We start from the raw sequence: 72,089 nt of genomic DNA on the forward strand, positions 1-72,089 counted from the left end.
ATTTAGAAAATAAATAAAAAGAAATTGAAAAGAGCAACAATCATATGAATTTGAGATAATGTAAGTATGTAACCAACTTTTATCTACTTTTTTTTTTTTTATTTTAATCGTAGAATCCATTAGTTGCTGAAAACAAAGAAGATCCTTGTATAGTTATCGTTAACTAATATGTATCTATTTTTTCATCCTCCAATAAGGGTCTGAATAGGTTGAGGTCCTTAATCTTCTAAGCATACAATTGTTTTATGGATGTTAAATATTACTCTCTCCGTTTCAAAATGAGTGTCGTTTTAGCCAAAAAAATTGTTTCAAAATGAATGTCACTTTCAGTTTCCAACGCAATAATAACTTTTTCTTTTCAATTGTACCCTTCAACTAATATTATGTTACACTACTTCCAAAGTATTATTTTTTCTTTAATGAAAAACAAACCAATAGTTGATTAGGATAATTTGGTAAAATTGCTATGATATTTGACTACTTTATTTCGTTCCTTAATCTGTGTGCAATTGGCTAAAACGACATTCATTTTGAAACGGATGAAGTATTAGAGAAATGATATTTGAAGTTGAACATCTATTTTATGACAACTTTTGAACAACTCTCTTTTATACTCATATCATGATTTTATTCTCTCTTTCTTTTATAAATATCCCTACTCATATTATTAACGGCATAGAAGATCAATAAATTGAGGAAAGGGCTTTGATTTGAAGTTAGTACCGTAGTAATATTTAAATCTCATGTTTAACTAGCAGGATGGCTTAAGTTCATGCCTTCATGGTGCCTTCTTAGGACACCAATACCCCACCAAATACACGTAATGTCTTATATAGAAAATAAAACGTTTATAAGCGAGAAAGAGTAGGACAAATGTAGCATTGAATACCAGAACAAAAAGGTAGAAGTAGTGATGGGTTTAAGTGGTCCAATTATATGCAAACAGTCGTACAATAAACAACATAAGGTAATAATTATAAATACAGTCACAAAGTGAATTTTTGAATGAATTGATTTTATTTGAGAAATGTTAAATTATAACACACGTTAAAAAACTAAATATAAAAGGGTCATGTTAACCAGTGCCCTCAGGGCACTAGTTAAGAAAACTAAAAAAAGAAATTTTAAAGTGGAAATAACACTTTTTATGCTTTTGAGAAGGTGAAGCACAAGTTCCAATACAATAGTTACTAAATTTGATTCCTTAACCGATACCCCGGGAGCACCGGTTAACATTTCCCAATGTAAAAATATACTCCCTCCGGTCACATTTATAAGCAAAAAAACACTTTTTAGGTTCATTGAATACATAATGTATTTGGTCTATATATTGACCAAATACATTATATATTCAATGAACCTAAAAAGTGTTTTTTTGCTTATAAATGTGACCAGAGGGAGTAACATTATAAATTGGATGATAATAATATTTTAAAAGTTTAACATTTACTACCTCGGGTCAGAGACATACGAAAAGATTTTGTTAAGGAGTGTTTTAATGATACTCTTTAAAAAAAATGATTTTTTTTTTAAAAAATCAAATATTTTAATTCTCAATGTTTTAAACTCAAATTTTTTCCAAAAAAGTTATTATTTAAAGTGTTGAAAGGGTGCTATTAACATTTCCTAATACGAATTTTTTTCTTAAGATTTATTGAATATGTGTATATAGATCAGTTATTTAATAAACTTAAATTTTTTATATTTTTTTATATTTAAGACCGGAGAGAGTAGTCAATAACATCTATCAGACATAAAACAACTTGTGTTTAGTTCATTTAACGTAGATCTTAACATGAAGAAAAAAAAAATGTTTGGTATCAAATAAAAACCGATACTCCCTCATACCACTATTACAAGTAAAAAAACAATTTTTTACGTTCATTAAATAATTGATGTATTTGATCTATAATATAGACCAAATACATTAGTAATTAAATGAACCTAGAAAGTGATGTAGTCCAACTTGACCATAAGATGTTTATCAATTTCGTTTTACAATTGTCATTGAAAGAGTAGTTTAGTGTTTTTTATTGAGCCAAAATGATATACTATTATATAGGATTTGAATAACATTTTCGATTTGCTATCCACAAACAAAATGTATCACTTTCAAACAAATTATTTTCATATTTTTGAGAATTCAAATTTTTTAATATACTTATTAATTAGGGTTCGAAATGCATATCCTAGAGCACCAAAATCTCATAAAACTGGTGGTATTTGGTTTGCCATTAATAAGAAAGTCTTCGATGCGATCAATATTCCTACGCAAGATACCATAAAAAAATGCTCTTCATAGTGTTGCTAATTTTGAGTATATGCTGGATATTGAGATCAAAGCTGAGAAAAATGTTGCTAATTTTGAGTATATGCTGGATATTGAGATCAAAGCTGAGAAAAACAACCAAAATCATAAACCTGAAGTTAAAAAGAACCCTAATCCAAAAACAAAAGTGGAACCCTCCTCCCCCAAACTGTTACAAGGTGAATAGTGACACTAACCTCTCAGAAGAAGGAATTTGGGGACTTGGTGAGGTGGTTGCCGCATCAACATGGAGAACCAATGAAATCGAGGATGCCATCATGGCTGAGTCCCATGCACATTGGTCAACCCATATTTTTGCAATAGGTATTGGATTGAAGAATATCTTGTTGATTAAGAAACTATAAAATTAAGAATAATACTAATGAATATCCTAAAAGCATTGATTAAGAAACCAAAAGAAGTAATTTTATATAAACAAGTGTTATAATTATTTACATTGATAAAAATAACTTATTTTTTTCCTGATATGGCTTACGTAACTTATTAAAATTTCTTGATTTTTCCATACTCTATATAATATAAGTGGTTTCACATACCCTTAAATCAACGCTGCTCATGCTGACCAGAAATAATGAACCAAATTCGTGAAAAAACAAAATGTATTCAATCCATTGATATTTCTATTGTATCGATATTTTAGTGTTTAGCCTATAAAGGTTAGGCTAGACCCATGTTTCTACCAAGCAAATATTTTTTCCATAACATTTGCATAAAAAATGGCCCAAGTCTAAACTGGCGGGACAAATTGATGCAGTTTTTTTATCCTATATAATATAATTAACTGACCAAATTAAATTTCATGAATTAAGAAAAGTTCACGAGTTTTTCATCCTAATAGATGTTAAAGAAGCATGCCCATGTAGATAAGAATTGGTTCAAAACTTATGGTGGTTAGAAATGTTGCACTTTGGATCTAAGTTCATATAGTGTTGTTTTTTAAATGGAAGATAGTGTTTGTACACATTTATAAATGTACGTTTGTCATGAGTTTTCTCGTACAACTTCAGCACAACATAGCCAAATCTAATTGTGTTTCTAGTGTTGGCATTTTTGTCCCTGCCTGTGTAGATGGTGGCCATTTAAGAATATGACCGATTCGTAGCAACACATTGGATGCCCATTGTTAGTAGCAAATATGAACTGTAACAAATTTAATAGAAAAAAACATTGTCATATATAATAATTTGGTTCACGCATTAGTTGTGGAAATGCTACTTGACAGTTTTTGGGGCCTTCATTTCTGATTCATTGGGGCCATTGAGAACAGTGTTGCATCAATTTACTTGAAACCTATTGGTATTTGGGACCATATCAATCTTGGATAGTTCCTTCAGAGTTTAATATGCATACATCAACAACTTAGTTTTGAATGTAGTTGGGTATAAATATGTTATATGTCTCTATGTTTGAAGCAGCATACATCAAGTTGAAAATATCATTATGTCAATTGGAAGAAACATTATTTCTTTTTCAAACTCTTTGTTACTCCCTCCGTCCCGGAATAACTGACCCATTTTCCAAAAAAAAGTGTCCCAAAATAACTGACTCATTTCAATTTTCAATACAACTTTCATCATTCTCAATACAATATAACACTAAATAATACTACTTTTATCATTCCCAATACAATATATTCCACTTTCCCTTTTATTTATACATTTTTCTTAATATGTGTAAAAAACAAAATTGTGTCAATTAAATTGGGACGGAGGTAGTATCAAATATATACTCCCTCCATTTCAAAATGAGTGTCGCTTTCAGTTTCCAATGCAATAACAACTTTTTCTTTTCAATTGTACCCTCCAATTAATACTCTGCACACTACTTCCAAAGTATTACTTTTAAAACTAACCAATAGTTAATAAGGATAATTTGGTAAAATAACCATTCTCTTTCTCTTAATCATTGCATTTCTTAATATGTGTGTAAACACCTAAAACGACACTCATTTTGAAACGGAGGGAGTAAAATAAAATGGCTTACTTGACCCCCTCTAAGTAATAACCAAAGGTTGGAAACGTACCATAAGAACACCACGGTGGTTTACAACATGTTCCTTTTTTTCCTTACACTATTGATGTTGAAGTTTGTAAATTATCTAATGTAATCCGTGATACTTGATTAATTAACTTCAAACAATGCAACGACTTGGTCCATTAGTGTCTTAATTGGATTCAGTTTTGGACCAAACAAAAATGATTTTACAATTAAAGAATGAGTGAGCCAGTATTTTGATCTTAAAATTGTAAGGGTTGATCAATTCAAAACCTCAAATTTACTAAAAGCAATTTAATTATTTAAATTAGAAAATATCAATTAATTTAGTCTATTTATCAAAATATTTCCTTAATAATCAACCATGAAAATCAATTAAAAGTTTACATATTGCCTTGAAATATTTCATGTTACATAAAGACAAAATTAAAACATTCAAAATTGTGGTGCTAAATTCATCATTCTTTAATTTAGGCGACTAATTCAATTCATACTATATTTGAAGACTAAATTGTCTGACCCTACACATATGTTAACTCAGTGATAATAGTTAAGTCTTGTAAAAATAATCATTATCGCCAATATGATTATTTTATATTCAATTAATTTTGAATAAAATTAAATAATTTAGGTTAATTTTTAATACTGCGAAATTAAAGACAAATGATTTGGAAGCTGACGCATGAAGGAAATGACTACTAATGACAAAAAGATGGGGGGAAAGAATTTCAAGTGTGAAGTAGGTGAAGCCGTGAAGACATGAATTTTTAAATTTTCTTCAAACTGTTGAAGAATTTAATTACTTAAAAATTTCGACCGCATTCTTTTAGTTGATTTTGGGGAAATACTTGTGTGACATTAATGTCACAGTGACATTAAATCTGGGCCACACATTGAGTGACATTAGATGTGTTGTGTGGTTCAGATACAATGGCAATGACAATGTGTGGTCCAGATGTAATGGCACGGTGACATTAATGTCACCAAAGTGCCACCCCTATGCCTTTCCTAATTGTCTGTCTTGGAACGGTATAATTCTTCCATGCTTCATATCTACCTTGTTGAAAAACACAAGTTTTGAAACTTAATTATATTAACACCTAGAAGTTGTTTGGTTTACATTTCTATCCTCACAAAATGATAGGGATGATAATTTTGATGGAAGGGTGATACTGCGTTTAAATATTGTCTCGTGAAGCAAAATTGTGTGGTTTGTCTCCACATAAACTAACCTAAAACCAAAGACATCAATTTTATGTTTGGTTAAGATTTTGGCCAACACAATACACAAATAGAAAAATTGAGTGTCCCAAGTAATTTTGTTTCTGTTTGATTCTACCACCACGAAAATTAATTCATTTTTCCAAAATTGAGTATGGTGAAAATTAAGTTAAATTGAAGTGATTTATATTAAAATACGGCTACATAAAAAGTAAGGTGAAAAACAAAATTGAAGTTTAACAAAATTGAAATTAAAATTGCATTTTGAGGCAAATGTATTTAATTTTAAATAAATAAATTTTTAAAATTTATTTTAGTTGAAAGTTATTTTAATGTAAAATAATTTATGTTTGAAAATACTTCCTTAAAAGTGAATTTAAAGTTTAAGGCTAAACCATTTCTTTAGACAAAAATGCCAAGTCCTTGCTTAAAATTAAAACCAATATTTGAGACATGATCAATTTTATCCAAAAACACATGTCTAAGTCATTTTTTTCTTCTTAATTCACGGGTTTGTCGGGATTCCAGACTAGTGTCGCTCAATAAAGTAATTATGGAGATTTTTCGTGTGTGTGGGTGGGTGATGGGCAGCACGGTGACATGTGAGGTGGATGTAAGTCGTTTGTAGGTGCTATGCAAAGGAGGCCGTATGTCTTTCGGAGATGCGAGTTGACGACGATGAAGTGAGAAAGATGATGGAACCAAAATAAAATCCAAGGAATCAAAAACTTAATCGAGTCTAAATACTTAGTTAAGAAATAATTTGGACTTTGGCATTAGAAATGCCTGAAGAAATATGATTTTTGTGTTTGGAATTAAAACAAAATTATTATATTTTACTAATCTATCGTAATTATGGTTTTTGATCTTTAGACGCTTCAATATATCTCAAACATCTTAATCCTTTAATCCGAATGTGATTATTCATCTAATCAACACAACTAGTAGTGTGTTTGTTTTGGAGTAAATAGTCAATTACCCCCCTGAAATTGTAAGTTTCGTCAATTACCCCCCTGAAATTAACAAAACTTCAATTACCCCCCTGAAATTGCACAATGTTAATCAATTTACCCCCTCCGTCAAATTTTTCTGTTAGTAAACATGACGTTTTGCAAATACCCCCCCTAAAGTTTTATACTTATGTGCAAAATGCCCCCTAAACTTGAAAATTTATATTTTTTTTTTCTTATCCTTAAAAGTGATTGCATTATCACTGAATTGTGAAGCATATTAGCTAAGTTTTTGACGATATACAACCATATATTGACAGTATGGTAGAACAAATTGGCAGTATTTGGTAAAACCTACAATAATTTTCAAAAGGATGGTGCAATATATGCTACCATTTTCCGGATTCTATATATTCCTAGCTACCATTTTCTAATCATATTTGCAGGTAGTTAGTATTGTCTTAAGGTTGTTAGAAGTTGGAGCCTCGATTATGAATTCCTTAACTAGTCAAATTTTCATAGATTCACTTTCCTATTGCTAGAATTCCTTAATGTCGCAAACAGGGAGAAACCTCAATGTCTGTTTAGATAGAGTAATTTTAGTGAGTGGTGTGTTTTTAGGATGTGCTTAAAAGGATTGGCTTAAACTGCATTGTTTGGATAATTAGTCCATATTAGCTAAGTTTTGTTCTACCATACTACCAATATATGGTTGTATACCGTCAAAATTTAGCTAATATGCTCCACAATTCAGTGATAATGCAATCACTTTTAAGGATAAGAAAAAAAATATATAAATTTTCAAGTTCAGGGTGCATTTTGAACATAAGTACAAAACTTCAGGGGGGGTATTTGCAAAACATCATCTTGACTAACAGAAAAATTTGACAGAGGAGGTAAATTGATTAACGTTGTGCAATTTCAGGGGGTAATTGAAGTTTTGTTAATTTCAAGAGGTAATTGACGAAACTTACAATTTCAGAGGGTAATTGACTATTTACTCGTTTGTTTTGACGTTGGCTATGACAAATGCTCCTTGAGTTGGAAACTACAATTGGTAGATCTATAAATCACGGGTAAAAGGCATACCTGCCCCTCTCCCAAACATATGCTAGATTTGATTTTTGTTTTGCTTGAGCAGTGTCCTTAGCAATAAGAGATGAAGAATGCTAACGACGCTTGATCTAACAATTTCAACATTTTTATCAGTTGATCCAAGACTTATGATACAAAAGTAAAAACTTATATTTTTTAGATAAAGTTTCTATTATTGAATTTCTTAAACAATGTTCTTAGAATACTCGTTAGTAAGACACGTAAGAGATCGTTCGAAGATAATTTGATGATTTTAGCATTTTGGGATGGTTTGCATCCACAATAGTCACCAGCTTCAGCTTTTCCGGTGGTAGATACGGCTGTAGCTATGAAGAGGCTTTTTTATTGTATGTTTTGTTGTGATGAGAAGAAACCATGGATTAAAGAGTAGTACATGTTTTATTGTGCAGCCTAAGCAGCTTGTTTCCATTTACTCTACATAAATCTTTGTCAATTGTAATGCATAAAATGAGAGAGATAGGGAAATAGAGAGACAGTGAAATGAGAGGCAGGGGTCCACAAACATGTATGGTCCTCTTTTTATTGTTCTTTTAGACTTTACAGCTGTAAGCAAGAAAAAGACCATAGGAAAATTACATCGGGGGTTTTAGTCTTAATTTATACTCCCTCCGTCCCGGAATATCTGACCCATTTTCTAAAAAAAATGTTACAAAATAACTGAGTCATTTCAATTTTCAATACAACTTTCATCATTTCCAATACAATATAACTCTAATTAATACTACTTTCATCATTCCCAATACAATATATTCCACTTTCCCCTTTATTTATACATTTTTCTTAATCTGTGTGAAAAACTAAACTGGTTCAAATAAAACGGGACGGAGGGAGTAGTATTAATGTAAATTCATTAAAACTAATTTAAAATAGTGGACGGGACTAGGTCAAAAAGAAAGTTTAAAATCTTCAAGCTAAGCCCCCAATGCATCATATTATTCTACAATTATTGGTGTGGGGGCATACATTACTAATCTACATATAAACTTTGGTCTTCCTTAATAAATTGTTTCCTTTTGCAAAATCAATTTTCTCTCTAGAGTTTTTTTCTCTGTCTAACTCATGAAGTCATAATCCATATAGTACTATCTATATATATATAGAGAAATGATATTTGAACATCCATTTTATGACAACTTTCTCTCTCATACTCACATTACTTTTTATTTTATCTCTCTATTGCTTTGATTTTAGTACAAATACCTATTTTTTCTTTGTAAATTATGGTTGTCATATAAGTTGTCAACCAAATGGATGTTCAAGTAACACTCCTCATCTATATAATGTGCCAAACTTAAAGTGGAGAAAAATATTAATAGAACCAAGGACAATCTTCCTACAAAATCAGATTTTGTCCCCCATAATAAAATCCCTTGCCTTTATGCATATATCATAATTTATGATTAGATGGGTAATTTGTCAAAGACACCACAAAACCAAAAGCATTTTGATTCTACTTACTCCTTTTGTTGTTTTCTTCATTTATTGTATTACAACCCGCACTTCACTTAATAAAATGAGTTTTAGATTATTCACTTCACTTCACTTCACTTCACTCCAAGAAAAACTATTTTAATCCTAAAATACCAAACTAAGATAACTCTTAATCCATCTTGCTCACATACACAATGAGTTTTAGATTACAATATCTTTTATAGAAATTGTATATACACGTGAAAAAAGTAGAATGAACTTTATTTTTATTTTTTCACACAAGAACAAAGACCAAAAAAAAAGCAAAGTAAACTAAACAACCAAAAGGTGAAGCATGCACTATAGTGAATCCACTAGAATGATCATCATGATGAATCTTTGCACCACAAAAGAAAAAGGGGTTGGAAGGAAAAACAAAAAGAAAAACAAATCTATACACAATTTGGAGAAAGGGAAAGTCTACGGAATGTTATCTCCACATGGGGTATGCTAACTTTCTTGTTTCTTTAAAAAGAGTGTGCAATTAATCATAGTTAGTCTAATCCAACTAACAAGTACTCCAAAGCAATATTGGTTGCATAAGCATTGAAAAGTTGGTGGCATTTCACATGGGAAAGGAGAATCCTTTCCCACCATGGGAAAGTTTTTTTGGACCACTAGATCAAGTAAGGAGCATGATATTATTATAGTCTCTCAATACTATATTATTTTTACACTATTCAACCACCCTTGTCTCCTCCATTTCCACACTCACCCACCAGCAACATCAACTTCACCACCAGCACTGCCTTCCCAAACCTCACTGCCTTCCATAAATCTATTATTCAACTGATGAAGAACCTCTATAAATCTTACAACAAAACGCTAAAAGTTGACCGTAATACTTTGTTCATTAAAAAGAAACTCAAAAAATTCCTCAAAAAAGAGATCTAAAGTTGACCCTAACATTTTGTTCAAAATTTTTTTAGATTTAAAGTTGTTCATTTGATCTGCAGGCTGCAACACAAGTAGAAAATTTAATGCCAAAATATACCTCTATAAATCTCGTCAGAAACAAAAATTACAAAACGATTCCTGCGGAATATTTAAATGAAGACATTGTATCATTTAATACCTTGTGTATTTAATACCTCTTTAAATTTTTGTTAATTAAATGATAGAATGATGAATCATGAATTACAAAACTGAGGTATATTTTGTCTCTGACGAGATTCCAGCGGAATTGGGTTGGTTGCACATGGTTGAAGAAAAATAGAAGAAGAGAAGGATGGTGGTGGAAGATGGTGTGAAAAAATATAGTGTTGAGAGACTATAATAATATTATGTTCTTTACTTGATCTAATGGTCCAAAAAAACTTTCCCATGGTGGGAAAGGATTCCCCTTTCCCATGTGAAATGTCACCTGAAAAGTTAATGTTATGTTATCCCACTATTACTTTGATTTTTTTTGTAAAATTGTTTCTCCTTGTTCTTCGTTATGTCCTCTACTTGTCATTAGCACTACTATTAACCATGATTATTCAATTGTCACCTTCTCTTGACCGCTAAGTTGTTGTGCATTAAGACTTACTATAATTCAACACATAAAGTATGACAACTAATAAATGCTTGGAAACCAGCAAAACTAATTATTATATATACTCCCTCCATCTTTACAGTATGCTCATATTTTAGTAAAATACTCATAGAAAATCACATCAAATAAAAATATTTATATAAAAACAAAATTGGGAGTGAAAATTATTATTTAATATAGTGATGTTAATAATTATTTTATAACAGTTTTTGAAAATATTTACATTTTGTCTCTTGACATTATGCGGTCAAATTCTTACGATGAACCTATATCTCATTGTCATCAAAATACAAATATTGATTGGCTATTAAATTCAAGATGAAAATTATAATAAAAAATCAATGATTTAGATAATAAATTTCAAAAAATATGATCTTCAACATGAATCGTAATAGTAAAAGAGAGCTAGTACATCTCTTAATATTTAAATACTTTCAATGAAATGGGGGCTAAGTTTAACAGTAAAATTCGAATTGCATTAACATAACAGTTAAATTCAAATTATTGAGCAAAGTAATTTTAATATGTAAATTATATTGCGCTGAGATTAATGGGTTGGCATAAACATCCAAGAGCTGATCACTAGAGTTTTCTTTGTCGAAGAGTCATCCTATAAAGCTCATATGTTGTACACTGATTGATGACAATATGTACCAACGTATTACTTTCTCCGTTTTAAAATGAGTAATCTAATTTAACTATATATATATATATATATATATATATATATATATATATATATTATTCACATAACATACTCATTTTTCTACTGATATACTAGTATAAAGATTAAAACTGTACATTCACGTATATAAAATAGTCAACTATACACCTTTGAATGGAGGGAGTACTCCCTCCGTCCCGTTTTATTTGAACCAGTTTGGTTTTTCACACAGATTAAGAAAAATGTATAAATAAAGGGGAAAGTGAAATATATTGTATTGGAAATGATGAAAGTAGTATTAATTAGAGTTATATTGTATTGGGAATGATGAAAGTTGTATTGAAAATTGAAATGACTCAGTTATTTTGGGACACTTTTTTTTAAAAAATAGGTCAGATATTCCGGGACGGAGGGAGTAACATTTTGTCGAAAGAAAGGGGTAACAAGTACATTGCACAATAGTTAGTACTCCCACTAACCACTCAATTTTGAAGGTTCCAACTAAAAGGTTGAACGTACTATAGTACTAATTTAATTAGTGTTGTTCAACTCTAATCTTCTGATAATGACAAGCTAATGCAAGTGCAACTAACAACTATATGCTGCAAAATACAAGTACTATACCACAATTAAGTAGTGGTACTTTTTAACTAGGAGTATACTATATGTGCCGTACAAAGCATGGTGTAAGAGTAATGAATGTGGCTCAGTGATAGAGGTAAAACATAGCTGGTGTTTTCAGTGAACAGGTCAGTGGTTAGGTTTATGGAAGGAGAGGATTAGAGTCATTTCTATAAGACCAGACCAAGTGTTGGCCCTTGTTACGAGGTCAAAACAAAAGACTCATTCCCCCAATCAACAACAACTCACTGCCCGACAAACTACTTCTCCTTTCACATGCAAACAAAACAAAACAAAACAAATCCTTCTTCTTAATCACCCCAAAAAACCTTTCTTTATTTCTTCCTGTCTTACTAGATTAAATAAAACTACTATGATAAAATAATATTGGTAAAGAGATTTTGAGTGGACCATTTGGTTGGGTCGCACATCTCTATGTTAACAGTTTCCCACCACCATCCATCCAAATATTTCAAACAAACGAATAAAAAGCATAGTATACACATACACATATGACCAAAAATTATTCCCAATTTATTATAGAAATATGATATAAATATGTCCAAATTTGGTATGGTCTAGAAGAGAACCATTGAATAAAATTAAAAAACAGTGCCTTGAAATGAAACAGATATCATAGGGTTCTTTTCTGCTCATAGTAATAATAATCTTCATTGCCAACTTTGTCCTTTCCTTTTTAACTCATCAGAAATTAACCATTCCTTTAATCCTCTATCATCGTCTTGCCACTGCCTCTTCAAGAGAGTCATGTAAATGAATTTGGGACATTGTTGGAAATGAAGAGATAGAAAGAAAGACTACTAAACTAACTAGAGTTTAGTAGCAACATGAACATAACCATAGTAAATAAATATAGATCTTTTTGGGGGTAATTTTTTATATGGTTATTTTTTTTTAAATAAAAAGGACAGAAAACGGATAGAGGGTTTTAAGGAGAGGTTGCAGTGGCAAGAATTCCGACAATGACCCTGTTAATCGGTGACAAATTCATATTTTGTCCTTGATTCTTGGTCTTCTTAAACACAGGCTCTGAGGTTGAATATGATGATGCTCCCACTGACCACGAATCGTTAGAACCATCAGAACTAAAAACAGCATCAATTACGCCACTTGGACTACCAGGGATTTCTTCATATTTTCGTTTATGACCATAATTATTTGCATTTGTAAGATGAAGAATCGCATTATAACATTCATCAACTTTCTCCTGTAAACAAAAAACACATGCAAAGGAAAAATAAAAACTAGTATCAAATCATGTGCTTATTATCATGTTCATTAAATAATGCCATTGTCAGCATTTATTTATTCATTTCTAATCTAAGATGCTCATACACAATACACATATGGTCCCATTGAGTAGTTCTATTAAATTAAAGTACTTGTATTAAATTAAACATAAAGTATTAAGGCATGAACATATATCCATCCAGCTACCACTACTGACCTTGCTGATTTTGAGAACATTAAGAAGCTGATTTTTGTAATCCACACCATTATCATCACTCTGTTCAATCTGGTCTATAACATGCAACATTGTAGCAGTGGCCAACACAGAAGGAACACAACCAACAAATCTTGAATCTATAAACAACATGCATATAACAAAATCAAATCATAAGAAAATCAACATTTTGTCTTTATTTATTTATTTATATTCTTTTTTGTACTTGTGCAAAAGAAGAGTAAAGTTTTTGAATAAGTAGTGAATAGTACTAATAATGTTGTGCAACTGAAAGAGTACTAAAAATGTTGGTGCTTACCTAAAAGTACAGATAGAAGAAGATTCTCACAGCGCCTAAGAAACTCCCAATGAAGATTAGTTTTCAATCCAAGCCTTCTTATAATGTGATCTAGAAAAGAGTGTGTTGTCACTGGATGCATCTTCCATTTCAGTGTTGACAGAATCAATAGCTCCATTCTCTGAATAGTCTTTGCCTCAAACACATATTTAGTATCTTGCACCTTAAAAAACAAACAAACATAAGAAAAGGGAAAAACACAACTTAAGAGAATGTTTAGAGTATAGAAGATAACGTACTTGAAGGTCTAAGAGAAGAGGAACTTGAGTTTCTTCAACTTTAGCAGCTAAAGAGATGCAAGTAACAGCAACAAGCTGAATCATCCATGGTTTCTCTTTTTGGAAATGGAAGCTTAAAAGAAACCTATCAAGATAGTTAACAGCAAGTGTTGCAGTGAGAGCAGAGAAACCATAATGAGCATTGACTTTAAGCATCCATTCAACAGCTTCACGACGTGGTTGAGAGAGTGAGTCAAAGTTGATCACATTTTTCAGATCCTCGTAATATGTTTCTTGTTGAGTTATCTCTTTGGAGAAAAGAGTGTTGAGTTCTTCATCTTCATTGAACAAGTTCTGTTCTAACAAAAGCAGAGGTAAAAGGGAAGTAGAGTCCAATATATCATAGTTTGTTGTTGTGACATCACTTTGTTCTCCTTCATCTACAACTTCTCCTTCATCATCTTCCCATTTTTCTTCTTCATCACAGTAAAGTGCATCAAAAAGAGAAGAAGTGTGTTGTTGAAGTTGTTGGTGATTGTGATGATGATGATGGATAGCCATCTTCTTCAGTGAAGAAGAGGGTGTGTGGTCCTTTGTTCATTATAAAAAGAAGGAAACAGTACTGAAGAGTCTCACATCCATCGCTCTCTCTTTTCCTCTTTGTTCTGTCTTCTCTGTGTGTGTGAAAATGTGAAGAAATGAAGAAGAGAGAGAGAACAGAGAAAGAAAGAAAGGTAGTAAGACTAGAAAGAGTAGAGAGTATAGGGAGAGGTAGTAGTCGTAGCAGAAGAGAGTGATGATTTTCAGCTGAGTGGGTGTCACGCTTGTCTTTTTATATATTTATATATGAATATCAAATATTGATATTATACTGTAATAGTAGTATTTTTCTCCTTGAAAAAATATAGTACAGTAGTATTTTTTGTCCGAAAAAATAGTACTCCCTCCGTCCCATATTACTTGACCTATTTAGAATATTTGCACTATTTATGTAACATGCTTTGACTCTATTTTTCTACTAATATATAAAATCAAAATATAGCATATAAGATGTTATTAGATTTGTCTCGATTAATATTTTCAAAATATCAAATTTTCGTAATTTTTTCTACTAAATTATTAAAGAAATTTAAGTTTAAAATTGTGCATTGGCATACGTGACAGAGTCAACTAGGTCAAGAAATATGGGACGGAGGGAGTAGTATTTAGGGGATCTAAGTATTGACAAATATCTAATCCAAATCAATTTAATTGATTTTCTTTTTATCATATGTCTAATTCTGGTATGGTAAAAGAGTTTAATATTTTAGATTTTTAAAACAAGTTATCAAGCTTTTAAAAATATTAACTCAATTGAATCAAATATAATCTACTTTTGGTGGTGGCCAACTGACCTTGCATATATATTATCCTTACCAATTGAGTTAAGTTTACTTGTACGATTAATTAGAATCTATTTGTTTATTCATAGCTTTTGGTTTGATTTAGATTTCTTAAGCAAATATTAAAAAAAAACAAATTAAACCAACTATTTTTTATTGGATTCGGATCCTCTCTTTTTATTTATTCTCTCATCTTTTACAACTCTACATTTTAGAGAGAATATCAAAAGAGAAGAAAAATAAGATAAGAAGATGACAATTAAGATCAAGAGTCATTAGATCAAGAGGATCTAAAATGTCCTTTATTAATGCAAATATTTCTCTCTCTCTCTCCAAAACTAAACCAGATGAATTACATATAATTTGAGTTCTCTTGTAATTTAGTTTTGGGCTATGAAGCCCGGATACGTAGTACGGGATACATGTACGATACGATATGGGTACGTGGATACGCGAAATTTTTAAAATTATGATACGATACGGCTAAGATACATTAACAAAATATTTATACTAAAATTTATATGCATGTAAAATACTTAAAAAAAAACATTGATTACTCTTCAATACTATATAATCATAAAAGTCACAATTTAAAAAAAATAATACATGTGATCAAAATAAAAAATATAAATTTTTCGTATAAATCATATTATATTTTCATTCGTATGTTAGGTTATCTCCTCTCTCTCTCGTTACTTTCATCCACCAAAAACATAATTTTAATTGGTTATCGAAAAATAATTATAGTGATTCATATCTTAAATTGAATCATATACATCTCCATTAAATTTTCACAACATCTCATTTTTTTTACACTTCATTTTTTTCGAAGGATACGTCTTTGTGAAGTATCTGTGTGTATCTGTCGAGTATCTTATAAGTATCCGATAAAATATATATTTTTAATTAAAATAATTAACTCCGATACTCCGTGGGTACGTATCCGAGAGTATCGGTATCCGATACGTATCCGAAACAGGTACGTCTCCATTTTAGAGTATCCGGGCTTCATATGTTTTGGGTCTTGCTAATAAGTGTCATTAATACATTTGTTAAAAATTCAAGAATATAAATAATTTATAAGTCTTATATAAAAAAAGTTACTTTTTAAAGTTTCAATTCATGGAATGCATCATTTATACAATAAAGTTTTTTCTTTAGACTTCTTAACAAGTGTTTTAAAGGCAGTTGTCGGTATTTACCTTATCTAATACAATGTATTTATTTCCATCTCTCTAATCTTTCACCTTTTACAAAAGGGTCTCGTTAACTTGTGCCCTTAGGACACATGTTAAGGAATCTAAAAAAAGAAACTTTGCATTGGAAAACATGATATTTTAACTTTTTAGAAGTTGATTACACGACTTTTGATGCGTATATTTCTTTAATGAGTTTCTTAACATGTGCCCTTAGGCCACAAGTTAACATTTGCCTTTACAAAATAGACATGAAAATAAATGATATCGTAGTAGCCATTAGAATTCTGATATTAATACTCATTTTTCACCAATAGTCTTTTTTTAGGTTATTTCTTACATATATAGTATGGTCTTCTTTTCTAAATTCTTTATATATTTTGAGCTGTTTGCGCTTTCGGTGTTGGCGGGCAGAATGGCATAAAAATCTAACGGCACGCACACCAAGTTGGACCCATGAAAACAACCCCTCTTATACGAGACTACCTTTCAATCTTCAATTTCATTTTCAAACATTTTCATTTATTTCTTTTTATTTTTTATTTATTTTCATTTATTTCTTTTTATTTTTTATTTATACTCAATAAGGTTTACCCAATTATTCAAGTTCCAATATTTTATTTATTTGAAGGAAAGTTCCAATATTTTTAGTACTAACGTTTCGTTGTTTAAAAAAAATAATACTTATTTCCAAACAATTATAAACACAATGGTTTGTCTGATTTGATTTCTTCTTCTTTTTTTTGAAGGAATTTTGATTTCTTCTTGTTACTATTAGTTACAAAACATTATGATATTTTAATTCTGCTTTTAAATCATTTTTTAAAGGGTCTAGCATGAAAATAACATACATTAAATGCATAGAAGATGAATAATGCATATTCAAACCCGCAATTCAAATTTATAAATAGTACTCCTTCCGTTTCAAAATACATGTCCATTTTGAAGAAATTTTTTGTTTCAAAATACATGTCCATTTGATAGTTTAAGGATACATTTTGTCTATTTTACCCTTGTCTATCAGTTAATTGGATTATAGATTTTCTCCACAATAATTATTTTCCACTAATAAATGTTGACCCAATTTTAAGTGGATTTACTCATGTCCTCTCCCAAGAAATGAGTACTGACTCTCTAATCCATCGTGTGAACCAACCAATTAATTGGACTCTCTAATTTGCTTATAAAAATGGCAAATTTTATAATTAAAACTAAAAAAACCAAAATGGAAAACAAAGGAAATTTTGATAACTGAAGTATGCCATTTACTCCATTGAATTCCAATACTGAAACTTTTTAGTATTCGCAGTATGTATTTTGATAACCGAAGAAAAAAAATAATGCCATTTACTCCATTGAATTCCAATACTGAAACTTTTTTTAATGAATTTAGTATTGGAGTACTTGTATTGGTATTGCCATTTGATTGACTTTAATTAATTTTGGTATTGGTATTGGGAGTAATTATGAGATGGAGTAAATAAATGTAAAAGGGAGGAAATCAAAGACAAGGGTATAATAGGAACTTTGTGTCAAACTAGCTTGTCCTTGGTTACTGCAATTTCTTTAAAATGGACATGTGTTTTGAAACGGAGGGAGTATATATTAGCAACCTTATTTCATTCAAGTTGTACTTTTTTTTTTTTTGCTTAAATCTGAATTGTATTTTTTTTAAAAACGTGAAATTGTATTTATGAGACCGTGTTTTAATAAAATGTATATTAAAAATTAAAATAAATATATACTACTGTATGAAAGAGTTATGCACATCTTCATGAGCTTAGCTCAGTTGACAGGGATATTGCATATTATACGCAGGGGTCGGATTCGAACACCGGAGTTATACGCGCATATTTTTGTCTACATTTTTGTGTGTGAACTTTATATAATATAATTTAATACTCCCTCCGGTCACATTTATAAGCAAAAAACAAGTTTTTACGTACATCCAATAATTAATGTATATATCGGGTCTAATCAGACAAGTTTCTACAATTAAAAGGCTTTTAACTAAGTAAAATATAATACAAGCACAAGGATTAATTTATTAGAAACCTATATTGGACCTTAAACACTTAAGTTTCTACTATTACACTTCATATTTTTCTATTTAAGAAAAGACTGAATTGGAATACGAGTTGTAATACTATGAGTTCAATGTGTTTTTAGATATTGTCCAATATATGTGGATGATGTTAAAAACTAGTTTAGACCGGTAACCAAAATCTTATTTATCGATAAAATTACATGATTGTTTATAGGAAAATGCTTTATGGCACGATGGCCATACAAGCCCGAAGGCACACGACTATTTCACACCATTGGATGACCTTTTTTTCCTTTTATTTATTATTTTCTCTTTCCCACATTTATTCTTCCATCAACCTGATTGTCGTGTCGTCGAAATTCGTGGGCTTTTGAGAGTCGTGCTACATAGCACTACTCTTGTTTATATTGAATGTATGAGATTGCTGGAAGTTTTACCTCATATTAATTGATGATTTTAACACTATGAAACAATGACGAGTATAACTTCAAACATAAATGTTAGTTCGTTTTATACTCACACAATAATGCAATATTAACTTTAGATGTATCTTATAATTTCTTGTATATGATGCGTATTTGAAAATATATATTTTATTTACTAAATTATACTTTTAAACTTTGTCTACCTTAAACTTAATTCATGGTTCGTCCTGGTTACCCATAACAATAACATTCATTCATTTTTTTGACATATTCACGATTTCTTTTTTTGACAAAGTTTCTTTAGAAAAGTTGACTATTAAAATAGAGGCTTCAGATGATTTTACTCTCATAAAGTCTAAATAACCGTTACTCAACAACATTCAAGGATTAATTTGATTCTTTATTCGAATTTCACTATTTTTTTTCAGCTTCATGGGCTGGGCTATCAGCAATTACTGGAAGCAACACCGGCCCAATCGACCAAGTTGTTCTAAGAAAAATGTTGTTTACACTAAGGGTGTGTTTGGTTTAGAAGAGAAGTTGTGAAGAGAGAAATAGGTGAGAGAGAGAGTGAGAAGAGAGAAGTATGTGAGAAATAGAGTAGATTTGAGGGGTTGTTTGGTATAAGAAAAAGAGAGAAGAAATAGAGAAGAGAGAAGTGTTGTTTATTATTAAAAGTACTATAATACCTCTATATTAAAATAACATTTCTATTCAAATTAATTTAATTCTTTTGTTTTAATTCAGTTAATTAATTTAACTACTTATTTTAAATGAAACATATATCTTTTTTTGTATAAAATTAAGTATTTTTTACCAATAAAAGGTGTAGCATTTTCCCGTGAAAATAGTGTAGTATTTCGAAAATATTTTTTAAACTATTTAAACATGAGCGTACAACATACAATTGCAAATTAGCGACACACTCAATATTTTTTTTATAATACATACTCCTTAAATAATACTACTTTTATCATTCCCAATACAATATACTCCCTCCGGTCACTATTATAAGTAAATTTTGATTTTTAGGTTCATTCAATAAATGATGTATGTGGTCTACAATATAGACCATATACATCATTTATCAAATGAATCTCAAAAATAAAAATTTGCTTATAATAGTGACCGAATGGAGTACTCTATATTTGTTTACTAATTTCTTATCTTGCCACTAATTAGCTGTTAACTAATTGTATACAATTGCAAATATTTGTTAACTATTTCAACTAATAAATACACTAATTCCCTAAAAAAAACACTAATTATTTATCATGTGCACCCCTTCAATCCACATCTTTGCATGATAATTTTATCAGATATCCTTGATCTGTACAGTACTGTGCGCAAGAGAATCATTTTTATATTTGCAGGAACTCTAAAAAAATGAGAATATAATATTTCAATGCAAGGGCAAACATGGAATGACAAAATTAAGAGGCTTCTCTCCTCCCTTTCTTCTCTATTGTGAGGAGAAATCAAAAAGTGGTGGGTCCCACTACTTTTTAATCTCTCTTCCCTGTTTCTCTTCATTCCAAACAAGAGAAATCTGCTCTCTCTTCTCTATTTCTCTCTTCTCTCTCTCTTCCTTATTTCTCTTCAACCAAACAGACTGTAAATGATTTGGTATCACATACATGAAAATGACCAAAATATTCCAACGGTAGTAAACTATCGTTCGTTTCAAAAGAGAAAATTATGTAGCGAACTCTAGTTAACTACAATTGGGGTTTTGGATGTCATTTTCATATGTTTCTAGCAAGATTTTATGTGGGAAAAGCATTTTTCTTGTTCTCAGGGCATCAAATTTGTTAATTTGTTATAGTTCAAATACTTTGGTTATATTTTTTTGCCAAAAATAAAACATAGTAACTTCTTTTGTAAATGTCATCACCTAAAAGAAAACGCTTCTACTATAGTTTTTTTGACTCACACTTCTATGGTTAAAGAAGAAGTACGTCCATTACTGAATGGTTGGTTAACCTTTTAATGATTTAGCAGCATCTGTTCCTAAAAAGGAGTTCATTATTCTTTTGTGTACCAAAATGACGATGATATATTTATATTTAAGAGAATGTGCTTGACCACATGGAAATTGGCACGTCTTATATTTTATTTATATTTGAATAAGCACGTCTCAGTCTGATATTGATATTTATGATTCCTGGCCTTATTGTCTGCAGATCGAATATTGATAATTTAAAACTATAGTCATTACTACCTCCGTCCCGGTATAATTGACCTACTTTGGTTTTTCACACAGATTAAGAAAAGTGTATAAATAAAGGGGAAAGTGGAATATATTGTATTGGGAATGATAAAAGTAGTATTATTTAGGGTCTGTTTGGATGATCAAAGAAAGTGAAAGGAAAGATAGTAAAAGGAAAGATTGTTGAAGGAATGAAAGTGAATAGAAAGTGAGTGGAAAGTGAGATGATTATTTAGTTGTTTGGTTTGAGTGATAGTATGAAGAAAGTGAAAGGAAAGATAGTTATATTGTTAGTAAATTGACATAAATATCCCTACATAATAGATATAATATTTAAGTATTTATTTATATAGGGATATTTAAAACTAAGGTTATATTTGACATTTCATTAAAATGATGCCTTTCCATCACTTTCTGTCCAATTTTGTGCAGAAACATTTCTGGGTGTGGTCCCCACCAAAAATGATCTTTCCTTGCCTCTTCACATGTGTTCCAAACGATGGAAGCTCTTGTTTCAATAAACTTTCAGTCCTCCACCCTTTCTTTCCACAGACAATCTGTGGTTCCAAACATACCCTTAGTGTTATATTGTATTGGGAATGATGAAAGTTGTATTGAAAATTGAAATGAGTCAGTTATTTTGGGACACTTTTTTTTAGAAAATGGGTCAGTTATTCCGGGACGGAGGGAGTAGTCACTACCAAGCAAACAGAGAATACAAAAACAGTTACAGGAGCGTATATCAAAAGTGTATTATAGTACATTACTATTACTAACGACCACATAAACTTGTCTTCTTAATGTTAGTGACAATCTCAACTTGTGTTTTTTGTTTGTGTATTTGTGAGTGTCTTTATTTAAAAATAATAATTAATGATTAACACAATCATTTAGTTTCAAAATGCAGGTTGATTTGATTATTAAGTACAGAGTATATAAAGATTGTTAACCTTATTTATTTCATATGCTTCTCATTTGAAATTTCAGCTAAAGGTGCTTATAGAGGGTGCATTTTCAGATAAAGGTGTACACACTTTAACTAACGCACTTATTGCGTAAAAATAAAAAAGCTAACGTACTTATTTGCACATGTTTATAGAGAGGAAAATTTTCAGATCATTTTAAGCATAGTTTAGCTCATCTGCTGATGTATTAGTATTTAATGAAGTACGGACACTCCTTGGATTAGGTGTTTTCGGTGTCGGACACGTGTCGTGTTCGAAAGTGACCTGACACCTACACATATAATTACACTGAAATATATGATTTTCTCAAATTATTATCGGTGTCGGTGTCAGCGTCTATGTCGTGTCCAGTGTCCGTGTCCGTGCTTCAATATATTTATTCATATGTCAGTTCTATAAGTTTGATATTATTAGCAATTAGTATATGACATAACTTTTCTTTCTTAATAAAGTATTTTGCACAATTCTGTAAAATAACACAGTTAAAGATAAGTGCTTGACTGAACAATTATTTGTAAAATAATGACTACAAGGTTAAAATTTTAAAATATTAAGAACAAAAGAACAAATTAAATTTTGATTTTTTCTTCAGATTTGGACTTCAGTACTCTGATGTAAAGGAAAGGGAGGCACCAAACACTGAAAAGGTGTGCAAGCAAAGACTGAAGCTGCACCAGTTCCACTAGCTACCACTATTTAACCCAACCAACATAGACAACACCGCCTTTGTTAAGGGTACATTTCCCTTTGAGTCAATGGCGTGCACATAGTAACTTTTTAGGCTTTCCTTTTTACTTTTATTAGGTTATGATTATTATTTTTACAGCAAATGAGGTGCCGATGGTGAATCAAATGCATGACCCTTAAAATATATAAATAAAAGGAAACAAACACAAAAAAAGATAGAGTGCCGAACCAAAACTTTCTCAAGCGATAACTAAAAAAAAAACCGGGGGGACAAACGACATACCCACAAAAAGAAATTAACAAGAAATTAAAATCAACAAACAAACGGGAAAAGAAATAGCAAGAAATGAAATGTAACTCAAAGAAAGTTCTTGAAACAATATGATAACCTACCTCTAAAGCGTGTATTATAAGCTTGAAAACCCTTATGTATATTCTTTTTCGTGACCATAGACACCACCTCAATGAAGGGATCTTCCTTAACTTTAGAGTGATTCTTCATATAATGATTCCTCATCATTATAAACCCAAGACTCAATGTCTCTATGATAATTTTCCTTCCAAACATACTGCTGCAAAATCTCCAAGTTGTGAGCGATGTTTTTGAATTAAAACCTAATCAGAAACAATCACCCTTGATTTTTCGTGACCATAGACACCACCTCAATGAAGGGATCTTCCCTAACTTTAGAGTGATTCTTCATATAATGATTCCTCATCGTTATAAACCCAAGACTCAATGTCTCTATGATAATTTTCCTTCCAAACATACTGCTGCAAAATCTCCAAGTCATGAGCGATGTTTTTGAATTAAAACCTCATCAGAAACAATCACCCTTGAAGAAGATAAACCACACCAAGATGTGGAATCTTTAAGTGTAGTCCAAATTTTTGGCGGCATCACTCTAGGGACCAACGATGTATAAATGAGACGTGGTTTAAAAATGTGTACATTAGTGGAAGACACGTTTAATGTCACAAGTCAGATTTATAAAGTTGAGTTAGCCACCGCTTTGAAACAAGCAGGTAATCGCAACATTTTTGTAGCCTTGAACGAAAATGTAAGGTTTTAGTATAAAAACACAAATGTATGGTTCAAAAAGAGCACTCCAGCAGACATTTTTCAGTTCTATTTCCCCACAGATTATGCTGCCATATTGGAACTGCTCCATAACTCGAAGTGTGCTTGTGGAAACAATATAACTTGAATTCATATTTTGTATGGGTTCAAACAATAAAAAAGCACTAATAACGAAATAGATTTATTTTTAAATTTGTTTGAATCATACTATCACCTTTCTATCTCATTCTCTGTCCCAGTGCAAACATGTTTAATATTTTAATTTCAATGTATTATTTTAAAATTTTGACAGAATAATAAAATAGTTCCATCTTTGTAGTGTTACCATGATATTATGGGTCTATGAGTCAGTGAATAACCATCTCATCCGACACAAAAAGGGAAATTGAGTGTGACCGGAAAAAATGAGCAAGAAATGATATGATGAATGATCTAACCTAATTTTCAGATGAGTGAATAATCATCCATTCAATTTGTGATCATTTGCCGCAGTACTGCAACAAATCAACTATATACAGTTTCCTGCTTTCATTTGTTTGAAGTATTAGTTTGATGGTTAGTTAAAACAATGGAACATTACATGGCTAATCAATACCGAAAAGTCAGCACATTCTTATTATCAATTAGTGCATTGTAAGTGACGGTCGCCAGATTTATCATCACAACAAACAAACAAACAATTGGACAAACATGATATTGTTGAATACAAAGTTGCAAGCAATATTATGTACAAATCTGTAAGTGTAAAGATAGCATTATGTAACCCTGTTGAACCTCAATCACTTTCGTAATCTTCATCATCTCCGAATGTAAACACAGAAGCATCTGCAGCCATGGCCTTAAACTCACTTTCTGAGCTGGGCACATCAAGACTGGATGCTGTTTTTCCACCCGTATCACTTTTTGGCTCGCCAGTACTATGACTTGGCATAGAGATCTTGCTACCCAAAGAAACTTGTTCTGTTGCATGCGTTATATTTGTGACTTGATTTGATATTTTGTTTACCTCAGACTCTCTGGTGTTACTTGCAACTGCTTCAACTGCTTCAGAAGGTGCTTTTGTTTGCTTGCTTCTTGAAGAAGCAGGATGCTCGGCCTCACCATCAGAAAATACATCATCTTTGTCATGATCTCCATCCCCTGACTCTTTGTCTGCATTTGGTGCAGGGGTGCTAACCTCAGCTGGGGCAGGACTGGCACTCGAACTCTCATCTGATTCCTTTGTGACTTCATGTTTGGAAGTTACAACATCCCCATTATGATCCACCAGTACAACCTCAACCTGGAACCCTGGAGAAGGCAATTTCCTCTGCCAGAAAACATTCCAATGAAGAATACTTTAATTAGAAGACCCTGGTTATTTTGGATGACAAAAATAGAAAGACAGCATACAACACAGAAGCCAGGTCATTCTCTCAATCTTTAATATTGCCAATAAGATCACCAAATTTCTACACTTTTTTAACCGGGGCGGTAGACGAATTTTTATTAATAGGGCGAAGGAGAGCCATGCAAACGATTCCCAAGAGGATTTGAACACAGTCCCTAAGGATTCAAGGCTAGATAGTCACCACAGCACCAGCACCCTGGGATATAACTGGGGTATTAAAGAGAGTATCATTGAAGAACCACAACAGCTTACCTTGTCAAAGCCATCGAGATCACCGGTATTTAAAATTTTCCTGTTTTCTGTCATAGTTGTGTTCAACCAACTAAAAGAGAAAATAGAGATATTTCAGTTCAACGCAAGATAGACAGCAGAGGCAATTGAAGATTGATGAAGAGAATTAATCACCAGTAAAAATCTCCTTGACGATCATGAAAATGGATTTTGAAGTCCCCTGCCAACTCTGTGAGACCAGGTTCTCCCGGCAAAGCAAAGACCATCACTCCCTTCTTCGGGGCAGCAAACCAAAAATCTTCTGACTGCAAATAATGAGACAGACCATATCGAAGACAAATCCCCACACATTAAAAAAGGAAAAACAGAGAGAAAAAAAAGGCACAGCTTTGGCACAACAATTTAATCAATATTTGATAAACTGACAGCATATTATTAACGAGACGCACCAAAAGATCCTTGGTCCTTGGATGCTTTTTGGTTGAGAACAGCACACCTACACATTAGAAAACAGAGTCAATAGCAAATTGAGCAGAGTTAATAACAGAATAAGATCTCACACTCCACCCTTTCAAAAGGGGTCAGCTGTGAGTCAACTCTTGACATCAACATGATATAATCATGAACAAAATTTGCATCAATTTATCACCGCTAAATTACTAATAACCAGTAACATAACAGTCCAACACAAAAGGTATATATGTAACTATCCCTGTTTCCTATCACTCAGGACTCTACAACAAAAAACAACGAAGTCTTATCCCACTAAGTGGGGTCGGCGAGATGGATCAAACGACGTCATAATGCTCTATCAAATATACCATATTTCTATCCAACTCATTAATCTCTAGATCACTCAGGACTTTTATCTCCTATTAATAACCAGTGAACATAACAGAGCAAGACAAATATGCCAAGTTTTATATCATATCTAGTGGGTTAAAAATATTATGTACAAACCATATAACTTAACACCATATAAAACAGACCACAATAGAATGAGGACAAATGAATTGTCTAGAGAAAGAGAAAAAAACATTTTAAGTAAATTTTAGCAGACTAGTCAACAAAAGGAATAAAACAAATTTGACGGTAGAACTGAAAATAACAATGGCATGACATTATAAACATACTAACAGACTGGTCATGGACAAAAACAAAAGGGAAATATTTAGTCTATGAAGCACGGACACAGACATGGACACCACAAGAATTTTAAGGCATACCACTATGATCTGAGACGGTTATAGAGGGCCTGATCCAGTAAGGACATCTGTGAAGCCGGAATCCCCTAAGCATGCACCTGCACAAAATATGATGTCAGGCACATGAAAACATATAAATATCAAAGCAATGTTTTCACTGGTACATACCTGCGGGGAGGTGGGCATTCACCATTAAAGTAAGTCAAGATCCGCTCAAAATACTTGACATACCTCTATAGAAAGAAGGGGGAAAAAAAAAAAGTAAAAATATGACAATAAGATAGTATGCAAGTAAAAACTCCATAATCCAATTTTGTACTAATAACACATTACAAAGCTGAACTTACAATCTGACTGGGCAGAACAAGTCCTTTTCCATCAACACATCTTTTCTGATTATAGTAATCCATCGACTCCTCAGCAGTTGGGAAGAACTGCAGTACATTTAATCAAAATCTAAAACAACTAAGCAACACAACAAGACAGAGAGGAAAACTATCAAGCACACTCCTCAAATTTTCAAGAAAATGCTTAGAAATTATTAACCTTTAAGAATAGTAGAAGACTAGAAATCATCAACCCTGTCCTGGCCATTCCAGCCTTACAGTGGACAACCACCACATTCTCAATGTCTTCTTTCAACCATGAGTAAGCACTTTGACAAAATGATATAATCAGTTGAATTGGTGGACAATTATGGTCATCAAATGGGAAGCTAGCCACCTAAAGAAGGAATTTAATATTTCAGATGAAATACAACACGGGATAAGAACATAAAATTCAAGTTAAACAGAAACATGACGGGAGTAATAAAGGCTGTCTAGCATCTTGAACAAGACTACGAACAGATGGTATGAATGATAGTTAATTTAAAAATACATAATCTGAATAAGATTAATAAAATTGAAGGTTAAAACTAAAGTAATATATCCATTTTAATTAAAAAAAGAATTTTACATCAATGATTCTTAAAGTGGTTACAAAGAAATTTACAACAGGGTTAAATGGTTCTAGCACAATTGTTCTCTCCAAGACTTATGGAAATTAGACATCACCTTCCCCTCAAACAATGATGCATCATACAGCCGCTCCAAACAAAGATTATATACTTTGTATTTATTCTGCATATAAATAAAACAAGTCAAATGCAAAATTTGACGAGAAAATGGCAATGGCAAAGACCCATCAAGTTTCAAGGTTTTAGGCATTGTAGGGAAAAAAACACCATGTAAGATGCCTCCCATACAATTCAACCCTTCATCAAACTACAAAACATACAAGCACAGTGGTAGGATAACAAAAATATGAAGCAGGTGCTCATATAACACAATGAAAATAGCTCAAGAAAACATGTTCAGCAATTCAACATTTCCTTTTGTTTTTCATAACTAAGTATATACCTAACATAAAGGGAGGGATGAAGAAATTGAAATATGAATATTAGTAGAAAAATTTGCTGTACACATCAGAAATTCAGAAGCGGTGGCAGAATATGCCAAGCAAAGGGGGAGATTTTATGCCCATAAACAGCATTCACTTGTAACATGACATCTCAGAGCATGCTTTCTACCTTATGGTGAGTCTCAAAAAATTGAATCACTTCTTCCATATGATTTCTATAAAATCCCTGCATTGCATAAACAGAAACTAGAAAGTCAGAACACGAATGTTAAAGATGAAAACAACCAGCAAAACAAAGTGCTTCGAAAATCTACTAACTCACTTCAACATAACCAAAAAAACCAGAGCTCATATCACCAGCAGGGAACCCCATTGCAATAATGTTTTCTGTGATATATGTCATATCTAAATCAAAACCACCTTCCTGAAAAAAGAGGTTATAAAAGTGGAAACAGTACATATTAGCCAAAAGACTCCTAAGGGGAGAAAATGTGACTGTGAAACGAAGAAATATGAAGGAAAAAAAACTATATCTATAACAATTCATAAGTCACGGAATTATGCTAGCAACACTCATTTTAACACACTCTTCCTAACACTCACCCTCTTATTGGGTGAAATACACATGGGTCCCACCAATTTATGAGGGATCCATTCTCAAAGTGGTGTGACCCTGTATTTCACCCAATAAGCGAGTGAGTGTTAGGAGTGTGTTAAAATGAGTGTCGTTAGCATTACTCTCTAAGTCATGACAATAATTATGTCCTAAATCTCTAAGAGCTACAATAATTATGTGCTAAATCTCTAAGAGTTATACTCAGCTGATGCAGATAGAATGTTCATCAATCAGAACACCAAATCTAGCATGGCATTTTTAATACAAAAACGAAGCAGGCAAATGTTTATAAAATTCAGGGATTTATAAATTCATTGCCAACTATGAGATTGGATGATCTAGAGAGCCGGGTGAAAAAAGTACACCTTAGTTAGATAAAAGATAAAAAGGATTCTAATGATGGCAAAAGTTCCACATAAATTTCAACAGCTGCTAATACTTACTTCTACTTTATTTTATTCTTCTTCTTCGTTATGACACTACTTTTTTCTACAAGAGCTTGTAATTAATAAAATATGTTTGGCAAAACTTTTAAGGAGAAGAGAATGAGATATAAAGTTGGGCAAACCATAGCCTGAAGTATTACACTACAAAAGTTATCCATAAATAGGCTCTAAAGACAAGCTTTAATTTAGATTAGTATACAAAAAGGGAAAGGCAACAGGGAACCAAAGATTAGAGCAAAAATCCATAGAAGAAACAATAAATTGTTCAGATGTGTAAGAGTAAGACACTATCAGCTTTCCAAATAAAATACACAAAGTAAATCCATTTGAACAATAACAACACCTGGTATCTGCGTTTATTTTGAGAAACAACATGTCGAGCTTTAACCTGCACAGCTTTCACTGCATTCTTTGAAGAGTCAACGAGGCCTTTTGTGATAGTTCCAAACAAATTAGATTGTGCTGCTGGTTCATTGGAATTGTCATCTGCCACGGGAGATTTTGGAGACAATCGCATTCCCAAATTACTTGTAATGCGGGCAAAAGCTGATTTCCCAGCATTTCCACTTGATGAGTCATCTTGGGAGCCAGAAAATGGCTGAGAAATTTTTAAATTTTTGGCCCAAGAAGATATGCCAGTGGGAGATAGCTTAGATGGTGCTTCACGGGCAGAATTATCTTGTCCAGAGGCTACAGAAGCAGAAGCTTCACCATCATCCTCTTTAGAAGGAGGTGTCATAGATGGCACTTTCACAGGAGGTGGTTTAGACACATCAGCCTCAGGCACTGGATCCATTCTATTAAAAAAAGCTTATGCAGAAGTTGCAAATCCTATCATTAAGTGTCCCTGGTCCCAGTGTGTTTCTTGTCGATGCTGCAAATATGGACATAAAGTTAGTTAGAATTTAGAAAGTATTTATTTTTTACATTTCCCAAACACATTTGATCACTCTTACAAATTCAACTAAATCACAAGTCATAACAATATCCTTGGAGGAAGGTGGAAAATATGTCTCTATACTACTCCTAAATCGTACTGACATTTGCATTTGTGATAACATTGTCTCTTATTATGTACCAATTAGTTACATCACTTCTTCACTCATTCTTAGCAGACGCTGTAAAATCGTGTGTGTTTTCATCTACCTATGGGTCTGTTTTTTCATCTATTTTTCTTCATAATACAAAATCTCCACAAAATGGAGGATTTAAAAAACTGTATTGGGGGAGGATTTTGGAGGGCTTAGATAAGTTCTTCAAATCCAATCTATGTTGTTATACTACTCTACTCTCAAAATGAAAAATATCGTAATCATAAGCATTCATTTATTATTCTCTACAAAAACACTCTCAAATAAAGTATAAGATTTCTCTCTATTTTCCCCACCTCCCTCCAAATCCCTTCCCCTCCAAACTCCCAAACAGAGTTGTAAATCACGGATAGCAGAGAATAGCCAACCAACCAACAACCAAGCCTTATCCCACTAAGTGGAGTCGGCTACATGGATCAAATTACACCATAATATTCTATCTTAAACCATATTTGGATCCAATTCATTAACCTCTAAATCTTTCTTAATAGTTTTCATTATAGTTTTGCTAGGTCTTCCACTACCTCTTGTAATCTCCTCTACATGTCCAAGCTACCTAAGTCTATTTTCCACCATCTTTTCTACTACAGGTGCTATAGCGCACCTATAGCTGAAAATAGCATGTAGTTAAAACTCCACTAAGCAATAGTGCTATATTTGACAACATTTTGTACTAAATAGCGTATCACAGAACAACAGCAATTTGTCCAAACCCTTGAAATTATAAACCAAAACAACCATTACAACTCAATCCTAGTTAACATACAATAATTATTACTCAAATCTTGGGCTTTCAAAAAGGGTAAACAAAATCGAACTAAGATTCAGAAATTTGAATATAGATTGAAACTCAAAAATTAGAATCGCGCGAAGCATGTAAATGAAAATTGAAATCAAAATGAAGAATTTAAAAGAAAAAGAGAAAAGAAGTAATTACAGATCTGAAGATGCAGAAGCAGTGAGTGGGAAGGAGCTGATTAGGGTTTCGAGTTTGGATGAAGATGAAGATGAAGATGAGAACGGTGTCGTTGAATTTTTGTAACGTGATTACTGTTTGTTTAACATCAATGAATGAATGAGAGATGAGTTTGATAATCGCACGGTTGTTGTTAGTCCTGGGGTTATTGTCTGTTTTATGGTGCACCGTGCACCCTATTCCTGTCCGCGTCCGAATTCGGATTTCCTGCTGTAAAAAAACGTAGTTACCCAGTTTTGCATCTTGGTAGTTGTTCAATAATCAGACAGCTCAAACTATATATTAGCTAAATTATAACAAGATCATGTAAGTTCCTATTTAATCGTAACAAATTGACATTTTAAGTTTTTTTTACTGCTTAGATCCTTTAAATTAATTAATAGTAATAAGTCGGTTCTTTAAGTTATTTTCGTACCAATTATGTCGTTAAAGTTATTTAACTATAACAATTTGAATGATTTTAAATCTTAAAAATGTAAGTTATTTGGGACCTTATAACAAGATCATGTAAGTTACTATTTAATCGTAACAAATTGACATTTTAAGTTTTTTTTACTGCTTAGATCCTTTAAATTAATTAATAGTAATAAGTCGGTTCTTTAAGTTATTTTCGTACCAATTATGTCCTTAAAGTTATTTAACTATAATAATTTGAATGATTTTAAATCTTAAAAATGTAAGTTATCTGGGACCTAAAAGTTGGAGTGTGTACTCTTAGACATCCAACACAACAACTGCATTGGTTTTGGGGTCTCATTCATGCTTATGTCTTTTTCCATTGCTTAGGACGAGGTTTCATAATGTGAGTCATGTTATGGTTGCTGCGCTATCTAAGAGGTGGCATGAGGAGACTATAACTTCCATTTACTAGTGGGAGAGACGGTCGTCGCATCGGATGATGTGGTGTGTCTACCACACATCCTCATTGAAGGGAGGATGCTAAGTCACGATAAAAAGATCTCCCAGGAGAAGGGAGTTCAACTTATAACAGTGTTACTGGGAGTTACAGAGGTTGCTGCTGTCAAAGAGTATGGTGCTAATATCACTTATGTTTGGTCGGGGCAAGTTTATGCGGATCACCTGTCCAGAACTACTAATTTGGCAAATCCAACTACAAGGGAGGAATTGGTGGAAAGAGATAACCGCCAGTTGTGGTGCGTGAGGAGTTTCTTACTGGATCTGCTAGGATGTATGTTGTTCACTGATAAGAGCAACAGGAAAATCGAGGTGATATACCTTGAGACGATGCAAGACTTGAGCACGATGGGTCAGTGGTCATGGGGTGGCATGGCGTTGGCTTACCTTTATCGCAATCTTGACGATATTTTTAACACCGCGAAAAAATCATTGGGGGGACACATGAACTTACTACAGGTAATAATATGTATTATGTTTGTGTATCTAAATTTATATTTCTTCTAATAAAATGTTAGTATAAACATATTTGTTTTTTCAGGCATGAGCTCACGCATGTGACAAAATTCTATGGATATATTTACAATCCACAATATACCCCAGACTTGCCATTCGTAGCACTATACGTTCCTAGGAAGGGTTACGCTACACCGCTGCCGTACCGATTGATCCTTGATCGCCAGGATGCGGATGATATGATATTCAACATGTATGACATGCATAAGGCGGTTCAACCATTCAAAGAGATATGTTAGTACTTCGGATGGATTATGTGCGGTTGAGGGAAGGTGTGTCGTCACTTACCTGAGCGGGTGAAGAGAAATGCGGGCATGTGCATGACATCCCTAAAATATTGATATCGAATTCATTTGAGGAACTAAGGTAACTATTGAGTTGTTAAATCCTAATGTGAATTAAGGTATGCTTTTTTTTCTGTGAGTACGCAAGATCAATGATCAATTTGAGTGTTATCTCAACCAATCAAAAGAAAAAGAATTTCACACAATCAACCAAAATGATACTCCCTCCATTCCTTTTCTTTTGATGTTTTAGAACTTCAACTATATTCCAAAACTTTTGATGTTTTAGTGAATTTATTATTGTTTTCTCAAGTTTACCCTTGTTGGAAAACACAATAAACTATTAAAGTAGTTGTGACATTTGGTTTATCACATGTGAATTTAATGATAAATAAGGACATTTAAGTAAAACACTCACAAATGTTTATATACTTTAATTACTCCTTAAAACTTGTGTCAAGACCTAAAACATCAAAAGAAAAGGAATGGAGGGAGTATCACATAGGTCGTGTGCAAGAATAATTAAACTAGTTAAATAGGAACTTGCTAATGAACGATCGAAGAAGGAGGCAGAGAATTTCCATAAAAAGAAGTTTTAGATAAAATTAAAAACAACTTCTTTAAATTTCTTCGCCAACACCTTCAAGCATCCATTAACATCTTCCTTTATATTGAAAGGCCAATGAAAAGATTGCTAGCTATCTATCTCTAACAAGCACCGAGAATGCATTTAAGAATCAGAAGTCCTTTTATTTTGTAGCTTGAGCGGTCTAATTTGATTTACGCGCTAGCCGATGTGGGCTCTAATGCCCCCCTCAACCAATCACAAGTCACACCCATTGAAATGCTTAATATTTCTTTCCACTTTCATATGCTTCGAACCGTTTTAGGGGGATGTATTGGATTAAGATTCTATGGGATTTTAAAAGACTTTTTAATTATGAAAAAGTCTTGTGGTATTCAATCAAGACTTTTTGCAACTTAAAAAAAGTCTTGTGGTATTCAATCAAGACTCTTTGTCATTTTAAAAAGTCTTGAGGTATTCAATCAAGACTTTTTATCACTTAAAAAAAGTCTCATGGTATTCAAAATCATTCAAATTTCGAAGGATTGTTTAATAAATTGGATTTTGATGGATTTTGTGGGATTTTGTAGTGTAATTTTAACAAGAAAAAGTCTTTCATGAAAAAATGAGATTTCTTGTGATTGTTTTTCATTTAAAATTTACTATCTCTTTCTTCTCCCTTCTCTCTCCCCTCCCCCCTCTCTCCTTTCTCTCTTCGTCTCTCTATCTCTCCATTCTCTCTCTCTCTCTCTCTCTCTCTCTCTCTCTCTCCTCTCTTCTCTCTCTCACCTCTCTTAGAAAAACTCAAACGACTTCTCTAATTTCAAACACAAAATGAGGGCTGACACAATAATTTTTTTTTGAAAGATTTGTAAGGGCTGTCATAATTTTAAATATGTACAATTGAATTTTGTGGGAATATCTTTTTTAACAAATAAAAAATGTGTATGGAGAATAATGTGTTAAGAGTGTTTTTTAGGCCCTGAAAATCTTATAAAATCCTTAAAATTTTAAAATCAATAGTAAAAGAATTTTTTATTGGTTTTATTTTTCTTTATTCAAACGCTAGAATTTATTTGTTCATTATTTTTATCATTCACGTTTGTAAGTTTGTTCTTTTTTCCCCTAAAATTCATTGAATCCTTTAAAATTTTAAAATCCCATAAAATCCTTTGAAATCCTTAAAAGTCAGTGTGATAAATCTATTAAAATCTTGAGTGTATAAAGTCTTTTACATAAAAAGTCTTTTAAAATTTCATAGAATCAATACAATCTCACACAGTCTTTTAAAATCTTAAAGATTTTTTTTTATTAAAATAGTCTTTTAAAATCCTAATCCAATATACCCCCTTAGATTTTATATCTCAAAGCAAGAAGAAACACATGCTTAAGAAATTGTTAACTGTTGTTTGCTAGTTCCTATTTTAAATCACATTTAAATTCTTCTTCCTTCTAAATTTTGCAGAACGAAGCCTCCCTCTTCCAATTAGCATGACATCTCCCCCTTATTTTCTTTTTCAACAGTAGTACAAACAATCATTTCTTTGCAAGAATTATTTTTTCTTTGCAAGAATTATTAGCAAGTACCACTTGGTTTCTTATCATGATCCTTTCATTTTCATTTAAATTCCTTACCAAATTGTATTGATTTGTATTATATATCATTTCTTTTGATCCTATGGTCTACATTGGTGGTGAATAAGATACTCAATAAGCGATTCAGAATTAATAGTTTAACAGCAGGTTACCCAAGTTATACATATCGTTTTGCAAGTGATGATCAATTTGAGTACCAAAACCATTTGTTAATGATCACACTGATACATAAGAGTTGAAGAAAAAACATCATGTGCTACGGTATTCTCATAATTTTTTGGTACACTTATGCAACATATACCAAAAGAGGAGTAGATGAACTGCAATACATGTTAAGTTTTTTACATCCATTTTCTTTATTGTTTAAGATTTTTTGCTAGACTTGGAATTCAGATAGGATTGCACCAGATGAAGGATTGAAAATGGAGGTATCAAAATGTATGGTGTGTGAATATAAAGTATCAACTTCAATAATTAGTGTCAAATTGTCTCAGTTAAAGCTAACATATATCTAAATTGCTTATATGGAAATCCTTTTTGCATTTAAACACTAAGGAAAATTTCATTCATTGTGTTTACTTTTTAAAAAAAAAATAGAAAAATTAGAGACACTATAAAATGTACTTTGCCCTTCTAGTATGTTTAGACGGAGGATTTTAGAGGGGGAGAAGAGCATTAAGTTTTCTTTTTTAAACTACAAACACTATAAAATATTTTTTCAAAACAGATTTACAGTGATTGAAATATTATATAAAATCATATCTCATTTTTTTTAAAGAAAAATTCATATTCATTAATTTTAGGTTTAATAGTAATTTTAGCCCCCTAACTTTTTCAAAGTTGCGATTTTGGTCCCCTAAGAAAAAAAACTACAAAACCGCCCCCTAAGTTTTGCACATGTGACAGTTTTGGCCCCCAAGGCCAGTTTTGACTCGGTCTACGCTGACGTGGCACCCTAAGTGAGGTACCACGTGTTTTTTTTTTTTTTTGTCTTGGGGGCCAAAACTGCTACAGTTGCAAAACTTAGGGGGCGATTTTGTAGTTTTTTTTCTTAGGAACCAAAATCGCAACTTCGTGAAAGTTAGGGGGCGAAAACTGCTATTAAGCCTTATGAATGTTGTTACTTCCTCCATTTCACAATACTTGTCGCTTTTGAGAAAATTACACATACCAAGAAATTAAATAAATTTTGTTATTTTTGATGAAATTCTTTGTGTTTTTTCTATAATACCCTTACCCATTTATTATTTCATTATATTATTTCTCTCTCTACAATAAATAAGTAAGGGTATTATTAATAAACCAAATAATTAATGTTGCATTGAAACTTGAAAGTGACAAGTAAAGTGAAACAAAATTATTTTCCAAAAGCGACATGTATTGTGAAACATAGGGAGTATTTACTAAAAAACATTATCCATTAATTTATTGTTAACTGTTTTCCTATCCTTTATTATTGTTGCTCGATCCTATTGTAAATTAAGGTGTATGCTCTTTGACAAAGATGTAACTAAGTTTGATTAATACAATTTCAATTTTTTTTTAGTACACAAGGTTAAGATCAGTAAACTTTTAAACTTGACTGTTGTCTCAACACCAATGTATTAAACTAGTTAAATAGGAATTTGTTAGCAAATGCATGAAGTTCATGTAAAGAATTCTCATAATAAGAAGTTTTATTTTAAAAAACTTCTTTAAAATTTTACACAAACTTCATGCATTCGTCAACATCTTCCTTTGTACCGAACGGCCAAAGAATACATGATGAAGTAGAAGTCTTTTTAATTTATAGCTTGAGCAGTATACTTTCATCTAAGAGCTAGCCGATGTGGGCTCTAGTCAGAACATACACACACATTAAACTCAACGATTGTTCTTCAATAATCAAGAGCCTATTACACAATACACCATGATCCCTGATCCACTCACACTCATTAAAATGCTTAATATTTTCTTCCACTTTCATATGCTTCCAAACATTTCAGATTCTATATCTCAGCAAGAAGAAACGGATGCTTCAAAAATTGCTAATTGTTGCTTCCTAGTTACACTATTTTACACCATATTAATATTCATCTTCCTTCTCAAGTTTGCAGATTGAAGCCCCCCTCTTCCTTAAAATGATATCTTCCCCTTTATTTTTCTAAAATATTCTATCAAATCCCTTTTCTTTGTCGTCAACACTAAAATATTCTATCAAATCCCTTTTCTTTGTCTATCAAATCCCTACCAAATTTTACTGACTTAGATTTGTATTATATCATTTATTTTGGTCATGTGGCCTAACATTAGTGACAAACAGGATACTCAACATTTATGTATTTACTCAACAGTCTTCTCATAACCTCACTATAAACTTCATTGATTAGATTCCAATATTCTTAATTGAAGCTGACATACAAATAAATTTCTTATCTATGGTGTCATCTGGAATGTAGATAGAAAGAGGGGAACGAGAAGCATAGGTCTGATGTTGTTGAAATGTGCAGTCATTTTGATTTCTGTTACAACATAATGTATGCTTAAACACTAAGGATAATTGCATTCACTGAATTTACTTCAACCTCTTTTTCTCTAGGGCTAGTCACTATTTATCTTAGCTTGAATAATAAGAACACAAAGCTGATACTTCTAAAATACTTCAATGATTATTGAACAAAAATATAAGAACTATACATAAAGTACTTGGCAATGAGTGTATGACAAGCATTCATTTTCTCGTTGCGAAATTATTAAGAAACGCCAAACGATATGATTTACCAAATGAGGCCAAAGCTTGTCCCTCGGCCAGTGTTGCTTGGCTGACGAACGTGAACAGAAGAACCATTGATGTTACTGCATCTAGACAATTTCTTTTCCCTATTCATATAGCCATGAACTTACTGGAGATCTCACTGAAGTTTGGAGCAACCTCCATTGCACCGGATTGCCTCGTTCTCCATGACGAGTTGGGTCAGGAAACCCTTCTTAATTTGTTACTTTGTAATTATCTTCACTACAATCTACAATCTATATGACCAAGCAGAGAAGTTCAGGTCAAAGGCACCACTATTTGAAGCACATTCAAACCAGCAGATCAGACCTTATATCTTCAACCTCAGGAAAATCCGGACAATTCAAGCGGAGTATACAGATGCAAAAGAGTCTATCTTGCAAGCTGCTCGTAAAGCTCTAGTTGCAGCTCAGGGTTTTCGAATTCAATGTAACAAGTTGACTATCATAGTGTGTTTGCTGTTGTCAGAAATACCTGAATGTGTTACGCAATATGGAATGGAGAAAGCTCTGAGGCCTTACTTTGAACTTACAAGTTACAAATGATGTCCGCATTTGAGAGTTGGAGCTGTTTAGGAGTATTGCAGATAAGTTTGCAACCACCTTCAGTAGAGACGGAACGGAACTCATAATTTGATTGTACGACTGCGGCATAATGTCATCAGGACTATTTTACAATCACCATCATTTTCCATTCTTGCATCTCAGTCTCACTAGCTGATGTTGCTAAAAAAGTGAGGTTGTATCAAAGTCTATTCGTAATGGGGAAATTTATGCCACTTCGGATCATTCTAATGGGTGGATGGTGTCCTTGGAAAGATATTTACACCATAAATAAGCCTCAACAGGCTTTTAATTCTCGGATTGTTTTCTGTCCAAGCATATTGCAGAGGAGGATGACGATGGTGACTGAGAACATTGTCTTTTTTCATCCTACCAGTTGCAATCAGGATCAATATATTTCCAACATTTACTTATATTTCCATTTTGAAGCTCTATTTGCATTACCCTTTCAAAAGATGAAATTTGCATATTCTACATGGAAGTCCTCCTATAGTCGCTTACCATATGGAAATCTTCAGTCTGATTTCATTCATGATGACTGCTATGGTTTGTTTCTGATGGGATATGAATTTGCTTTATTATTAGACCTATTCCAAGGAGAGCTTGAAACTTATTAAATCAGCAGGAAATGAACTTGAAGCACTACAAATGTGTTTTAGCACACATTATAAAATGGAAGTTAACGGAAAATATATAAACAATCCATTAAATTTATCAATACCCAAATTGCATAAGAAAATGATTTGCATTCTTGTTCGCTCCCACAACACTGTTAATGCATCAGAGAGTGTTAACTTATTGTGCCTAAATGTAGCATTCTACCATCTTCTCTCATACATAGTTTCCTTCCATGGCGGCTTTTTTGTTGAGTCCAACTACAAGTACTTGTAATATGTGTCCGTCACTCCTCTGTCTCAAATCTTTTACAGAGAAAATGAAATCAACTTCAAACTAAGAAACACGGTTATTTCACTCCCATTGTTCATTAATATATAAGCTACAGATAGTAGCTTCACTTTAAATATGAGTTTAAAAAGAGTTTCAACGTAAATTTTAAACACTAGATTCACATGCATAACAAGAGAAAGATCCTTCAAGTGCCTCAACAATAAAGAGCGTATTCACAATGCCTCCCTGAACCACCCTGCTAGTTATTGCTTCCAGTTCCTATTTAAAGCCGCATAAAAATTCTTCTTCCTTCTCATGTTTGCATAATGAAGCCTCCCTCTTATTATTCCTTCTCATTTTCATTTAAATTCCATACCAAATTTAAAACATTAAGCATGCCACAAAGCAATATTAATTCAAAATTTAAACACAAAAAAACCAATAATAGTGTAATTAACTATATACACCATAAACTCAAAATTTTATCATGTTAAATAGGAACTAGTTAACAAAGTACATTCGACAACAAGCCAAGAATTACATAAAAGAGAAATTTTATAAAAAAATTATTTCTTCGTTTGTCGCACTCATTAACAGTCTCCTTCTCATTTTTTTTTTTTGACGTTCTCATTTATTTATTAAATTAAAAGGCAAACAATTGATATGCAATTTTCCCTAAAAAAAAGTTGATATGCCGCACACGGCTCCGTATGCTGGACAAGAAGAAATCCTTTTATTTATAGCCTTGAGCGGTCCACTTTGATTTATCGACTGGCCGATGTGGGCTCTAGTCAGAAAGAAACATAAACACACACACATCCCACTCACTCAACTATCCTTCAAGTGCCTTATGCCTCCCTGAACCATTCAAATGCTTAATATTTCCTTCCACTTTCATATGCTTCGAATCATTCATTTTAGATTCTATGTCTCAAAGCAAGAAGAATTAACTGTTTTATAGCAGGCTGTCCAAGTTATGAAACAAAGCCATTTTTATTGATGGTCACCGGTCAGAGCACTAAAACCATTTATATTGATCACGCTGATACAGAAATGTTGAAGTAAGAAATATAACACAACATTACCAATTTTATACTCATCTTAGTTTAGCGTATGTATTTGTTCATCAATAATCTCATCATTAGCAATATAAACATCATTAATTAGAGTCCATTTTATTTGAATAGCTTATCTAGGAATCCCTTTTGCATTTATTTTCTGTTTCTTTCTACAACAATGATAAACTTGTAGGATTCTATATCAATATTTTTGTTGCATGAAACAAACCTCCTGCTTTGTAGTTTGTATGAAGCTTCACAAAAGGATTGAATCCACCTCGCTGCTTCTTCGGGACTACTTGCTCCTAACCACATGCAATTTCAAATTCGGATATAATTTCTAATTGGCATAAACTTATATATTGAACCTAATTAGTCTGTGATTCGAAGTGTAACATTGTGAATATAAAAACACCTATAATTCACGCAAAAAAGAAAAACATTAAGCATGCCACAAGGAACATTAATTCAAAATTTGAACACAAAAACCAATCCACAATAGCACTTCTCTCATGATCCTGAAAAAGAAAGTTTCAGTTTCACACAATCTAATCTAACAAGCTCAATGTGTGTTTTATTTGTATTTTTTTTTTTATCTAATGTTTCATTTGATTGGATGCTAATTGGCATTTTTTACATGCTTGTATTAGAGATGAATGAACCTGTGTCCAGTGTCCTTGCAATTTGCATTAATATACTATTTTTTACAAATCCATTTTTATATGCTTGTATTAAGGTGTTTCATCTGTTTTGCAATCTATGAATTTGGAAGAGAGGTATATTGGTTCTTTGTGACAGTTTTACTATTTTCTACCTTGTTTAGAACGATGTTAAATAAAGGATGTGTACTAGCTCTTCACTCTAGTGCCTTTTATTTTCATTGCTTTTATGATTCTGAACAAAATGTTTAATCGAAGCAGAAAGCTTGACATTAACATGAACCAAGTCTATCTATCAGCAATATTCTTTTTTCTTTTCTAATTGATATGTACCTTTTTCCTGTATTGAACTGTCATTGTTATTAAACATTGCCTAATGGTTGTGGAATGCAATTGAAAAGAACAAAGGCCTTGATGTCACAATCTTAAGAATATTAAATTTAAGGCACTTGGGGATGCAATAATGTACACAATTACACTAGCTTAACGATGATTACAGTTCAGATGCTTTGACAAATATGGCTCGTGTGATGGATTTTTTTTTTTTTTTTTATATATAAGTAATGTCTTCTTTTTATTTAACCAATAAAAAAAAATCAATTATATTGATATTTCAACTCCGCTCCTTGTTAAATGTAGTTTGTCTTTCTTTTTGGGCTTCAACCATCATGTTATCAAAAGAAAAAATATATTTGAGAGAGAGAGAGCCTTCATCCTTCATCCTTCATCTTTTCATTTTTTCGGTCAAAACAACAACAAATCCAGTTTTAAAATTATACAATGAACATAAAAATGCATCAATGGAGTTTATAAATTAGAGCTCAAAATAAAAATTAAAATAATAAAAAGATTTTGAGAGAAAAAAGAGAAGCTGAGTGAACTCTCCATTAATCCAGCTAGAACTGTGCAGCTTTCTTATATATACTCCTTTGCTCGTTCCTTTTAATTTTTGTCTTAACTTTTGTATTGGAATTTGATCGGTTGATACGTTAGAGAGAGAGACTATTAGGGACAAAATTGCTTAAAAAAAATAAGATAAAATTGCACAGTTGAGAAAATTGGAGGCCAAAAGTGCAACCGACTAATACGAAGGACCAATCTCATCGTGTGGGGTGTGCTCATTTAAACACTTGGTATCGAATAACCCACATAAATGGACACCGGAAAAATCAAACATACGATCTTGAGAGGAACACGGATTAATGGTGCACTTGATCTGCTAAAATTGGATTGTGCCGAAAAACTTTCTTGTGTCTTATTGATTTATAAACTGAAGAAAAATCTCATACTAAACCAAGGAACAACTTTTTGTCTGACTATCAAAAATAACAAAAGAGTAATGTTGTTTGAATAATCATTTGATTGACAACTTTTGAAACGATCATAATTTTACAAATAAAAAGAAGTATTGACACAAAAACTAAAGCAAAAGAGAGAGAAAGTAAATCCACCAGTTTCCAAGTACCAGTATTTTCAAGAGTTGTAAGTTCAGCTTGCATAGCCTGCTGCCAAAAGGTTGCTTCATCATATGTTGTTGGCTCAGAGTGAGAATCAATGGACAATGAAAAAACACAGTGAGATGGAGACAAAGCATTGTAAGACACTGAATCAGAGATAGGATACTTGACAGACAAATCAGAAGAAACATGACTGCAGACATAGTCTTGGAAATGGGATGGTGGATGTGAAGTTCTGGATGATTTTCTGATGACAGGTGGTGAAGGAGGTGGTGTAGGAGATGATGGTTCATTATATGGAGGTTCAGGGTCAATAATGGGTGTAGGAAGCTGAGGTGGAGTAATAGGTAGAGGGTTACTTGCAGTGCAAGTATCTGAGGAAAAATAGTCCCAAGTGGTGGTAATGGAGGAGGGATTTGAAGGATATGGTAAAATATGCTCATGATATGTAACATGTCTAGAAATATGAATTTCTCTAGAGTGTAAATCTAAGAGAACTGAACCTTTGAATCCAATAGAATAACCCAAAAAGACAGATTTTCTAGCTCTTGGAGATAATTTTGTTCTTTGTGCTTGAAGGGTGGTGGAATAACACAATGAACCAAAAACTTTGAAGGATTCAAGGTCAGGCAATTTGTTATGAAGTAACTGATAGGGAGATTTGTTGTGAAGATTAGGGGAAGTAACTCTATTAATGATGAAAGTAGCATGAAGTATAACATAAGACCAATAACAAGAGGGAAGTTTGGATTGGTAAAGTAAAGCTTTACCTACATTGAGGATGTGTTGATGTTTTCTTTCAACCCTACCATTATGTTGTGGTGTTTCAACACAGGACCTATGATGTAAAATGCCCTTGGAAGCATAAAATGAATGGAGTAAAAATTCAGGCCCATTATCAGTTCTTATGGTTTTGGGGGTGATGTGAAATTGAGTTTCAATGAGACAAATGAAGTTTTTAACATGTTGAGAAACTTCAAACTTTGATTTTAAAAGAACAATCCAAACAAATCTACTGTAATCATCAAGAATGGTAAGAAAATAACCATGATTATGTACATAAGTAGTGGACAAAGGGCCCCAAATATCAAAGTGTAAAAGCTGAAATTTACTAGTGGCATCAGACAAACTAGAAAGAAAGGGTAATTTTCTTTGTTTGGCAAAGTGACATATATCACAAGTGGCATGTGAATCAAAAGTGAGACTGGGATAAAGTTGAGACATGTGGGACAATCTCTTATGAGAGACATGACCTAATCTGAAGTACCACAGAGCAGAAGAAGGAATAGTGATGTATGTAGTTTTGCATCAAACAAGATAAGTATTTGTATCGTCTCCACATGGATTAGTGCGATATCAAGGATAGTTTAACATCAAATATCATTCCAAGTATTAAGAGTGCTTGTTTGTTTGAATTGTAACTAGCTAAACTAAATTGCAGAAAGTAAAAGTTGAGATTAATAAGGCTTGAAACTTGTTAGGAGTAGAGTTCCTTAACCAAGCATCACACATAACCTAATGATCCATACGAATTCTAGCTTTATAACCAAAATTATCACAATCAATTCTAAACTATCCTTCGTGTCCAAAGCGATATAATTAACTCTAAGGTATCGTTTAAACATTCGTGTCCAAATCCCTTAAACGATAACAAAGTCGATCGGATAACTTAATCTATCGTGTCCAGCCTGATTAAGTATCTGAAAACATTAAACTCTTGATTATGGTGATTATCAAAGATTAACAAACTTGTCAAGAATGAAATAACCTAAGATAGATTGCTACTCTAGCTCTAGATTCAAGAGTTTGTGTCCAAAGCATCTTGAATCTCATTGAAAGCATTAACACAAGAATAACAACAATATTGAATATAAATTGCTAGAACCATAACTTGCAAGATCAAAAGATTACATGTTTACAAGTATCAAGTACCTCTCATCCCAACAAAGGGTATTTAGCTACACATCATCACGGAAGCCTTGCAAGGATGAATTGAAAAGGAAGGAACCATTACACCTTGTGATGTCTCAACAAAGGAATAAGAATCCAACTTCCAAAATCACTCTCACTCTATATGATCTACCCTATTTCTCTCTATGAAATTACAATGAAAAGCTAAGCTAAAACTAAGAGAGAAACTAAAAATAAAATATCTAATGGAATAGTGATGGATTTTTTACAAGAGAGAAGGAAAGCTTGTGTTATAGGCAGAATTCGAGGGAGGACGCGAAAGCGTCCTTAGGACGCGAAAGCGTCCTACAAAAATATCTTCTCTGAGCCAATTGAAAGCTGCCACGTGTAAACCGCCTTCTGAAACTATCGGGACGCTTAAGCGTCCTTAGGACGCGAAAGCGTCCTACTTCAAACATGAAAAGCGACCTGAAAGCGTCCTTATCGTTGCATTCGACATTGTTGACGCGAAAGCGTCCTACAGTTTGTTCAGGAGCTTCTTTCTTTGTCCTTGCTTATCTTTTTCCTGCATAAATTGGTTTGATCATGGCATATAAAGCATAAATGGTGAATTTACATCAAATAATTGCTTTTCCTTAGATAACTTGTAAAACAAGTAACTAAAAATGCCCATTTAACATATGATTTGTAACACTTTTTTGGCACTTATCAAATAGTAAGATTGGTATTGGTAACAATATTATTAATAGAAACATTATTGCTTAAGGGACAATTGAAAAAATCTAAATCTAATCTATAAAGAACTTCAAATTGTTCACCCAAACCAATCATCTTCTGGGAGTGAAGATCCTGTAAGAAACATTTCTGATTATGAAAATTGACATGGCAATTCAGAGACTCACAAACTTTAGAGATAGATATCAAGTTTAGATTCAACATAGGAGAAAACAAGACATTATCAAGATAGAATTAAGGTGAAAAATGAATTGTGCCATCATATTGAACTAGCACAGAGGTGCCATTAGGTAAATTCACTGGTTTAGGTAAAATTTTATGATATGAAGTGAACCAGTGTGTGGAGGAAACAATGTGTTCATTAGCTCCTGAATCTAAAAGCCAAATATCAGATTTAGATGATATTGAACAGGAAAATATAGAGGATATACCTCACAAAGGGGGTGGATTGATATTATTGGCACTAGGGGAGGAAACAGATGATGAAGGAAGCAAGTTTACTTGTTGAAGCAAACTAACAAACTGATCATATTTCTCTTGAGAAATACCAGTATTGGATGAAGTTGCATCAATGTTATTTCCTGGTGATGCTTCAGTTGTTTCATTACTACTTGAAGCATTAACAGAAGGTGCCTGCTTCTGAAAATTAGGATATCTATGTTTGGCATAACAATAATCAACTGTGTGATTACTTCTTCCACAAAAGCTACAATGTCTAGGAGGCTTTGAACCAGTAAAAATACCTTTACCCCTCTCTTGAGACTTGTTGCGTGGATCAAAAGCATTAACTAAGGAAACTGATTCAGTTAATGAAGAAGCTATAGATTGATTATTGCTTTCTTCCTAAATTACTAAAGAGTAAACCTTGTAGATTGATGGAAGAGGATCCATCATCAAAACCTGAGTTTTAATAACAATAAATTGATCATTAAGTCCAGTAAGAAATTGAATGACTTGATCTTCAAGTCTGAAATTACGTGCTTCCCTCATAGCAGCACAGCGACAAGGATGAGGACAGATGCAATGTGGCATAGGCCTGTGAGAATTCAATTCCTCCCATAGAGTACGCATTTCAGTGAAATAATCTAGAACAGATTTAGAACCTTGCTTCAAATTGTTAATTGTGGATCGAAGAGTAGCTATGCGTATTCTATCAGCTTTGGAAAAACGTTCCTTAAGGTCAAGCCAAGCATCAATGGCGGTTTCATGAAAAACCAATGTTTGAGCAATTTGTGGTGAAACAGAGTTGATAATCCATGACTGAACAAGATGATTTCATCGTTCCCAAGCACTTCGATTCAAATCACCCTCATCAGGAACTTCCATGGAACCATCAACAAACTTCAATTTGTTCTTCGCGCCAAAAGCTCGAATCATGGAACGACTTCATGCGAGATAATTGGATCCATCCAAGAGCGGTGTAACAAGAACTGAATTCGGACCTTCACTTGGATGTACATAGAAAACTGATTCAGTATCGGTTTGATTGTTGTGGCGAGGCATAGCGAAGAACAGAGCAACAAGACGAGACGAGAGAAAAATCAAGTTGATTCAAGAAGGAAACATAAAGAATTCAAGGATAAACAGAAGAATCTGAAGAAAAATCAATGGAGGTTCATGAAGAATCCATGGCGAAACGAAGAAGATGAAGAAAAGTTGTTGTAACTAACTTTGTAACAAACTTTCTTCATGAAGATGAGAGAGAAAGAAAGGCTCTAGATACCATGTTATGGAAAATATGAAAAGATAAATCTCATTTCTCATCTGTGAATAAACTGATACAAGGAGTATTTATAGTGATACAATGCTCCTATATACAAGCTAATTCCAGTTATTTATCAAACTAAGCATTGTTACTTGCTAATCAAGTTATGTCTCTAGCTGTGTTACTATCATCCTCTTTATTCTCTAATAGATACTCAACAAGCAACTTGGAATCAATAGTTTTATAGCAAACTATCCAAGTTATACATATCCTTTCTTGGTAGTGATGATCAGTTAGTTATCTTTGGACACCAAAAATGTTGATGTAAGAAATAAAACTTCCAATTTCATACTCTTATTTATTTGTTTCTCTTATGCAGCATATTCAAAAAAAACAAAGTTGCAGATGAACTATAGTTACATGTTAATTAATTTGACAGTGCTCATTTCTTTGCTGCATTTAATTACTCTTTATGTTTTTGACAACTACGACTTTTTTTTATCTGTTTAAGGTTTTTTTGCTAGGTAACAATGGGACGTCATAGGCTGCTTAGGGAACAATGGGACGTAACCAAACCCCAATTAACTCATCTTAGTTTAGCACTTGAACATGCATGTATTTACTCAACAGTTTTCTCATTACTTCAATACAAACTTCATTGATTAGATTCCAATATTCTTAATTGAAGCTGACATACATATGGATTTCCTATCTATGGTGTCATCTGGAATGTAGATAAAACTTGGGGAACGAAAAGCATAGGTCTGATGTTGTTGAAATGTGCAGTCATTTTGATTTCTGTTACAACATAATATATGCTTAAATACTAAGGATAATTGCATTCACTGAGTTTACTTCAACCCCTTTTTCTATAGGGCTAGTTACTAGTGATCCTAGCTCGAATAATAAGAACATAAAGTTGGTACTTCGAAAATACTTTGATAATTATTGAACAAAAATGTAAGAACTATAAACTACTTGGCAATGAGTGTATCACAAGCATTCATTTTTCTCGTTGCAAAATTATTAAGAAATGCCAGTAGATATGATTTACCAAATGGGGCCAAAGCTTGTCCCTCGGCTAGTTTTGCTTGGCTGAAGAACGTGAACAGAAGAACTGTTGATGTTACTGCATCTAGACAAAAAAAATTCTATTTGTATAGCCATGAACTTACTGGCGATCTTGCTGAAGTTCAGAGCAACCTCTTTGCAATGCACCGGATTGCCACAGTGCCTGCTCCATGATGAGTTCTGTCAGTAAACCCTTCTTAATTTGTTACTTTGCAACTATCTTCACTACAACCTGTATGACCAAGCAGAGAAGTTTGGCTCCATTATTTGAAGCTTATTCAAACCAGTTCAGTCCTTATTTCTTCTACCTCATAAAAATCCGGACAATTCAAGTGGAGTATACTGATGCATAAGAGTTTATCCTGCAGGCTGCTCGTAAAACTCTAGTGCAGCTCAGGGTTTTCGAATTCAATGTAACAAGTAGACTATCATAGTGTGTTTGCGGTTGGCAGAAATACCGGAACTGGAACTGTCTTTATGCAATATGAAATGGAGAAAGTGTTGAGGCCTTACTTTGAACTTACAAATGCTGTCCGGATTAGAGACTTGGAGCTGTTTAGGAATATTGCAGATAAGTTTTTGGTAGTAATTAAGTTTCATAGTTAGAGAATAGACACTTGAGGATTAGCCATATATGTAGCCTCCCTAGTTAGCTTATGGGACACTACATTAGCTTATCTCCTAGAAAACTCTACTGACGAGTTTGGACATAGTTCTTGCGCTAAAGCAATACAATCTATTACAATGAAACCAAACTAAGGTTTATTAAAAGAATCGACCACTAATTTTGCATCTAATTCAAAAATAACATTATTCAAACCCAACTTTGAAGTCCATTTTGATAGCTTGCAATAAACCATATGCTTCACCTTCTTTGACGAATAACACGGGAGCATACCTTGTAGTTTTAGCTTTAATAAAATTCTCATGATGGTCGCTAAGACAGATACTGACACCCACTTTATTATTCATAAAAGCTACATTGATGTTACATTTTAATTTTTCAAGAGGAGGTCCTGCCCATTTTGCCAAATCTGGTTGCGGTTGTGGGGCTACAACATTTCCCATATTTTGGACATTGCAATTGTTGAAGAAATGTGGATGCTCTATGATAGATGAGCGTGACAGCCTCGTCTCCATTCTCCCAAAGCTTCAAATTCCGCCTTTTTCATAAGCTCAACATGGTTGTACACCACATGCTTCGCTTTACCCGAAACATTTGATTTGCAACAGTGAAAAATAACTCAAATATACAATCAACCGTCAACACGTGTGTCTCCATTAAATCCCATAATCTCAAAACTTTCCAAGTATCATTATCAATCGGATGTGTAACAAACAAGTGCCAAACATTTTCACCATAAATATTATAACAGATGCAATGGGGTGGGCAAAGTACCTTTGGTTGCAAGTTTAAGTATAGTTGGGAGACAATCTTGGAGCATTCTCCGAACAAATTTTTTAACAACAGGAGGTAATTCTAAGTTCCTAATCATCGACCAATCACCTTGCACATGCAAACCAGAAGTGTCAACTAATCTATTCACACCAAGTTTATAGGCGGACTTATCTGCAAACATACCTCTGTTGTCTGGCTACCAAGAGTGTCTTCTTTGTCAGAATCCAACAACGGGGTATTTAGTACCCCTTCTATTGTCGTTGTCCATTAGGCTATGGATGAGCTCTTCACCCCACGTCTTTTTATTAGCACGCAACAAATCAGAGACTTTCAATATATAGTTTATCAAATTATCGAACCAAGCATTTAAGAGGGTTAAAATTACAATTAAGCTTATCTGCTATATACTCAATTTTGTCTTACTAAATAGGAACTTGCTAACAAACTGTTAATGAACATAGTAAAGAACTCCATAGAAAGAAGTTTTCTATAAAAACTACTTCTTATAGTTTATTCACCATGTACTTAAAACATCCATTAACATTCTCCTTATAATAAAAGGCCAATAAATAATTTGCTATGTATTTCTCACAAGGCTACGAGAATGAGTGTTTGAAGAATCATAAGGCCTTCTAGTTTATAGCTTGTGGGGTGTACTTTGAAGTAAACACTAGCCGATATGGGCTCTGATAAGAAACATACTCGCCCCATTGAAATGCTGAATATTTTCTTCCGCTTTCATAAGCTTCGAATCAGCTTATATTCCATATCTCAAAGCAAGAAGAAACACATGTTTAAGAAATTGCTAATTAGTACTTCCTAGTTCTTATTTTACATCTTATTAAAATTGGTCTTCTTTCTCGTGTTTGCAGGATGAAGCCTCCCTCTTCCTTAGCATGATATATTTCTATGAAGAGTATTAGTAAGTACCACTTGCTTTCTTATCATTCCTTACCATTTTCATTTAAATTCCTTACCAAATTTTATTTCCAACGATTTGTATTATATCATTTCTTCTGGTCATGTGGCCTACATTTGTGATGCTCAACAAAGCGACTTGAAATAATAGTTTTATAGCTGATTATCCAAATTATTGCAGGTGATTACTAGTTAGTTATCTTTGAGCATGAAAACCATCCTAAATGATCACGTTAATACAGAAAAGTTTAGGTAAAAAATAAAACAGCATGTTGCCAATTTTATACTCCTATTTATTTGTTAATTTGATTGTGATAAATTCTATGATGAATTTAATTACCCTTTAAGTTTATGACAACCATTTTCTTTATTAAAGGTTTTTTAGCTAGACTTGGAATGAAGGTGGATTGAACCAGATGAAGGATTGAATATGGAGGGAGGTCTCAACTCTCAATGTCTTATTAAAGCTATCATATAACCGAATTGCTTATAATATTTTTATCCTATAATAATAAGTCATTATTCCATTTTCAAATTCTACACAACTATAATGAAGGAATAAAATGGTATTCTTTGTTAAAAAAATGAATAAAAAATTCTGCCAAGGAGTTCTTTGTTAACAAATACAACACAAGTGGTATGCAAATTTCATCAGAATATATAAAAACAAAGGCACGCAATACATATTCTTAAATTGTAAATTGATATTGAAAAAACAGAGAATCAAGAAAATAAAAATGTATGTAAAATAAAAATGTTGTATTTACATAATAGATTGTTTTTGACTTGTGCTTAAACCGGCCATGAGTATTCCACTCTCTTCTTTCACACTTAGTTGCCTTTTATTGCGCGTTTTAATGCGGCTTTTCGTGCAGTCCAACTCCCAGTACTTATTGCAGGTGTCCTTTTCAAAGCTTTAACTCCAAAAGGATTATCTTTACTCTGTTGCACACGCAAAGGAAATGAAATCAATTTCAAACTAAAGAAACATCAAGTCACAAAACAAGAGAATGGTTATTATTTGTGGTTTATAGCAACCAGAAGCAATAACCTGTGTTGCAACACAAAATTGGATCATCTACACATGCAAATCGTAGATGATCATGTCCGTTGCAACACATGTATAGAGTGAGTGTCAATGTAAATTTCATAAACAAGATGATGGAGCAAAACACATGTTTGAGGGTTCTTATTAGTAATAGAAATGAGATAATTACCAATCGGCAAGTTCCGGCTTCAACATCGCAGACCGGGTAGTCATGAGGGCAACAGCTGGAACCGTCATCGCAACAAGTTGCAGACTCAATAGGGCAGCATCCCCAAGCAAAGCAGAAGTTTCCATACTCAAAAAGGCAACAACATGTGGTTCCAGCTGAGCAAGAGTAGTATTCATCACATACAGTTGAAGGCTGAACAGGTGATGGAGGTGAAGGACCAGGATTTGGTGGGTTCTGACCCTTCTTGATAGGATATGATGCCTCCATTGCAATTCCACACTTGCCAGTTTCTTTTGTTACCAAATTTCTCTCCATCTTAATGTAGCCATTTTCACCCCATGATGAACCCCATGAGTTCCTCACTAACCAGTAATCGATTCCGTTCTCTGTTCCATATCCAACCACTGCAACACCATGATCGAGTTCTGTTCCACAAATGCCAGTAAAAACACCCTGGATCAACCAAAATAAAAATTTGAGACAGCATTCATTTAAGTAAGTCGACACCATCAACACATGTGAACAAACAATTAATCACTTAATATAACACAATTAATCATAGAAAAGTAATTAAGAAAGAGATATATATAATACCGATTGGTAAAGTTGAAATGCCCTGCCACCAGCTTCAATGGCAACGCTAACAGGTTGATGTGCAACCGCCTTCTTCAAAGATTTCTCATCATTCTGAGGAACATCTTCATATCCATCAATAGTGACTACTCGAGCATTTTTCTAAAAAACCAGAAATCACATAGTTAGCTAAACCAATACATTCATAAGGATAACACACACACATATATATATAGAAAATGGAACAAGCACGTGTAAAATTATTTTATATACCCTGAATGCATCACATGTATTATCACGAGCATGATAAGGGTAATCCTCTTCTGTATCAATGCCTCCATTATTCATTATAAACTCGAAAGCATAGTCCATGAGACCTCCATTGCACCCCATGTTATAACCTCTATCACAATCCACCAACTCTTGTTCCGATAGAGATATGAGATCACCGGTTACAATTTGATTGATCCCTTCCACAGCTGCAACCGTTGAGAATGCCCAACAACTCCCTTCACAAATCACAAAGTCAATTCAATACTCATATGTGTCATAACTTTCACAAATAAAATCAAAAGGAACAAGTATATGTTTGGTTCTATGGTGTCCAAGATAATTAGAATGAATTGATTTTCCATAATTGTTGTCCAAAAGTATGTTGAATATAAAGTTATTAATCAATGTGAGCATGCATTCATTTAAAAGTGAATTGAAATATAAATTGCAGTACAAAATAAAATAAAAAATCAATTGTGAAGGCAAAAGTTTAGGATTGTTAAGTTTGAACTAATTGCAAGTCAAAGTCAATTCAACACATTGGCCTTGTTAAGCTATAATCAATTTTATCTCCTCCAAAAATTGAAACAGATATTCACTAAATTCTATTCAACAAATAATAGAAAAAAAAAAAAAAAAACTCACCACATTGGCCTTGATCTTTGACGGGATTAACAGCACCTTTCTCCCTCCAATCAACCGACTCGGGCAATTCTTCGTTATCACCAAAAGCATAACGATCACTCTTGGAAGTAGACAACAACCCTTTGGATTTCCGAGGTCGTGTACCCAAAAACATGGAACGATATTCTTCATTGGTAAGATCAGCAAACTTTGTGAGACCCAACTTGAAGGATTGGTTTTCAACGTTGTTATGGTTTTCGATATACCTAAGGTTGTCCTTAAAGATGTCAAATCGACGTGCTTTCTCACCTAATGCATTATAAACCTTTCCATGCTTCATCAACCACGATTCATACAACTTCATGAGGTGGTTTTCGTTCTTTGCAGCGTCGAGTTTTGCATCGTAGTCGATGATGGACATGTCTACAGCAAAAGCAAGAGACAAGAACGAAAGAGAAAGCACGAGGACAAGAGAGAGATGTGGTTTTTGAAAGAGCGCCATGATGATGATGATTATAGAATTGGGAAGTGAATTGATGAAAAAGAATGTGAATGAGGTTGTTCTTATATAAGAGAAAAAAGAAGCGGAAAGAACGTTGAAATAGGAAGAGAGAGACTCCTCGTATCTTAAATTTGTCAACAACATGCACTAGAAATAGGGGAAGGTGCGTTTTTGACGAGGAGAAACAACACACGTACGTATCAAATTCTGTTTTTTCCAACCAAAAATATAGCATAGATATTTTTATTTTTTTTCTAAAAATAATGAACGATCACATTCTGTTTTTCCCAAGCAAAAATATAGCATAACTTTGTTTTTCTTTTCTAAAAATAATAATTTTAATGCGATACAACTATATATTTTCCCCTAAAAAAAACTATAATACATTTTCTACTAAAAAAAGTTATAAAATCTTTTGACCTTCCAATCAACCATAAATCATCTTTTTCCCTGGAAACAAAAACCACAAATCATCTTTCAAAAATAACTTCATGAGATCATATGGTTATAATAAATCAATTTCATTTAAATGTCATAATTTTTTTCATATGGTTTGTAACAAAATTTAAATAAATCATATGGTTATAATAATTTTTTAAAATAATATTGTTATAATTGACATTTATCATATTTTCAGATTCCCTTAAAAAAATCATGACATTCTTGGATTGAATTTCATTATCATCCGAATGAAATATTAATTTAGAATGATCTCCATATTAAATAATATTTATCATAATTGATCGCGATTTTAGTTTTTTTTTTTAAGAAGCCAAAAAAATATATTAATTATTAAAGATGAAACAAATGAGACCAAGCTAAGCACAACCATTCGATATAAGACTAGACAAAAGTATTGAAACATATAAATAGTCTAGGAGCTTTGGGAATGAAATGTATAATCGAACTTACTGGATCAAACCAACATAGAAATCATGAGAATATAGAGCTATGTTGGTGAGACATCCTAAGGTAGAGAATTCCTTAGGCATAAAACAGGAATAGAATTCGGAAGGTTTGTTGTAGTGATGAAGTTCAATGATTCCAATTTGTTTTTATCAATTGCATATTTTTCAATCAATTTCCAATCACCAATCTTTCGAAAACTCAAAAATACTTTTTAATTGCATATTTAAGATAAAAAAAATAGCTTTGATAATACTCTTTTTATTACGACGATATACAGGTACACTAGTAGGTGTGTCAAGATTAACACGATATGTTTCTATTGGTTCACCCTAAACTAGCGGTTATTCCAATCAATCCTTACTAGAGCGATTTTTCCTTCTCCTTGGAAAGGCTCGTTAAGAAAGACCAGACGAGGGATGAGTTAAATGTAATGTCGAAGAGCTCAGAGTTTAGTTCTATTGTTTTATTCTGATCATCTAGGCATCTCAGAGTTTAGTTCTATTGTTTCTAATATTGTCTCTGTTGATTTAATCTTTAAAGTTAAATTTATTAGAAGACAAGCAAAAATGGTTGCTCATGCCCTTATAAGACGGCTATTCCATGGATCAGCCACTGAAATTTTGAAAGTGTTCCTATGAATATTTACTTTATTTTGATCAATATACGAACTTAGTTTGCTTTTATCATGAAAACAAAAATACAATAAGGCCCATATTTTTTTCTTTTCTTTTACATGAATATGGTCCATTTTCAGTCAAATAAAATTGTTCACCTGAGGTTTGTCCAAGTTTTTTAGTTTTCTATTGTTACAAGGTTTTTTAGAGTAACTTTTAAAAAACAGTCGATAATTTACCCATCAACCAATGAAAATCAACAATTAGTAGTGGAGTCAATGTAGTTAGGGGGTGGGTGATTGGTGAGGGCAATGTTGTTGACGTCTCCATCAGAATTGCATGCCAACGCTGTATAGAAGGTGGAGTACTTCTATTCGGGGTGTTTTGAAAATTGAAATAAACGGGATGAGAAAAGCACGTTAAATCTAAATAAGAGGTCCATGAATGTTGTGTTTACGGAAATTAGTATTGACATTCTATTCATGTGTAAGTAAATAAGAGGGAACAAAGCCAAAGAGATAAAACCACAGCCAAAATTGAGGTAAATAGTTAGCCACCTGATCAACTTCTCTACACACGTCTAAGAAAATTAACCCCCTTGACGAATGGTGTTTAGAATCCAGAAAAGTGAATGAGAGCAAATTTGTGAGGATTAATTTAATAACTCTTCTGAAGATTGCAGAATCAGATTCTACAGCAAGCTTAAGAATCTGTCTATTCCAAGCAATATCAATTCTCATAGAGATCGAGCATAATTTTGTTTCCACTATATTACAAGAACCCAAATTCGACCAAAAACAAATGCAATTAATCTCACAGCATTTTACTATTTTATTTTATTGAATTAAGGAAGTCCACAATTTTAGACAAATTATGATACATTTTCCTGTGTATGCATATATTTACTTATTTTTTATGTGAATCACCTATGAACTGTGTAGCTTTGCTTCCGAGTGTTTACAAGAAAGTAGCTGCACGATTACCACATCATATGTATGCCATTTTCCTACAATACAAGTTCAATCTGTCAGCTGAGTTCATTAAATTATTGATAAAACATAAGAAACAATTGTAGGCACGTATAAATGCATGTTTTGGCTGGTTTATATTAACATATAATGAAATATGCACCTATATTATCATTGTTGACTCTCATTGGAGAAGCCTCACTTGATCATCTTCAAGGGTCTCATCATAGCATTATCTTCATGGTCCAATATCTACATCAAAATTGTACGCAATGAGTATCAATACATGTATATTTTTAACAATTGTAAGAAAGAAAAAAAAAAAAAAAAACATACGTTGCACTTACATGACAATGATACACGTAACCAGACTCCTTGGTTGCATCAAACCCATACGTTGCATTGGTATGTATGTAAGCAAACCTAACAACAATCTTTGTAACAAACCCAGGTCTCATCTTAAACACATTCTTCCACCCTTTCTCATAATCAGGTACCTTAACTTTCTTCCCACGTGCATGCTCATCCACGTGGCACTTCACAGCATCATTATTTTTCGTCATACAATCCTTAAATTCATCAGATTTCACCAGCTCCGTCTGATCCAAAACCTTAAACAAACCCAAATGAATATGAAGTGGGTGATTATCATCAGTCAAATTAATCACATACCACACCTCACTGGACCCCACTTTCGCAATTTCTGTAACCGGTGCTTCATAAGGTTTCGCGTTCAAATACAAATGAATCGGTTCATCAATATCACTCGTGTACTCATACATAGCAATATACCGTGTGCGCGTCACACTTGATAAATCAACAATCGGATATTCCACAAGCTTTTCCGGTATCCGTGACGTGTCAACTTCTTTTTCCGGTAAAATTACAAATTTCATAACCTTACCACTAGTTTCATCAACTGGATCACCGGTTGGGTAAGGATAAGCTGCATCATTACGTAGAATAGCTGCATTACTCTTTGATTCAGAAAAATCAACAATAACGTCTGTGATCTCAGATGGCCCCACAAGAGTTTCATTACTCACAACTGGCTTCCCAATATAAGCAGAATCAGATGCCACGTGTACAAATCTTAAACCATTGCTGAAAAAGAGTCTAAAAAACCTAGCGTTACTTGCATTGATGATACGAAATCTATACTTACGACGTCGTACCGTTAAACGTGGCCAAGCTTTACCGTTTACAATGATTGCGTCACCAAAATATTCTGGTTGCCACTGTGGATGAATCGTAGGGTTGTTCCCAGTTGAATTCATGAAAATCGAACCGTCCGTTTTAAAGCTACGATCGAATAACATCAACGGTAAATCGAATTCGTTACCGTGTGGTAATTTTAGTGGGGATTCGATTGAAGGGTCGCGAATGATGTAGGTCCCAATTAAGCCAGCTAGAAGGTTGACTCTGGTCAAACCCATAGCATGATCATGATACCATAAATTTCCAGGGTGTTGATTATTTGGATAGTGATATGACTTTTTTGTCCAAGTGGATCCCTTGATTTTGAATCCAGCGGTGAAAAATGAGTTTGGATTTCCATCGCTTTCGGGTTCATGAATTCCACCGTGGAGATGAACTACAGTGGGAATACCATTGGTTGTTTTGGTCAATGAAGTGGGGATAGTTGGGTCCCATGGGAGTATGTGATTTGGAGGGAGATGATTTTGCCACGTCACGTGTGTGGAGATTCCATTGAGGGCTTCGATTGTTGGACCAGGAATTGTTGCTTTGTGTTTGTTTAATCCGTATGCGTAAACGGTCGTTGGTGGGAGATCTCTGTGGAATTTCTGCATTATAGAAAACAAGTTGTGGTACAAATTTCTTAACAAACAAAGTTTGAATGTCATATAATAAATTCAGATGAATATTATTAAATGTTGAAATTAATTAATCAAGACTATAGTACAATTGACAACAATGTGAGTAGAATTAAAATTAAACAATGGTCCAAAGTGGAGAATGAGTTATCACTATCGGTAAGTGTCAAGGCCTGAGTGGATGACACTAAAAAGGTTGGGGGAACTAAATATCAATAAGCTAAGATCTTTTTAGAGCTTGTGGTCCACTAGTTGGTGAATGAATTATTTAGAACCAATATTGTGATCAATACCAAGGTGTTTTATAAAAATATTAGTATGATCATTATTTTTTTCTTCCTTTTCCTTTGTCTTATTTTTTTCTCCACAGCCAATGACTTGGATGCCATGTGAGATATCAGTACCACGAATATTTGCAAAATCATTTCTTTTGAAGAAAGTATAGAACCTTGGGTCATCAAAAAAGGAAGGGACCTTAAAAATATAATAAATGAGTTTGAGGAAATTACCGTTTGGAACAACCGTTATAGTTGTCCAAAAATGTGTAGCCCAGAGGTTAAAGCGTTTGGGCAATGAATTTTAGGAATGAAATCTAAGGTTTGATACCTACAGCTAACATTTTCCCATGTCCTCTAAAAATTTAGTGACAACTAGTAACGTTTGTCTATAAAAAAAAAAAACGTTATAGTTGATTATGCATCTGGCGTGCACCCTTTACAAACTGGCATTTGGGTAGCTAAAGGAACTCTGCTTAAAAGGTACTGTAAATTTGTAGCATTTGATGGAAAAGGAATTGTAATAATCAATCATGGCTACCTTATTGAGAAAAGAAGGTACTGTAAATTTAGGGTAAATATAGATACATCAATTTTTTTTTCTTTTATTTTTTTTTCTGCAGAAAAGAAGAAAAAAAATTGATGTATCTAAATCAACCCTAAAGAGATATTTCTAAAAATAGTGGCTCGTAAATCAATCATGGGCATGGCATCTGGTATTTTGTAAGAGCATCCACAATGGTAGTTCCCTAACAAGGACTCCTTAAATGGACCCCACGTGACACATCACTTATTTATAATTTTTTAATAAAAGTACCTATTAAGAACTCAATGACTCCAATGGCAATACACTAATAAGGACTCCAATGAAAAATATTTAAATATGTCACACTATCTTTACATATTAAACAAAAATAATTTATCTATTACTCATTTTTACAAGTGGGACCAAGTAGTACACATTTTATTACTTCTTTATGCAAGTGGGACCAAGTAGTACACATTTTATTACTTTTTTAAACATGGGACCCGTTAGTTACTCAGGAGAGAGAGGGTCCTTATATAATTGCCCGTTCCTTAACGGGGACTCAATTTTTCTTCCTCCAATGGAGGGTCCTTAACGGGGAGTAGACCTTGTTAAGTAAGGACCCCCTATTGGAGATGCTCTAAGGAAAACCACATGATTGAGTCGTTGGGGAGACTTGAAAGTGACTTATTTCTTTGGGATATAGATTTTTTGCATTTGTCACTGAAGGCTAGATTTTGCACATACCATCTAAAAAAATAATATATGTTTTTTACTTAATTGACTATTGAATGAAATAAATTATTAATCTAAACTATAAGCTTATTTTAAAAAGAATACAATTTAATAAAGCTTATTAATTTGTGTAACTGAAAAAAAAAATTATGTAACCAAAAAAAAACTTATTTTAATTAACTATCAAAATAAGTTTATTCCATAAACATTGTGTTTACGGAGATTGATTTTATCTTCCAAAAAGGTTTAGCGACGCAACTTGTTGCTAGCTTGCCTTCTCTTCATGTGTAATAAATTCTTGATATATAATTATGTTATAATTAAGAAAAATGTTAACTTGTTCTCTTGGGGCATAAGTTAAGGAACTAAATGTAAAAATTTAATATGATATTTAAGTCCATTAACTATTTTGATTGAACTTATTTTAAACAATTTTAATAATACAAACTTTGTATTACCAATAAGAAAGAAAGTTATCTAAATTAAAAAAACCCAGGTATCAGAAACTTTGTATTAATCATGTGAACATGCAAAACCACAGAAAAATTATCTAGAGATACTTTATCACACACAATTTCAAGATAAGAAAGAAAATTATCTAGATCCTAAGATTCATGAACTTTGGTCTAGTCCTATCGAAACAAGTAAAGCATGAATTTGGCATGATACAATAAAGACAACACAATAAGCGGAGATTCGCATGCAATGAGGAATTTAAACAAAAACAAAAACAGCAACATACCCATTTCTTCTTGAACATGCCAATCTTGAGAGACTTTGATTTGGGAACGCCATCTACAACCTTGTAGCCATAGACTTTGGGCATATTAGGAAGGTCATCAACAAACATCTTCAGCTTGGATGCATTTATGAGTTTCACTGTAGCTGATGATGATGATGATGTTGATAAGGTAACAAAACATAGTAAATGAGCTAAAAGTGTGAGTAGCTTCAAGAGCACTGTTTTCTCCATCGCTACCTTATTGTAAGGTGGATTTGAGATAGAGTAATATAAAGAGAGAAAAAGGAGAATGTTGCAGTGAGAACTCAAAACAATAGGATAATTGAATTATTGTTAAAGCATAAACTTAATATGTGAACCGTTCGATATGTATTCAACGATTCTGATTCGGAGATTGCGTGGGTAGCAAAATGTGGGTTGGAAATGTTGAGTGGGAAATGGGAAGGGTATTTGTAGGACGAATATTGGTCAATATTTGGAGTAATCTCTATTATATATATTTGCACTATTTTTTTTTAAAGTACACGTGGCATCATATTAGTGAAAGGCTCATTTAATGATTTTTCTCATGTACACACAAGATATGATGGAGTTTATAATAGGAAAAAAAAAACAAAATTGGAATCCAAATTAGGTAACCGAAAATGTTGTGCAAAAAGTCAGAATTTGAAATTGTTGTTTATTGCACCAATGTTTTCTTTTATGTACACAATAAAAGAACCAATCATAAAATGGATATGACTCATTTGCTTTTTAAGAACCAATCAAAATTGATTATGACTCATTTGTTTTTTATCAACCAATCATAAAATGGATATGACTCATTTACTTTTTAAGACCCTATTAAAATTGATTATGACTCATTTCTAAACTAATATATGATTTTGTTTTCCTATATATAGACAAATTGTTTTTCATCATTTTCATCTTCCTCTTCCTCCCGTAAAAAAAAAGTATTGTGTGTTTTTTAAAGCATATGGTTTAAGCGGTGCTAGATTGTGGGGTTGATTTGATTTTTTATTTGTATCTAATTACTAATTGCAAATTTCTAATGCTATTTTTTCAAATATGTATTTTCTTTGGTCAAATTTATTTTGTATCATCTCAAAACACATATGTCTACTCATTGTTCTCTCTCACAACCTGATCATGTCTAGCTCTATCTCTCGCATATTCCTCCTTAATCAATATGTAAATTCATATTGATTTGGATGTTGAAAGATATTTTATATAGTTATTCCTAAATACTTATTCTGTTGTATTTGGATTGTGTACATTTTTATGTTTTATTTTGTGATGTTTGTATCATGCTATCAACAATTATCATGTGCTATGGGATGGCTCTTTTACAAACTAATTTGTTTGGTATTAAAAAAAAAATCAAGCCTTTGAAGTTTAAATTAATTCTAGAATAGAAATGTGAATAATGAATATTTTTTTTACAAAAAATATGAATAATTACTATTATGATGGCGACGACAATCATTCAAAAATGATACATCAATGAAACTTACTGTGTAAATAACCAAAATTAAGAAAATCAGACATGTCACTCTTTTATTCTTAATCTCAATAATTGCATCCATATCAGCGAAATTTATTTGCTTACTTTGATCAGCTTAATTTTTCATAGCATGATTCACGTAGAATATGGTTAAATTGCTTAAATCACACTTGAATACAATTGAATTGTATTGATTTGCTATAAAAGTGAATCATGATTTAATTGATCATGCGATGATTTTTCTCTCTATATATAGACACTTTGTTTTTCATTATTTTCATGTGTCTCTTCCCCCCATAAATTTTTTCGTAAAAACAAGTATTTTATTTGTTTTAAAAGCATATAAGTTTAATCACTTGGTTGTAGATTATGTGGTTGATTTTCTTTTTAATTTGCATCTAATTGTTTATTACTAATGCTACTTTCTCAAGGTTCCATTGGAGAGCATGTGTCTACGTTCTACGACTTCAAGATGTTCAACATCAACAATATAAGTTTTAGTCAAGGCAATGTTTTGAATTTGATATAGAATCAAGATGTTAGAGTTTAGATACCTTAGGTTAATTTTTAATGAATTAATATGTCGAAAATCTAATCTCAATAAATTGATTTAACCTTTATCTATATTTATTTTATGAATATTTGTCTTGCACAATGGGTATATTACACATGAAATCTTATTTGATGAATCTTAATCGACGCTTTTAAACACATCTCCGGACATATTAAACATCACCCTAAAGGTTGCATACAATTTGTTCACATCATCTAAGTTGGACAAACCTACATCTTAACATCATCCTGTTTTACTATGATTGTTTTTCACTTATCATAGTTTCTTAATAGAATGTATCAAAAACTTCAATCAGTCATTGAGCAATAATCATGGTTTCTTTTTTATTTCTTTTGACCGGATAAAACATAATCCTTTAAGTGTCATTTTAGCTTAGTTTTTTTTTTTTGACAAGTCATTTAATCTTAGTTATTTGACAATGAATATATGACTTTTTCTACTTTAAGTTGTCAATGAGATAGTTACTATTAAATAATTTTTTTTGGGGGGGGGGGGGGGGGGGGGGACTATAAAATAATATTGTTAATTTTGTTATCAACCATTTATTATAATTAATAGCTTCCATTTGCAAGCAATTCCACGCACAATTTTAATCAAAAATTGTATTTTTTTTTATCTTTTGTCTCAATGTCATGTCTTTTTTCTTTTTGTCTTTCTAAATTTCACGTAGGTATTTTTAACAAGGCAAAATGAATTATATTAACATGAAAGTTTCAAGTATTTGTATAATTAATAATTTAATAATTACTATAATTCTCAAATATTAGTTTTTTCCTTTTTATTAAGGATAATAATGATAAATCAATTTAAGAGTAACTAATGTCACTTAAATTAAAATGATTTTATAAAGGTTAAAATGTGTCATGTAATTATTTAGAATGAAAATGCCTTGATCGATGGATCAGACGGAAAAAGAAAAAAATTATAGTGTTAATTATAACCCCTAATAAATTTTTTTTTTGATAAGCAAGGAGAAAGGACAAGCATCAGGAGACATCGTCGACATCCCAACTAGGTTGGCACCCCGAGACGCCTCCATCCTCTGCCGCCAAACTCAAAGAAATTTTATTAAAAAATGGAAAAATATTTACAGAAGGGGGGGGGGGGGGACTAGGCCAAAACCCTCCGAAAGAAACAACAGAAACAACTAAAACAATAGAAACAGACTAAGGAAATCTGTAATTAGGCAAACCACATCTGTCCCAAAAGAAATCTAAAGATAGAGCATGAGGGAGAGTGTCCAGCCAAATAGCACCAACCACAGAATGACCCAAATTTGCTAAAAAGTCTGCGCAGAAGTTACCTTCTCGAAATATGTGTGAAGAAATCACCTGAACCCCAAGATTTCGAGCATTGTGCCATCTGAATTATTTAATTATAACCCCTAATTAAAGAAAACAACTAAACCAAAAAAATATGGAAACAAACAAATATTGAAGTATATTATAACAAATAAATCGAAGACAATTAAAACTCAAATAGTTCATTTTACTATCCATATAAAAAAAAACTGAATTATTTGAATCTTTTAACCTTTTCTATTAATGTTTTATATTCAATTCTTTTGAGAGAATACTTAATTTACAAAAAAAAAAATTGAAAAATTTTCAAAAAAAATTGTCATTAAATTTTGAAATATATATTTTTATAATTTAAAATAATTAAATTTTAAGTGTCATTTTAATTGGGTTGATTCTATAAATATTAAACTTTGTCGTTTAATAGGTCGGACAAATAAATAAACGTTTTTTAAATAAGATCCTTAATTCTCTCAAAAAAAAAATAAGATCCTTAATTGTAGCCCTTAATTAAATGAAATCAAAAATATTTTTTTTTGAAGAAATCAAAATGGTATATATTGACAGCGGCGATGAAAATTTCTCAGTACAAGATGTACCAGAGAACTCACCCCGAACAAGAAGTTGTTTACAAAAAGATTACAATAAAGAGTCAGTCGATACCCAAACAAAGTAAAGGGTCCGACCACCATCTTTGGAAACCATACACAAAATTGGTGTTATTAGCTTTTAACCACCATAATGAATGATATTTTGCTTTTTCTAACAGCTGTATGATCAATATGTCTATGTTCTTAAACAACCTGTTATTACGTTCATTCCAAATCAACCAAACACAAAGTAGCCATATTAGTTGTAAAAAAGACCGACGCACCTTCGAGTGTCCCGTTTGAAGGAAATGCTCACTAATATTAATGATTCAAAACATGATATCATATAATGGTATCATTTAAATAACATTTTTTTTCATCTGACCCAATAAATGAGACACTTAATAGAATCATTTTAATTTAAATGGCCACATTAATAACTCTTAATTTATTTGATCATGATTATACTTAATAACATGAAAAATAAATCACAAAAAAACTTAAATTAAATTATTCAAATTGAAGTATTCGATTTTAATGATATTTTTTTTTTGAAAATTCAACGATAATTTTTTTAAGTACATGAAATATTTATTAAATTATATTGCAAAATAAAAATGATGTACCAACAAAATTTAAATAATTGAGGTTACATAGAAAAAACTATTGAATATTTTTTAAAATAAACTAAAAACAAAACTATTTTAAGTTTTTTATTATTGTTTCACATCCATTTTTTAATAAGGAATATTTCATGTACTTAAAAAAATTATCGGCTAATTTTCAAAAAAAAATATCATTAAATTTCGAATATTTCAATTTGAATAATTTAATTTATGTTTTTTGTGGTTTATTTTTCATGTTATTAAGTATAATCATGATCAAATAAATTAAGAGTCATTAATGTGGCCATTTAAATTAAAATGATTCTATTAAATGTCTCATTTATTAGGTCAGATGAAAAAAATGTTATTTAAATGATACCATTATATGATATCATGTTTTGAATCACTATTTTTGCTATTAATACTAACAATAACATTCCTAATCAAGGTTGGCTCGACTAATAATGAGTTGACTCAACCTCAAGGGCGTGGATTCAATCCTCACTATTAGCGTGACGATCTTTTTGATAGGGAGTAACTTTGTAAGTTGTCATTGAGTCATGAGACATATCTTGATCTTGATGTGTCCTCCAGAGTCTAACTCACCTAAAAAATTTATGATAAATTTTTTTTTTTTAATTGTAAATTGTAGATTATGATAGTAGTCTTTGAAAAGCCTCAATTTATTTTATGAAAAATTAAGGGTGTGTTTGTTTCAAGGCAAGAAATTACATTCCTTGAAAGGACATTCCTACCCATTTGTTTGGTAAAAATTTATATTTACTGGAATATTTTAGAAATTAATTAATTAAAAAAATAAAAATGGAAATAAATGTTAATGGTAATGAGAATTTATAGCAAGTTGAGTTTTATTACCATGGGAAGTTTAGATTCCCATCCTTTAAGTATGAGAATAACAGTAGAAGAAAACATGTGTAAATAACATTCCTCAGAATATAACATTGAAACAAATTTTCAAAACTTGAAACAAACATGGGAATGTTGCATTTCTAATCTCACATTCCTATGAATCATATTACAAACTTTGAAATAAACACACCATAAAGTCTCTTTGACAAATTGTAAAGAAACTTTTTATTTTAAAAGATATAATAATAACAAACACAATTTAAAAGGAGAATTGAATGATATCCAAAATTAAATTTTAGCAATAACTCAATGATTTTGTGAATTTCAATTTTACGAATTTTCAACAATTTTTTTTATACAATTTATTTAGGGGTCCCTCACAAAAGTGAAGAGAGATAGGGTGCTTCTGTAATCACCCTTCTCAACAAGCACCTTATTTATTTGCTCCACAATGAGATGCTTATTTATTATGGTGCTAAATAAGTAAAACACCCACCATTCTGGATAATATTAGAGATAAAAGAGCACTCACAAATATATTTATGTTTACTTATCTCGATACTAGCTGAGTTTGAAACTCAAAATCTCGAAATTCAAAGTTTGTCCTTCTACTACTAGATTAAACCTTTAAGTTGGAAAATTGCAGTGAACAAGAAAATGAATTTTTATTTCAAATTAATAATGACAAATGAAATATCCCTTATACCCAAACCATCTCTCATCTTGATTTTTTACTAAAAGAGTTTGTTGGTTTAATTGTTCATGCTAATTGGGATTGCTCAGTCAAACATATTGTCCAAAAGTTGTTGGTAATTTTGTGGATTTTTTTGAAGGAGTTGAAAAAATGACACCACATAATGAGGCAAAAACTTAAGTCATCAAGTATATATATTGGTCATCTAACTTATATGTAACATCTATTTTAGCATCCAATATAGAACTTTAACTCACACATGACACATTGACATCTCTTCGTTAAGTTTGAGACTCTTTGCGACCGGGATATAGAGACATAATAAAATAAATTTAGACGGATGCACGACATGCTAAAAAAGGTGGGTTGATGGTGGCTTTATACAAAGAGTTTTTATCCCTTTCTTTCATAATAAATAAATGATTAAGCAAATGAAATCCAAAATCGAAAAAAATTGTTCATCATAATGTTAGGACTTTTACGGGAGCGTAAACTAGGTTGGATAATCACATTAGACTAAGAGCAACTACTCAAGTGAGATTAACATCACATCTTCATCCAAATCTTAAAGGTATTGGATTTATGGGTCATCTCACTTATATGTTTGTCACTATATTCTCTTGCATCCAATCTGAAACTTTAACTCATATAAGACATGTTATCATCTCCCCCTTTAAGTGTGAGACTATATGCATTTTTGATCTGGTAACAAAGCCAAATATAATTAGATGAAGACATATTATGGTAAAAATGGTGAGTAGGTAGTGATTTAATGGAGAGAGGTTTATGTTCCTTTCTTTCATGAGAAGTTACGAAATAAATTAGAAAAGGAAAGAAAATAAAATAAAAAATTGGACATGAGAGAAATGATAAGCAATAGAATAAAAAACCGGCACGTTATTTTAAAATTTCTAATAAGTATTTATTTTGTCAAATCAACAATATACATATGCTTTTTTCCACTGTCAAATTTCACCAAAGAATGAAGGAGTTTGAAGTAGTTGAGGTTGAATAACAAAAAAAAAAAATATAGCATGACAGAGAATGACATCCAATAACTAAAGTTCAAGATAAAAAAAATAAACAATTGACAACTGAAAACTAACAAAATAAATTATCATAATGTTGGGATTTTCAGGTGAGTCTTCACCGGGTTGGATGATTGTATTATGTCAGTAACAACCATATAAGTGAGATTGACACCGCATCTATACATAAAACCTTAAGACTTTATGTGTTTCGGTCATCTCACTTATATGTTGTTCAAAATCTACTCTTCCATCCAATGTATAACGTTAACTCACATTTGACACATTAACATATCCTAATCAATTGTGTGACTATATGTGCCCAAAATTATGTAACGTAGTCAAATAAGGTCAAAATTAGGTACAACATGTTCAAAAAGGTTGATTGGTGGTGATTTCATGAAGGGAGGTTTATATTCCTTTCATCTATGAGAATAGAGAAAGGAAACTAGATAGAAAAATAAAATAAATATGAAGAAGAAAAAAATTGAACATGGGAGAAACATTAAGATGAAAAATATGTAGTGTGTGTTTTGTCTGTGGGAATATAAAAAATAGATTGAATTATCAGTAATTATGTGGTTTTGTTGAAGGAGTTGAAGATTTTTGGGTAATTATAACCAAAAAAATAGACATAATTAAAAAAATGTTGTATCATTTTAAAATGTCTAATAAACATGTATTTTGTCAATTCATCATAACACATGTACATTTTTCATTGTCACACCCCATCATATATCATATGCGAAGCGGTTTGAAAAAATAGAGTTTGAATACAAAAATATAATGAAAGTGAATTAAAACAAAGTTTTACGGTAAAAAGTGGTTAATTAAGTAAACGTTCCCTATAAATATTAAGAATTTTTTTCAGTCCCTTGAAAAAAAAATTGTATATCTGAATTTTTTGCAAAACATGAAGATCTTGGATTTTTTCCAAAAGCGGGGGATACTTTCTCCCACACTGGACGCAGTTGAGCACGTAAACATTTTCCTTCTATCATTGGTTCCAAGAGACGAAAAGGAACATATCAATTCTGATTCGGTTTGCAAATCAGGCGAGAATAGTGAGGTACAAAGTGTCATGTTGTGGATTTGATAAAGAGAGCGACAAAACTGCTATGTTAAAAAAAAGCAAAATTAATAATATGGGGTGAGGAACCGATAATGCATCATTATTTTTTTGAGGCGTTTGACCGAACCATGCACGATATAATGTCTTATGATGGTGTCGATAATACAGACAAACCATTTGGGGGTCTATCTGTGGTTTTGGGCGGTGATTTCAGACAAATTTTGCCAGTGATAAGAAAAGGATGCAGACAAGACATACTTGCTTCATTCATCAACTCATCAAAGTTGTGGAGTCACTGTAAGGTTCTCACACTTACAACAAATATGCGTTTACCTGTTTCAACCGTTCGTGCCGAGCAAGTTGAGATAAGAAATTCGTTGATTGGATGCTTTCAATTGGAGATGGAATAGGATCCGCCAATGAGAGTGGATAAATTAACGTACCCATTCTTGATGAGTTGCTGATAAAAGATTCCTTTGATCCGTTGCATTCTCTGGTTGATTTTGTATATCTGAATTTTTTGCAAAACATGAAGATCTCAGATTTTTTTTCCATGAGCGGGGGATACTTGCTTTCACACTGGACGCAGTTGAGCACGTAAATTTCTATCATTGGTTCCAGGAGACGAAAAGGAATATACCAGTTCTGATTCGGTTTTCAAATCAGACTAGAATAGTGAGGTACAAAGTGAATGGTTTACCATCGAATTCTTAAACAATATCAAGTTTTCCGGTATTCCAAACCACAAGTTGAGATTTAAAGTTGGATGTCCAATTATGTTGATGAGGAACATTGACCAAGCAACTGGATTGTGCCATGGAACTAGGTTGATTGTAGACAATCTTGGGAAGAACTTTATTGGTGCAACTGTTACGGAAAAAATGCTGGTGAAAAAGTAATTATTCCAGGAATGAACTTAGTTCCGAGTGATCCTAAACTGCCTTTCAAATTCACTACGAGACAGTTCCTGTTGGCTTTGCATTTTGCAATGACAATAATTACAAGTCAGGGTCAGTCCAAACCGGTTTTTACTCATGGACAGTTGTATGACGCTGTGTCGATAGTCATTTCCAAAAAGGGATTGAAAATGCTTATATTGGATGAAGAAAATCGTGCGTGTACTGAGACCACTAATGTTGTGTATCGTGATGTTTTTCAAAACGTTTAACCAGTCGTTCCTGATGACGCAGGTGGGTATGAGTTTTTTTTCTCTCTTTTAAACTTCGTTGTAATATATAGTTTTTATTTGGATATTAATTGGTTGTTGCTACTTGAAACCATTCTAATAGTTGCGCAAAGAAAGAGTAATGGATTGATCATATAGATAAACTACAATTCTGCAACTAACAATTGAGATCACACTCCTTATTTCATTTTATAAAATCCAACGACATTTATTGTTGTGTAAAGAATAGGCTGAGTGATCAATTTGTTATAGGTACTAATATGTTATATGAAGTAATATTTTTTTTTATCCCTTTTTGACAATATATTTGGTCTCATGTACCTTGAGGTGCTGATTTTGTGCTTCAGGTGACGTGATATCATTCAGATGTACACAGGCTGACGTTAATGGAATTTCTATGGCATTGAAATATCATTGACCAATTGCAATAGGTGCAATGCCTTTTCTTCGGCTCTAAAATTAACACTGCCTGATACATTAAGGTGTTTATCTACTGAGACTTCAGTTTTTCTATTATCTGATAGAGCAACTCCAATATTCTCATACATAGTTTAATTTTATTTATAATGTCAGTATCCTTCTAATCTTTCTCATTTTTCATAATGTAAGTCGTACTCTTTCTGTGACCAGATTATCAACTGTATGTTCTGCTTCATTTTTTTTATACAACCTGCTATATATCCGTCTTTTTTTCTTTGTTCTTTGGAGCGCCTATGTCTATGTGCATGCACATGACAATTTTGTTGTCCCTTTTCAAGCATTTTCTGTTGTGTTTTTGTCGATGGGTTATTTTATAATATGCTTAGTTAAAAAGTGCGATAGATAGTTGGTGTTAAGATGAATCAAGTGTATGCACGATATTAACTTTGTATATATAAGGGTATCTGCTATAGAAATCATGGAATTTGAAAGAAACTATATATAAGGGCATCTGGTAGAGACGATTCGTTGGGTAGGGACAAATAATTGTATATGCAGTGGTAGGCCTCGAGACTCCAACACTCCCAGTTATATGCAAAACATAAAAGAAAAAAAAAAAGACTCATGTCTCCATCCATGATTAATTTTAGTCATCCGTGTAAAATATTTTGGCATTAAATACTAATATTGCGACGTTACATCTGTTAAATCATTCCTGTTTAACGATACAAAAATCCAAATAACTATATACGAGTTGATATTTGTATATAATATGCAATCGAAAATACGATAATGATGCATTCTATTGATATATTGTGTATAAAATAATGAATTTGCCGTTTGATTAGATTTTATAAAAAAAAAAAAATAGTCGTAATTCTAGCCCGTGCTTGGCACGGGTTTCCAAGCTAGTGTAATATGTAATGGTAAAGATTCTAGTACCTTGTGCAATGCTCGTGGCCACAATTGGATCACTCACAGTATAAAAACCAAATTAATTAGTACTTTAAATATTCAATTTAAATCAATTAAATTGTTTTCATCTTTAAATTGGTCAAACTAAACAAACAAATTCAAACCTCTATTAATTTGGATATTAATTTTATGGGAAATGCTAACCGGTAGCACTGGTTAAGGATATGAAAAAGAAAATTATATAGTAGTTAATGCATTAAGATTATGTAATTAATTTATAATAAAGTCAAAATCAGTTTCCTTTTATGGTAATAATTCTCTTTTATGGTATGCTTAACCAGTGCTTCGGGGGCACCGATTAGCAAGACCTTAATTTTATACTCCCTCTGTTTCAAAATACATGTCCAAGTCAACCACTTCACGTATGTCAATGCACAATTTTGACCGTTAATATTTTTAATTATCTAAAGTAAAAAATTATAAAAATTTAATATTTTGAAAATATTTGTCGAGACAAATCAAACAACATCTTACATGCTAATATTTATATTTATACATTAGTTAAAAAGTATGGTCAAAGTAAGTCAATTGAATAGTGCATATTGCAAAAATTGGACAAGTATTTTGAAACGGATGGAGTATTGCTTCAAATTGATTATCAAGATTTAAGTCAAATACTCTCGATGTTACATAATGAGTGTCGTTTTAGTAAAAAAAAAATTGCTTTAAAATAAATGTCACTTGATGCAACTTTAATTTATTTTATTTCAACTTTGTCTGCAACAAAACTCCACTTTTCTCTCTCACAATTTTCAATACAATTTAAGTTTTTCTTTCTATTATAAAATAAGGGTAGTTTAGTAAAAATATTATGTCTATTTATTATTTCAATTCTTCATTTCCATGTCAAAATCTTAAACGATAGTCATGGTAAAAAAATGCCTAAAGTTTATCGCTACAAGGGTGTGATAAATACTCATTTTTATGACTATGTTTGAGTATTTATAAAAGAGGACGAAGATACTCGATAGTATTAAAAAGGTTTATAATGCAAAAAAAAAAAAAATTATCGGCAAAGTATCGAATATATATATATATGAGTCAGGATCCGTTGACAACAGGTGTCAACGGATTCGTTGACACCAAATTCTGACCGTCCATATCATTTGATCTAAAAGCTAAAAATTATTCATTAAACAGCTCATGTGATTATTGCGTTTGTTCGCCCACATGAT

General features: G+C 32.2%; 5 protein-coding genes and 2 pseudogenes across 5 annotated transcripts; 3 read left to right on the forward strand and 4 right to left on the reverse strand.

Annotated features, from left to right (window-relative positions):
• Nucleotides 1-12,416: 12,416 nt before the first annotated feature.
• On the reverse strand, nt 12,417-14,757 carry CYCD3;1 (CYCLIN D3;1). The gene is made up of 4 exons (XM_085740415.1): nt 13,966-14,757; nt 13,688-13,889; nt 13,372-13,508; nt 12,417-13,131 (listed from the first exon to the last, which is right to left on the reverse strand). The coding sequence occupies exons 1-4, from the start codon at nt 14,503-14,505 to the stop codon at nt 12,853-12,855; spliced, it is 1,158 nt and encodes a 385-aa protein (XP_085596541.1). The 5' UTR covers nt 14,506-14,757; the 3' UTR covers nt 12,417-12,852.
• A 9,771-nt stretch (nt 14,758-24,528) lies between these two features.
• PEN2 (PTEN 2) lies at nt 24,529-31,346 on the reverse strand. Its single transcript, XM_085740414.1, has 13 exons — nt 31,254-31,346; nt 29,569-30,099; nt 28,486-28,587; nt 28,333-28,389; nt 27,818-27,883; nt 27,309-27,485; nt 27,110-27,196; nt 26,931-26,995; nt 26,784-26,860; nt 26,007-26,053; nt 25,732-25,862; nt 25,579-25,648; nt 24,529-25,245 (listed from the first exon to the last, which is right to left on the reverse strand). The coding sequence occupies exons 2-13, from the start codon at nt 30,019-30,021 to the stop codon at nt 24,712-24,714; spliced, it is 1,866 nt and encodes a 621-aa protein (XP_085596540.1). The 5' UTR covers nt 30,022-30,099; nt 31,254-31,346; the 3' UTR covers nt 24,529-24,711.
• Nucleotides 31,347-32,228: 882 nt separating this feature from the next.
• LOC146958912 (uncharacterized) lies at nt 32,229-32,754 on the forward strand. Its single transcript, XM_085752774.1, has 2 exons — nt 32,229-32,666; nt 32,749-32,754. Exons 1-2 carry the CDS (start codon nt 32,229-32,231, stop codon nt 32,752-32,754), a joined length of 444 nt encoding a protein of 147 aa, XP_085608900.1.
• Nucleotides 32,755-37,640: 4,886 nt separating this feature from the next.
• LOC146958913 (putative 26S proteasome non-ATPase regulatory subunit 3 pseudogene) lies at nt 37,641-39,121 on the forward strand (annotated as a pseudogene).
• An 11,819-nt stretch (nt 39,122-50,940) lies between these two features.
• On the reverse strand, nt 50,941-53,634 carry LOC146958914 (cysteine proteinase mucunain-like). The gene is made up of 5 exons (XM_085740417.1): nt 53,014-53,634; nt 52,369-52,604; nt 52,117-52,257; nt 51,523-51,975; nt 50,941-51,247 (listed from the first exon to the last, which is right to left on the reverse strand). Exons 1-5 carry the CDS (start codon nt 53,492-53,494, stop codon nt 51,137-51,139), a joined length of 1,422 nt encoding a protein of 473 aa, XP_085596543.1. The 5' UTR covers nt 53,495-53,634; the 3' UTR covers nt 50,941-51,136.
• Nucleotides 53,635-55,734: 2,100 nt separating this feature from the next.
• Nucleotides 55,735-60,338, reverse strand: LOC146958915 (multicopper oxidase LPR2-like). Its single transcript, XM_085740416.1, has 4 exons — nt 60,099-60,338; nt 56,333-57,790; nt 56,149-56,237; nt 55,735-56,023 (listed from the first exon to the last, which is right to left on the reverse strand). Exons 1-3 carry the CDS (start codon nt 60,327-60,329, stop codon nt 56,184-56,186), a joined length of 1,743 nt encoding a protein of 580 aa, XP_085596542.1. The 5' UTR covers nt 60,330-60,338; the 3' UTR covers nt 55,735-56,023; nt 56,149-56,183.
• Nucleotides 60,339-68,461: 8,123 nt separating this feature from the next.
• LOC146958916 (uncharacterized) lies at nt 68,462-69,501 on the forward strand (annotated as a pseudogene).
• Nucleotides 69,502-72,089: the final 2,588 nt, after the last annotated feature.

Source organism: Medicago sativa, chromosome 1 (genome assembly GCF_051527215.1).
Source record: "Medicago sativa cultivar Bolivia chromosome 1, Bolivia_mono, whole genome shotgun sequence".
NCBI lineage: Eukaryota > Viridiplantae > Streptophyta > Magnoliopsida > Fabales > Fabaceae > Medicago > Medicago sativa.

What these genes read in the sequence shown, in the direction of transcription:
- LOC146958912 (XM_085752774.1), top strand. Translation starts at nt 32,229, where the DNA reads ATGCTAAGTCACGATAAAAAGATCTCCCAGGAGAAGGGAGTTCAACTT.
- LOC146958915 (XM_085740416.1), bottom strand. Translation starts at nt 60,329, where the DNA reads ATGGAGAAAACAGTGCTCTTGAAGCTACTCACACTTTTAGCTCATTTA. An exon ending in GCATGTTCAAGAAGAAATGG is followed by an intron (nt 57,791 to 60,098) that starts GTATGTTGCTGT and finishes TCTATAATGCAG; the next exon opens with AAATTCCACAGAGATCTCCC. An exon ending in GTTACGTGTATCATTGTCAT is followed by an intron (nt 56,238 to 56,332) that starts GTAAGTGCAACG and finishes ATTTTGATGTAG; the next exon opens with ATATTGGACCATGAAGATAA.
- LOC146958914 (XM_085740417.1), bottom strand. Translation starts at nt 53,494, where the DNA reads ATGGCGCTCTTTCAAAAACCACATCTCTCTCTTGTCCTCGTGCTTTCT. An exon ending in ATACATGTGATGCATTCAGG is followed by an intron (nt 52,258 to 52,368) that starts GTATATAAAATA and finishes CTGGTTTTTTAG; the next exon opens with AAAAATGCTCGAGTAGTCAC. An exon ending in CATTTCAACTTTACCAATCG is followed by an intron (nt 51,976 to 52,116) that starts GTATTATATATA and finishes TGGTTGATCCAG; the next exon opens with GGTGTTTTTACTGGCATTTG.
- PEN2 (XM_085740414.1), bottom strand. Translation starts at nt 30,021, where the DNA reads ATGGATCCAGTGCCTGAGGCTGATGTGTCTAAACCACCTCCTGTGAAA. An exon ending in CATCATTGTTTGAGGGGAAG is followed by an intron (nt 27,486 to 27,817) that starts GTGATGTCTAAT and finishes TTCCTTCTTTAG; the next exon opens with GTGGCTAGCTTCCCATTTGA. An exon ending in AACCGTCTCAGATCATAGTG is followed by an intron (nt 26,054 to 26,783) that starts GTATGCCTTAAA and finishes TCTAATGTGTAG; the next exon opens with GTGTGCTGTTCTCAACCAAA.